This window comes from Emydura macquarii, unplaced genomic scaffold (genome assembly GCF_026122565.2).
Source record: "Emydura macquarii macquarii isolate MOO-44397 ecotype Brisbane River unplaced genomic scaffold, CSIRO-AGI_Emac_v2 contig_1119, whole genome shotgun sequence".
Taxonomy (NCBI): Eukaryota; Metazoa; Chordata; order Testudines; family Chelidae; genus Emydura; species Emydura macquarii.
Window position 1 is genome coordinate 11,722,959 of NW_027131256.1, and position 72,089 is coordinate 11,795,047.

Below are 72,089 nucleotides of genomic sequence, written 5' to 3' on the forward strand. Positions count from 1 at the left end.
CCCTCCTTGGCCCCTGTTCTTTTGCTATTGGATATAAGTAAATTCCATAGAAATTAATGGGAGTTACTCTATCCAGCTGTCAGAGAAATGAGACCCCCCTGCCTATGGTCTCTTGTCTGTTTGGTTTGTGAGCCTTGCCCCTGATTCCTGGGTTGAAGACCTGAGCGTCTATAGAATCGTTAAATCTTTGCATTAAGTCTCTCTAATGCAATAAATGGATGCATGCAATAACTTCATAATGTTTTGCTAGGTTTTGCAATGGAACGAATATGGTTACTGCTCCTGCTGACAATTCAGGTGCTTTCGGTGACTGCACAGTTCAATGGATACAACTGTGATGCCAACTTACATAGCAGGTTTCCTGGTAAGTATTACTGGGCTTTTCAGAATGGCTCTTTATCATCATGATTTCCAGTGATGATTATTTTTAAGTACAAACTTTAATCTGAGAGAAGCCTAGAGATGGAACTTAATGTAAAGGAATGTGAACAGTCTAAGTAACAATGAAACGCCTCTGGAGTTGCATGTTACGCCAACATTAATGGGAAGAGAGCCAAATTCAGCTCTGATACAGGCAGGTGTAAATACATCGTCATCATGGTCATCTTGGAGCCAAAACAACTTAGCCAGGCACTGCATCAGCTGTGGATGTTGAGTAGAGCCCTTTCTCCCTCTTGCCCCTGGCATGCCCACTTCATAGTGGAGGGAGCTTGAGTGGCATAGTGCCAGCTACACCATCTTTAATCGAGATGATAATTCCCCTGCGGCAGGGGGATCTTTGGCCGCCCTTTTAAGCTATCTTTAATTGGGGTTATACTGGCATAAAACCAAAGAGAAGTGATGGAGAATCATGCCCTGTGTGTCTCAGACCCATCTATAATTATTATACATGGAAGTCTATTTCAAGCTTCTTAAATTAATGTTTTAACAATGTTGGATGTAGGTTTTTTTCTGTGTGAGAGGAACTCTGTTACGATCATTCTTTCCATTGCATACGCATTGAGAGGTGTATATTTGCTACTTGACACTCATGAATTGGATGGATGGATAGATGGAACAGATGGTTAGCCATCTGTCTGGCTGGACAGCCATCTACTTTGGAGGGTTTAGCCACAACAAATCCTGCATCTTGGCAGGGGGTTAGACTAGATGACCCTTGTGTTCCCTTGTAACCCTTTGATTCTATGAACTACTTAAGCTAACTTTGTTAGTTCATTGTGTGCATCCAGAGGACACCTTTAAAGTGTGGTTCCACTCTGAAAATGTCTCTGTAAAAGTGGCCCTGTTGGATGCCATGTCTATTGTCTCAGTGATTCTAGATAAAATCTGTTCAGTTCACAAGTAAAAAGATGCTTTTTTCTATGCCATTCTCCAAGCTAACCCTGGGATGTGCGTGAAGCTGAGTTATTGTTGGTGGTGCATAAGCCAAAAAGATAGATTCTGAGGTTAGAAACTAGTGAACAGTTCCGCTGATGATTTTAATCAGCCAGAAAAAAATAATCCAATTTTGAAGTGCTACATGGGGGTAAAAAGCAGGAAATACTTTTGTCCCGAAGGTTAGCAGGTGTGACTGTGAATACACACACAGAGCAGATATCTATTATGCAGTGAAGCTGATGTAGTTCTGCTTTGTGGGATTCGTGGACTGTGAGCCCAGTTGTGAGCTCATACCCCTGCCTGCTGGGGAGATGTGCTGTGTGGGAGCTCCTTTTGTTCCACCATGCAGAATTTTTCACAGACCATGGGCTTGACATGGGGATCATGGAGCCTCAGGCCTGCCTCCTCTTAGGGAGTTTGAATAGGGGAATGGATGTGCCACCAAGGCTGGTGCAGTGATGGTGTGGCAGCAGTCTATGAGCCTGGGAGTAGTAGATGTTCACCTTTTTTCCTGATCTCTCTGGACCTCCCCATTCTGCATTTTTTCCACATGCAGAATTTCCATTGATGTTAATGGGAATTCCAAGCAAGAAACAAGTGCAGAGTTTCCAGCTGAAAACTGCACTGCAGATTCCAAAGAAGGCTTTCCCTCTGAAAACTGTTTTGCACAAAAATAATGGGGGGAAAAAAAAAGGTTGGCAAATATATTCAAGTTTGGCTTCTGTATGTGTAAACAAAAGAAATAAAATCTCCCTAACGCAAACCTCAGAAAAGCAACAGCCACCTATCCATTTTTCATTTGATTATGTTTTTTGTTTATTGCTGGAGTGGCATCTTGCACACCTATGTCACTATGTCACTACATCAATAACAACAGTCACACACAATTTGATTTATGCTGTTTGCAGGTTGATTCCAAGCTAAGGTTGGAACTAGAAGGAAAATATTATTTTGATAAAAATGAAAATTATATACCTTAATATTTGAAGACTAGAACTTTGTAGCATAGATCAGGAAAAAATTATCACTCCCCTAGCTGACATACCTATGTTAGCAAAACCTCCAGTGTAGATGCAACTATGTTTAAAAATCAGTGTTTTAAAATTATACTTTAACACAAGGATGCTTTACTTCAAGGAAAAAGACATTGGTCTTGGCTAATCCTAGAGAAGTTAGCCTGGAAATGTAGGACTGAAAGTCATGTACTCACCAAAGTCGTCATCAATGTCCTCTTCATCTAGAGCACCAGTGCTAGGTACGTTGTCATGCTGATCCTCATTCATGCCACACTTTGGACATCTCCATGCAAGTCAGGCTGGTGGCCAAACATTTGCAGGGTGGTGAGCATCTGGCCTTTGTACATGAGCCTTTAATTAGCTGAAGGATTGATTCATGAGTGCAAGGTATTTGACATGTAAGTGATATGATTAGTTCATCCTCCAAGACCCATCCATGTCCAAGAGGGACAGGGAGTTTTGGATGCTCTTGATCATCTTGTAGCCATTCCATTGCTTGATAATTTGCAAATACAAGAGGGCTTGATAAAGACACAGCTTGCAGGTGGCAATTTGTTCTTCCTTTGTCTGCTTCTTGGAAAAAATCCACTGATACAGCACTGCAAGTTTCACAATGTTGGTCTTCAAATGGAAAACTGCACATAAATGCCTCAAGTGTATTTATGAACTCATCAGTGTCTGTTCAGCTGTTTCAAGCACTTTCAGTGAGGAGAATCTTCGGAGGCTGAATCAAATGCCTACATAATTTGGTCTTTCCAACTAACCTTCCATTAATGTCGCATCCTGAAAGGGCATAGAAACCTGGCAGTATGTCAGCTTTTAATAGTCTGAGTGATTGGAAAACATCTCTGAGAGATATACAATTATCCTTTACTCCAGCAGCACACACAAAAACAGAATCTTGTGAAAGTATTGGGTAGCATCTCACAGAGAGCATTAAAACATCAACATCTTGTGCAAAAATCCTGAGTTTAGTCGCAACTCTCTCTGCCTGCATGCAAGATAATTTTAGTGTTGGCGTTATCATGGGAACTATGAAGAAATTCCATTGAACAGTGCAAGGCAGCAGCTTCATTACACCATGCAATGATGAAGCTTTTTGAGCAATTCTTCACAATTGGGAGCATTTTTCCTGCAAGGTATGTATTTCCTGCAAACTCATCCTTTGTGCAAGTATGGGACAGTAGCGTCTCCATTCTGACACTGGAGATGTTAGTGGAGACAGTAATTTTATATTGCACAGATGTAATACCATGAGTTTCTTCTTTCTGGTAACATTTTTGATTCCTCTGCATATCTGTCAAATATGAGGTGGACTTCGTCATAGGTCCAATATTTTCTCCGTAGCCTCATAATGAAGTGGTTAGCCAAATCTCAGGAAGTGTTAACAGTTTCTGGTTTGTTGAGCGCATCTACCTCAGCTATGCCATCTAGATTGCTACACTGAAAAGCCTCTGCTGCCATAAGGTACTGGTCATGTTGTTAGTAGATGCTGGCTTAGGAAGACCATGCAAGTTGTGCATGTTTGCTTTTCACTGGGCACATATGCATTGTTCTGTCACATTTAAATATCAGTTTGGTACCACGGAGAACTCACACTTGAGCTATGTGAGTCTTTGGGAAACATCATACTAAGCTCTTGACATGACCAGGAGATGAGCAAACAATGACATATCTATGGTTAGCTCTGTAATAGTCCCTTCCACTTTCATTCTGACTGTCTTTGCGTTTGAGCATAGCTTTAGTCTCTTCTTCTTTTTTACTTAAGTTTTTTACTTAGGAAAAAGTTTTTTACTAGGAGGGTGGTGAAGCATTGGAATGGGTTACCTAGAATCTCCATCCTGTTTTTTCTTCTGGTTTGACTGAGGAGTCCTGCTTTGAGCAGGGGGTTGGACTAGATGACCTCCTGAGGTCCCTTCCAACTCTAATATTCTATGATTCTATTCTATGATTCTTGACTGGAGTCCATAGATTGACGGAGCCTTGGATAACTATTTGGGTTTTGAAGGCTGCATATGAGGCATGATCCAAAGTACCCATTTGATGGACATCGTTAGCTATTTTATCACTGCAGACTGCTTTTGTCATGACATTAATGAGCACTGGTCCATCATAAACAAATGGGTTGTCCAGTGCAAGTAAGCTCATCCTCCTAGCTTTAAAATGCCCCCTTCTTGGCATTTAACAGCACCTAATGAGTCTAGATGGTGCAGGGTTACTTCTGGGGAAGTCAACCCAGGCCTGCTCACTGTTTTGTTCAGAATTGGATGGAGTTCTGGGGTTGTCAGGAAAGGCTTGGAAAGAGCATTTGGATGCTGTATTATGCCCATCCGCCCCACAACATCTTTCATTGCTTTTTTTTGTGTGTTCTAGGGCTTTGTTTGAATCAAGGGCACAAAAGGGAACTGATGATACCACTGAACATTATGTTTTTATATTAGGTCTGCCTCAGTGGTATTCTCCAAAATTCAGCTACTAGTTGGTACTCTGTCTCCCAGTTGATGCCTAAAAATGATCAAGACAAAAGTAAAAAAAAAGGATATTGTGATAATTACAATCTTAAAGTAATTTAATTATGTTATGTAATGTATGTTAGGTAACTATGTGCATCTCATTTGTAGCTGGATTCCAGTAATTTCTGGTCGGATGCTGATGTCTTAAATAGCACCTTATTTACAACCCTTTTGACATAACAAATAAAGCTGATAATCAGTGTCACTGAACCACTTCCTTTTCGCTGATGATGGCAAATCAACTTGGAGCGCTCCTTCCATTTATAGTTATCTGTAACCTTAAAAAATTTAATCACATTCTGAGCATTGGCTGATAACACAGTGCTGTCAGTTGAGAGTCTCAACTTTATCTTTGTGAGGGCTTTATATTTGACAAGCTTGTGTTAAAGTATAATTTTTAAAAAGTTGGTTTATAAACATTTTCTTGAATATATATTTACATAATTGTCCTAGGTTTGTCATGTTTAGTACCACTGTGTTCATGAGAGAAACAGCTTTTGAATGATACCCAACTCGACCCATTTCTGATGACATTGTATTATTAAAATATCCACCAATGGGATGACCTGGAACTTGGAGCTGGGGGTGGGGACAGGCAGCAAGTCCTGCCTGCCATGCTGTAGAGGGTGTCACCAGTGAAGTTATGATTCTGTAGATTTTTACAAATCAAATGACACCTCCCTTATCTTTCTGTCATTAACTTCCCCATAAAATTACACATGCTCCCAGACTAAACAGCTCTCTTTAGGACAAAAGGCTCAGATTTTCAATTCAGTTGTCTCTCTCTCTCTCTCTCTCATATCAGAAGTGACCAGAGAGCAGTAGGCCTCAAAATCCATCTTGATGAAAACTTCGTCAAAACAGATACATCTCTGCAAAATGTTTCAGCTTTGACAAAACAGTATATTTTGATGAAATTTCATGGAGTCAAAAATGTTCCCACTTTTTTCCTTAGTCTACTTTTCTTTCAGTCTGTTCTAAGTCAAATTCTTGGCAGCATATGGAAATGTGCTTGAATAAAACTGAGCTGAGGATCTCCCTGGATGTGGGTCATAGTGTCCTGAATCTATACATGTGGTATTTATATGGCTCTCAGTACCACAGTATCTGAAGGCTTTGCAATCTTTACTGTACTTATCCTACCAACACTCCTGCAAGGTAGGACAGTGCTATTATCCCCATTGTACAGCTGGAGAACTGAGGCACAGAGAGACAGTGACTTTCCCAAGGTCACATAGGAAATCTGTGGCAGAGCAGGGACTTGAATGCAGGTCCCCCAAGTCCCAGTCTAGTCATCCTAACCACTGCACCATCCTTCCTTTCTGCTCCTGTTATTTATGAATAACATAAAGGAGATGCATTTTGCAGTGGGAGTATGAAAAATTTGTAAATTAAGCCCACACATGTATGTTGTTAGAGTTCAGTGTCATAAATTCAATAGAAAGGAGCCTGAATTAGAGCATTCAGGGAGAGGTAGTAGGGGTTTTTGTCTCCAGAATCAGACTCATCTCTAACATCTGTACTCAGTTTTTATGTTGCAGAATGGGCAAATTACCCAGGGGTAGCCCTAGGTACAGTGTCAGGGAAAGGCTTGGTATTGGGAAAAGCCAGATGTAATAAATATATAATTTACAGAGCTAGGGCACTGCTCCTCTGAAAGTCAATGGGAGTTCTGAAAATGACTTTAAAGGTAAAGTAAAATCACACTTGGAGTGGGGGGTAGGAGTCAGGGTGGATACTTTATTTTACATTTACGTTTGGCTGTTTTGTAACACTGCAGTAGAAGCTTAATGGCATGTTCCTGTTGCTATGCCCTCTTCTCCTGCTGCCCCCTCCTCTTTACCATGTAATTGGAGTGAGTGACTTGTTCCCCACATATACTGAATGGGCCCGATTCTTCTCATACCTTTGTAACTCAGGGAGTAATTTCACTGAAGTCAACAGAATTGCATAAGCGGATGTGTAAAGAAAATCCCATCCCAAGTCAGCCCAGCTTCTCCTACTTGCCTCCTACACCCATTTCTGCCCAGCACCGAATGTGTACCATGATGTGTAGAGCAGGACAGAATTTGGCCTGTTATGTACTGTATTCATTATTTTTTCTTGAATGCCACTATTAAGGCTGTGTGCACTGTTGCTGTAGCTGTGTTAGCTGTGGTCCCACAATATCAGACACCCACCTTGTCTCACAATTAAGGCTGTCTAAATGAAATTGCCTGGGCTTCTGTTTCACATGGAAGAGCCAGTACATTGTAATGGAGATTCATTTCCTTCTGCTGTTGCAAATGCAGCAACAATTTATCTGAGCAGTCATACTGGTATAGTATTGACTGAAGTTGTTTTGCCATTTTTAATAGCATTAAATCATTGCATAGATATAACAAACTAGTTGCTGTTTAAAGGTGTAATGCCTGTATTTAACATGCTGAAAAATATCACTTTGTAGAGTACCGCAAAAAATGTTTAATACTCTGCAGTCAGGAATGAGTTTGAAGACAAAAGCTACATTATCTAAACATAACTATCACCTGTTTCTATATCCTATTGTGATGTGTACACTTTTCCAAGAGTCTTCAGGATTTTCAAACACAAGGCTATTTTTCATCTAAAACTGTTTGAAAGGAAAACGTGTGATCAGCTCTAATTGCCATCTTCTTGTTATAATGTGCAGTATGGTGAACCTTCAGCATGCTTCTCCGTATTGCTCATTATCTCTCGCAAGCCAACAGATTTTTATTAATGCTAAAGCTGAGTATTCTTAAAAAGAAAAACTTCAGAATGGTCAAAAATGAATTGCTCTTATAAACTGTTGATTGCACTTCAATCCTTTACCAGTACTACCTGAGCCTGTACTTGGCACACAAAGTGGCCTCTATCCTGCCTCAGATAAGCACTCACAGCTTCTTTGAGATTTGTACAGTTGCAATGGAGGGCAGAATTCAACCCCCTGAATTTCTATTGAAATCAGTTGGGTTTACAAATGTGTCTATACAGTGCCTAGCAGAATTGGGTCCTGGTCCATAATGAATAAGGACTTCTAGATCAGGCCCTATACATTTAACCCTTTGCCCATTGGTGTCCCTTGGCATTCTTTCTGTTTCTTAATGAGATTTTGATTTATTTAATGGTGAGATCTGGGGTTATCATTTAAATTCCATGGTAGATTATATTGCCAAGTATTTTAGTTCCGATTCTTCATCGGTCGAGTTAAAGAACAGTTTAGTGAGGTTTTACTTGATAACACAATATGGACCCAACCCTCTGACAATAGTATGAAGAATGATTTGATAGATATGTAGAATATATCCAGACTAACTGATGTAGGAGTTATCCTATTATTCCTATATAGTTTTCAATTGAAATGCCACTTCTTACATTTGCTTTTCCTGTATTCTCATTACAGCTGAACGAGATATCAGTGTCTACTGTGGAGTACAGGCAATTACTATGAAGATTAATTTTTGCACAGTTCTTTTTTCTGGTTATTCTGAAACAGATTTGGCTCTGAATGGGAAATACGGGGATGCTCACTGCAAGGGGTTTATAAATAACAACACCTTTCCAGCAGTGGTCATCTTCATCATCAATCTCAGCACGTTGGAATCCTGTGGAAGCACATTAGTGGTAAGGCAAAGATCACCGTCAGATTGTATAATGGCTAGTAGTGCATGGAACAGTGTTTGGGGGAGAAGGGAGCGCACCAGCATTGTATCATTTGCAAAAATCACTGAAATAGTCTGAAACAGTTAGTGAAAAAGTTCACTACATAAAAAACTAGCTTTAAAAAAAAAAATAGCTCATCAATTTGAGTGCTAACAAGAAGTCAGGAACTAGGATATAGTGGTAGACAACAAATTTATTCTTACTAGAACTGGTTGGGAATTTTCCCTCAAAATTATTTTTCACTGAAAAATGCAGTTTCTGCAAAATCAAAACTTTCTGCAGGAATGTTTCAATTTTGCTGAAAATTTCCAAATTTCCATCTGGAAAAATGAAACAAATATTTTGTTTGGGATTGGTTTTACTGCCTCCTGGGAGTTGTAAGTCAGGGTTTCTGACTGAACTATATTTCCCAGGGTGCAACACAATCTGCCTTCTGTGTGACATGGTGCATCATGGGAGTAACATCTTTACAGGCATCATGGGAGCAAAAGGCAACAATGCATCATGGGAAATATAATCTGCCCAGTAATCCTGACCCCGAAGGGAGAATGGCGACATCAGGTATCTGAACTACAACTCTCATGAGGCAATGCACCACCATTGGGGATTGCTGTGTAATGCTGAACTGACCAGAAACAAAATGCTTTGCCATTTTCAAATCCAATGTTTTTAGAACTTCTCATTCTGTGAGAAATTGCAATATTGAATTTTTCATCCAATTTCAGGACAAAAATAAACATTGAGCCATTGGAATTTCCCACAGGAAGGAAATTCAGATTCTCACTCAGCTCTAATTCTTATTTAATGTACTGTGAGTGTCTGTACCACAACTTCTGCTGGATGGCGTGATACCTGCTTAAATGTCTGATTATGTTGCTCTGCAGTGGTTGGTCAGCAGAAGGACCAGAAGCTTTAGTAGTGCTGACATCTAATTGAGATTCTCTGTTAGATGAAGGGGCAAATACTTGTGTTTCTAGAGCCAAACACCTTGGACTTTAAATGCTATGCAGAATAAATGACAGCTGTGATATCTGGCTGTGTGCAGACAGCCACAAAAGTTATGCTCAGATCGTCACGTAAGGCAAAAGTCTGGTATCTTTTTATACCATTGTAATTTCATTACTTTCAGTGGAGTTACTCCTGATTTACACCAGTGTGAATGAGAGCAGAATCAGGTCCTCAGTCTTCTAAACTATGGTATGCAACAATGCCTCAATCTCTGGGACAAGCCGACATTTTAGACTTGAATTTCCTTTTACTTGGAAGAATTGTTATCCAGCTTTTTGCTCTCTGCAGGATCTCTGCAGTGTGCTTTAAAATGTAAGGTGGGGATTTCTGACAAACACATGGATGGTTTGGGTCACTGAGGACTCCAAAATCTGTATTAAGTAATTTACAAAAAATAACATAATATTTTGCAGGATTGTCGACATAGCCAGAGTTGGTAGTGACACTTTAAGCTTATAGTTTCCTAGCACTTTCTATTATAAATCTCTGTTTTCAGTTGCTTTTATAAGTTTGCCAAAGTGTTCAGGATTATTTTTCGTTTTAAAGGTTCAGCCAAAAGCAGTTCGGTTGTTTCCAAGGATAAGGTTAGCAAAAACATGGGTAGTTTGCCAATTCTAAAAAAAATCCCCAAACCGTGTGGCTTTCTTTTTTTTAATTTTTAATTTTAAAGAAGAGCGGTAGCACCTCCATAGTTTGGAGCAAGGTCTTGAAATTTGGCAGATAGCACTAGGGTCAGGAAGAGGTCTTTTGCCATCCCCATGAAAATTATCCAGATTCGGCAAAATTCTAAGGCTCTGAAAATTGCCATTTCACATGTTCACATTTTCACTTGCTAAAAATGTGCTGTGAACATCTCTGAATGTTTTGGCTGCTCTATGTATGCTCTCATTCCCTATATAGCAAATTCTCTGAATGTGCTCTCAAGCCCTGCAGGGCTCTCTATATGTATCCAGTTAGTGCAAAGACAAAGCAGCAACTTGGGGGGCAGGAGGGAAACACGACTGCATCCCACCACCAGCAACCCCTTTGGCTTAGGTATGCTGGGCTGCGAGTCAAGAAGAGGCCAGGAATACTGATCTCAGCTCTGCCACTCACTGGCATTAATAATACTGCACATTTCATTGCCCTTATTACTAAGCAAGACTCATACCACTACTTCATGAGGGAGGCAGGCATCCCTTTCCTCATTGTACAGATGGAGTAATTGAGAGATTGTACTTCTGGAAAGGCTGGGAATAGAACACAGAACTCTAATGTGGCAGATTCCAGTCACATCCTCTTAACCATTCCATCTTTCAGAATTAATGTGCTACATTTTTTGTGTCTGTAACCTTTAGACTACTCTCTCCTCCAGAGCTAGGAACAGAACCCAGGAATTGGGATTTCCAACATTTTTCTGCTCTTTAGCAAACACACACCATGTATACTACTGGGAAACTGTTCAGGGAATAACAGCCTACTGCTGCTATCAGGTTTTCCTTAGCTCAAGAAATCAAGATGCGTGGTGAATTTAATGGTATTACCCAGGTGTGCAAGGGTCAGCGTGGTTTGACATGATTAATTCCTGGTTTTTTTTCAGTTTTTCATGTTTAAAAATCTAGGACATTATATACAAAAACTACATGAAAACAATGCAAAGTCAAACAACAAGTTAGAAAATGCCACAGTTAGTTTCATGCAACCTTAAATTGACCCTGTTGTGTACATGCATTATAAGACACTCTTTAATTACATAGTCACATAGTATTTTCTGCACAATGCCACTAACTCATTTAGTACCCAGGATGTATGGTGAATGAAGCAGAGGGTTGCAGGAAAAGAAAGAATGTCTACTTGTATTTTGAAGGCATTGGAGGGGTTACAGGAGAGCTGGGTACTATTTCTGTGTCTACTACATACTAATGTGATGAACAAATCAGTCATAATTCATACATGCAAGGGGGCTGAATTAAGGTTACACAGACAACTTTAATTGTGGCATTGTCTAAATATTGAGTGCTTGACTTTGCAGCACTGACCTTCTTTTAACTTAGTTTTTTGGTATGTAATTTATCATTTATAGATGTGCATCCCCATAGAGATAGACACAAACATTAACCAGCAATTCAGTTGTTCGGCTTGAATGGGTTTACTGTCTCATAAATATGACTTTAAAAATACTGTAACTCTCCCATTTCCATAATCTATTGCATGATTTGGAAACAATCATGAACCAACATACCAGTAGTGGCCACACATTACTTCAGTGAATGAGATTCTTTGTAAAATAACTTCATTTTCAGGCTTTATAAAATAACTTTCAGTTTATTCAAGGCTCTGATATTTTGTTAGCTTTCAAACCTAATAGAACTGTTTCTTCATCTTTCTCCGGTGAGCCATGGGAATTCATCAGGAATGTTCAGAGAAAATGCTCACCTGAAAAATTGTTCAGGGGACCTCAGGGCATTCCAGATCTGTGTTTAGGAGCTACAGTGAGCCATATTTTGCATTCAGTCACACCCCTGTATTCCCAGTTAACTACAGGCTGTGCGGGTAAAATAGAAAACAGAATTTGATTTAGAATTTTCTTTCTTTCTTTCTTTCTTTCTTTCTTTCTTTCTTTCTTTCTTTCTTTCTTTCTTTCTTTCTTTCTTTCTTTCTTTCTTTCTTTCTTTCTTTCTTTCTGTGCTTAGCCTTCTGGTAATGTCTGTTTTCATACCTTCCTCAATAGGTATCTTCAGTTCCAGGCATCAATGCATATGGGAATGTATCAGTGGTACAGATAGGAAATGTTTCAGGATACATAGATACGCCAGATCCACCAACGATCATCAGCTATTTACCTGGGCTTCTGTACAAATTTAGTTGTAGCTACCCATTGGAATACTTGGTCAACAATACACAGTTATCTTCGTAAGTATACTTTTCATGCGTTCTATGTGCTTTATGGGGTATGGGTGTTTGTATACACATATACCCCAATATTTATTGCCATAAAAAAGGGTCCTGTTAGTGAAAAAATAAAACCAAGACTGTGGGAAGAAGAGGCAGGGAGAAAAGGGGAGACTGAGGAAAGAAAAGTAGAGGATCTGTATAATAAAATAACTTACCAAAAGCTACTGTATTTTGTTGCCTAACTAGTGTAAAAATTTTGGCTTCTAAATGCATGTGCTTTTATGACAGAAGAGTAGCTGCATACAAATTTAAATTTTCCATGCAATATAATTTTTTGTGTTGGGTAATGTATGAATATGTAGTGCAAGGAAACACATTTTCCATGAGCAGACATCATACATCATGGAGAACTGGTTTCTTTATGTCATTTTGCCTTTCTGCTAACTATTTGCCTGATTCATGTTTTTAATAGCATCCATTACTTCTGGTATAGTTAAGGTCCTGTCATTGTCTCCCCTATAAATTCCTATTTTTGGAGGCTTATAACCTAAACCTAAAAAATCACTCCTTATGATGCATCTCAAGAACTGATTAGGTGTAAAGAAGCACTTACACAAGCGCAAAAAAAACAAAACAAAGCAAATCTAAACCCTTCAATGGTTTCTGGTTTCTAAATCTGTTTTAGATCATCAGCTGCAATTTCTGTAAAAGAGAACAATGGGACATTTATCAGCACTCTGAGTTTGCTGCTTTACAATGTAAGTATAAAACAGTAAACAAATTCTATGTACTGTAATATGCTTTGGGCTGAATTATGCTCTGAATTACATGGCTGCAGGTCCCATTGACAGAGCAGAATTAGGCTCTTTATGTATTCATTATGTGCTATGTTCTCAAAAGGTGGATGAGCCAATGGAGATACTACCAAATAAGAATCCCAGGAGGATACAGGAAGGGTTGCTGATGATTGCAAGGGAGAATAGTAGATGAGAGAATTTGCAGCCAGAAAGAATGGGGGATAGACTGGAGAATTGCACCGTCACCAGGAAAAGACAAGTCTACATGATTGGGGACTTCCTACTAAGAACAGACAGGCCTGTAACCAGAGCTGATCCGGAGAACAGAAGGGTGTGCTGTTTGCCCGGTGCTAAGATATGGGATGTAGACCTGAGGCTGAAGAGGATCCTAACGGGAGTGGGAAAGAATCCACTGATTGTCCTTCATGTGGGTATAAATGATATAGGTAGATTCTCGCTGGAATGTAACAAAGGAGACTATGCCAGGCTGGGGAAGACTCATAAGGAAATGGAGGCTCGGGTGATCTTCAGTGGGATTCTGCCTGTCCTTAGAGGAGGACGACAAAGGCGTGACAAGATTCTGATGATCAACAGATGGCTTAGGCAGTGGTGCTATAAGGAGGGCTTTGAGATGTATGGCCACTGGGAGGCGTTCATGGACCGAGGACTGTTCTCTTGGGATGGACTTCACCTGAACAGGGAGGAAAACAGACTTTGAGGATGGAGGCTGGCACAACTGATTAAGAGAGCTTTAAACTAGGGATTTGGGGGAGATGGTTGGGAGATGCCTGGGTAATCTCCACATCTGATTTTAGCATTGAGAGGGAGGAAAATGAAGTAAGAAAGGACACAGCAGTGGGGAACAGAATGGACATTAAGAGGAAGGGTAGTGTAGATACCAGTTTGACAGGCAATAATAGAGGTAGAATAACTGTGCCAAATCAGGTAAGTAACGTGAGTGAAGCCAAACAGCAAAAATGATGTTTGTATACCAATGTGAGGAGCCTGGGTAACAAAATGGAGGAACTAGAGTTACTGGTGAAGGAAGTGGAATCAGATATTGTTGGGATATCAGAAACATGGTGGAATAGTAGTCACGACTGGTGTACAAATATTGAAAGATATGTGCTCTTTAGGAATGACAGATAGAAAGGCAAAGATGGTGGAGTAGCATTGTATATCAATAATGAGGTAGACTGTAAAGAAATTAGAAGTGATAGAATAGATAAAACAGAGTCTCTCTGGGTGAGACATTGGGGAAGAAAGCTACTAGAGCTACCCCTGGGATAGTGCCTGGAGTGTGCTACTGACCACCAGGATGTTATTTGGACATGGCTAGAGACCTCTTTAATGCTTTTAATGAAGTAAATACTGCTGTGAATTGTGTGATTATGGGAGACTTTATCTTTCCAGATATAGAGTGGAGGACAAGTACTAGTAGTAATAAAAGGGCCCAGATTTTCCTGGATGTGATAGCTGATGGATTCCTTCACCAAATAGTTACTGAAACAAGAGGGGATGCCATTTTAGATTTGATATTGGTGAATAGTGAGGACTTTATAGAAGAACTGTTTGTCAGGGACAACCTTGGTTCGAGCAACCATGAGCTAATTCAGTTCAAACTGAATGGAAGGATAAAGAAAAACAGATCTGTGACTAGGATCTTTGACTTCAAAAGGGCTAACTTAAAAAAATTAAGGGAATTAGTTGTGGGAAGTGGGCTGGATGGAAGAACTCATGGATCTAAAGGTGGAGGAGGTTTGGAATTACTTCAAGTCAAAGTTGCAGGAACTATCTGAAGCCTGCATCCCAAGGAAGGGGAAAAAATCATAATCAAGGGTTGTAGACCAAGCTGGATGAGCAAGCATCTCAGACAGGTGATTAAGAGAAAGCCTACAAGGAATGGAAGATGGGAGGGATCTGCAAGGAAAGCTACCTCTTGGAGGTCAGAACATGTAGGGATAAAGTGAGAAATGTCAAAAGCCAAGTCGAATTGGACCTTGCAAAGGGAATTAAACTGATAGTAAAAGGTTCTATAGCTATATAATCAGGCAGTAAACAAAGAAAGAAGAAGGGGGACTGATAAGCACTGAGGATGGGATGTAGGTTAAGGATAATCTAGGCATGGCTGAATAGCTAAACAAATACTTTGCCTCTGTTTTTAATGAGGCTAATGATGATCTTGGGGATAGTGGTAGGGTGACGAATGGGAATGAGGATATGGAGGTAGAAATTACCACATCTGAGGTAGAAACCAGACTTGAACATCATAATGGGACTAAATCAGGGGGCCCAGATAATCTCCATCCAAGGATATTAAAGGAACTGGCACATGAAATTGCAAGCTCATTAGCAAGGATTTTAATGGATCTGTAAACTCAGGGGTTGTACTGTATGACTGAAGAATTGTTAACGTAGTTCCTATTTTTAAGAAAGGGGGGACAAAGGTGATCTGGGTAACTACAGCCTTGTTAGTTTGATTTCAGTAGTATGCAAGGTGTTGGAAAATTTTTTGAAAGGAAGTATTTAAGGACATCAAGGTTAACGGTAATTGGGACAAAATACAGCATGGCTTTCCAAAAGGTAGATTGTGCCAGACCGACCTGATCTCCTTTGAGAAGATAACAGATTTTTTAGACAAAGGGAATGCAGTGGATCTAATTTACCTAGATTTCAGTAAGGCATTTGATATGGTTCCACATGGGGAATTATTAGTTTAATTGGAAAATATGGGAATTAATATGAAAATTGAAAGGTGGATAAGGAACTGGTTAAAGGGGAGACTACTAAAGATTAACTGTCAGGCTGGAGGGAGGTTACTAGTGGTGTTCCTCAGGGACCAATCTTATTTAACCTTGTTATTACTGACGTTGGCACAAAAAGTGGGAATGTGCTAATAAAGTTTGCGAATGACACAAAGTTGGGAGTTATTGCTAATACAGAGAAGGATTGGGATATCATACAAGAGGATCTGGATGACCTTGTAAACTGGAGTAATAGAAATAGGATGCAATTTAATAGTGGAAAGTGCAAGGTCATGCATTTAGGGACTAATAACAAGAACTTTTGCTATAAGCTGGGGTGCATCAGTTGGAAGTGACAGAGGAGGAGAAGGACCTTGGTGTATTGGTTGATCACAGGATGAGTGAGCCACCAATGTTATGTGACCATGAAAAAAGCTAATGTGGTCCAAGGATGCATCAGACGAGGTATTTCCAGTAGAGACAGGGAGGTGTTACTACCGTTATACAAGGTGTTGGAGAGACCTTATCTGGAATATTGTGTGCAGTTCCAGTCCCCCATGTTCAAGAAAGATGAATTCAAACTGCAACAGAGAAGAGCTACTAGGATGATCCGAGGAATGGAAAACCAAGACTCAAAGAGCTTGGATTGTTTAGCCTAACCAAAATCAGGGTGAGGGGAGATATGGTTGCTCTCCTATAAATAGATCAGATGGATAAATACCAGGAGGGAGAGGAATTATTTAAGTTCAGTGCCAATGTTACAAGAACAAATGGATATAAACTGGCCATCAGGAAGTTTAGACTTGAAATTAGACATAGGTTTCTAACCATCAGAGGAGTGAAGTTCTGGAGTAGCCTTCCAAAGGGAGCAGTGGGGGCAAAAATCCTAGCTGGCTTCAAAACTGAGCTTGATATATTTATGGAGGGGATGGTATGATGCGACAGCCTAATTTGGCAATTAACTGATATTTGACTACTAGCATAAATATGCCCATGGGACGTTTGATGGGGTGGGTTCTGAGTTACTACATAAAATTCTTTCTTGGGTGTCTGGCTGGTGAGTCTTGCCCACATGCCCAGGATTTCGCTGATTGCCATATTTGGGGTCAAGAAGGAATTTTCCCCCAGTGCAGATTGGCAGAGGCCCTGGGTTTTTTTTTGCCTTCATCTGTAGCATGGGGCATGGGTTACTTGCTGGGGGATTCTCTGTACTTGAAGTCTTTAATCCATGATTTGAAGACTTCAATAACTCAGTCATAGGTTAGAGGTTTATTACAGGAGTGGGCGGGTGAGGGTCTGTGGCCTGCATTGTACAGGAATTCAGACTAGATGATCATATTGGTCCCTTCCGACCTTATAGTCTATGTGGGAAGCAGGCCTTCCATACAGTCATCATTCGTCTAATTGTTACCTTGTGCTTGTTCTTTTTAAAAAATATATCTTATCTCTTATCTTAGTCCGTGCTCTGACTGACCTACCATCTATCTTTTTATTCTGTGTTTGCACAGTGCCTAGCACAATGGGGTCCTGATTAACTACTGGGGCCTCCAAACCCTACTGCAGTACAAATTATAATAATAAGGGAAGCCCTAGAATTCATATCTATTGTATAATTTACCTGTTCTAAATATGCTCTGAGAAGTTAAATTTTTCACAAGCATACCCAGATTCCAGAGTCTTGTCAACGTATTTTGACCATTTTAAATAGGAGTGAAGGATGCAGGATTTACCCCCTGTCTATAGGTCCATAGAGATGCTTTATGCACACTTGTGGCTGCTGACACTTCTTTCATACTTTCTCAGGTAATTGGGTTTGAATATACATGACTGTATAAACTTTTATTATGTAAATATGGACAACGACAGCAAAAAGTAAAAAATGTAGGGACGTCTATTTATAACAGCAACATTAATCCCTGAAATATTTTCATGTTGATTAAAATTTTTATTCATACATTTTTAATACCTGATTTAAATACCAATTTTTCAATCTATCAAGAAACATTTTTTAAAATTATGAATCTGATTTTTGCCTTATTATTCATGTCATCATGATGCGGAGGGATAATTCATGCAACTGATTTAAAAGTCAACGCTTTTTACGTGGAATATAATGAGCTATAAATATTGTAACAGGACGTTTTCCAAAGGCATTTTAAAAAAATTCATGTTTGTAAGTTTGTCTTTTGACAGAGCAGAGTACTCAAAAACAAATTAAAATGTATTAGAATGAAGATTATATTTCATCTATTTTTAAATAAACTTGTAGCTGAAAGTGGGGGAGAGAATCAAGTTTCTCAAAGTTACAGGAATTGAATAATGCTTAGGAAGAGCCATTCACAGTTTCCCCAGTTAGTGAATAATAAAATAAATTATGCTGAGATAGGCCCCTATATGAAGTGCCTAAGCATAAAGGGCTTGATCTTGCCCAATTAAAATCAGTGGGAGTAAGGTCAGATCTAAGGTATTCAAGTGACTAAGAATGAAGTCATTGGTATTTGACCTTGAGGTTTGATCCTGTGAGATGCTCCTAGGAGAAACACGGCAATTCACAGAATCAGACTGGAATCTAGAAAAAACAAAGAAGTAAGATACTTTTAGCAGTTGTAACTATTTTAGGCGCTTGTACGTAGATAATATGTACAATATATTTTGCCCTTGTTTATGAAAGGCCAACATTTACAAATGCAGATGCCAAAAATAGGCATTTAAAAACAATATTTAAACACGTAAGAGTCCTGCTTTCCAAAGGTGTTGCACGTTTGTAGCTCTCAGACACTCAGTGGCTGAGAAAATAAGCTATTTTTGGTGTGCCCAAATAAGAATTTAGGTGCCTAACTTTAGACACCTGTTTGAACACAGACATGCTGTTTTGGTTTTTGTCATTAATATTTATCCTCAATTCCCTCTCTCTTCCCACCTCTCCTCCCACAAACTTGTTGATGTTTTCATTTGTTCTGTTGTGCTGCCTTGTGTGAATCCATCTGCAAAATTTCTGGGAGCCAAGCACAAAACTAGCCATTATGGAAAAGTCCTAAAGAGATAAATAGGGATTAAGGCTTGGATTTTCAAAGGAGTCTAAGAGATTTAGATGCCCATGCATAACTCTTCAGGTGTGATTGCAGCATGTGTAGCACAGGTACTAAGATAGCGTTGATCTAGTTAGCTTGCTAAAAATAGCATTGTGGGCCACGGCACATGGGGAGTGCACAGGCTAGCTGCTCCAATACAATCCCTCCTAGGACACTGGAGGCAACTAACCCATACTTCTGACTCTGCTACTGCAGCAGAACTATGTTTAGAAAGATAGCTCGATCAAAGTTAGCTAGAGTACACCTACACGTCTTACAGTTGTTCCTCCCAAGTGCAGTATAGACCTATCTTTAGATTTCTTTGAAATTCTCAGCCTAAACCAATAGAGTTCTATAGAAATTGCTCCATAAATCTGTAGGATATAATACGAGCGAGAGATCCTTTCTATAGATTCTCTGAACGAACCAACAGAATTTAAGGGAAGTATACCAAATTCTAGGGTTTAGTTTAAAAATTCTACAGCACATCTTATTTCATTCCGTTTAACATTCTAAAGGACGCTTTCATAAGGGTGAAGTTACATAAGAAGTTGTAAATTCTGTTTTTCATTCTATTAGAAAAATCTCTTGCTTTGAACATTTAATGTAATATTTTTCAAATGTTCTGGTGTTGTCTGCTGCACCATTCTGGTTTTATTGTGACACAGCTTTTGCAAGGCAGGACATTGAGAATGCGGACTGTGTCTAGGACATCTTCATCTCCCATTAGAGACCATTCTTCCATATGCTGAACCTCTCCCACACTCCTCTCTTTCGAATGCTCATCTGCAATATATTAAATGATTTTCTCCCTAAGTGCATTTTGTGCTGCCAAATTACATCTGTGTGAAGGGTTCCCACTTAAACGCCTAGAAACCCTGGATGATAGGCCCTCTTTGTGAATTTATCATCATACACAGTCCACCAGGGTATGTCCACCAAGCGTTTTTATGACTGTTTATACTCCAGGTACCTTATAACATAGCAGCAAATGTGTGTGGCCCACTTCCTGCTCCTTGGCTTAGCATTTTACACTGCTTGCTTTTTTCTTAGCAGTACCCAGTTGGTGAAGTAATTCCTCATTGGCTCATCAGGCTCGCTACAGGTGCAAGTGATCCCTTTTACCTTTCCAAGCCCAAACTACTTAAGTTCCTTCTACTCTAACTATACCCAGTGCCCTGGGTGTTCTAAGTGGCCAGGGTGCTGGCTTCCAAAGAGCTCAATTTATAATGGCTAACAGCACCCTGTCACAGTTTGACCCTCCATATTTAACACACTCACTCTCTCTGCTAATGGAACTTTTGAAAAGAGGTAGTTTTAAATACAATCTTTGTTTATTTGTTACCTAACGCTTTTAACAAGTCAGTTTCCACTAAACCTGTGTTGTGGGGAGCAAAACATCTGTTCTAATCATCTAAGGGTAAACTTTGAACTGTGTGAAACTTGATGGCACTGCTGTTTCCACTAAACCAACTGACCAAAAAAGATTTTATGTTGCAAGGTGCTGGTATTGCCAATGCATTACCACAAGTGTTTGTTTTTTCCAGGACTCAACCTACAGCCAGCTGCTGATTATCCCCAGCATTGGTTTACCTTTGAAAACTAAAATATATGCAGCAGTGCGAGCAACCAACCTTGATGGCAGGTACAGTAAAGGATGTTGTTTCTTCCCTTTCCAATGTTTGCAGTTCTTGAGCAGCATCAGTTTTCATCTGAATTATAATAAAAAATCATATATGGCTTTTTTGACAGTTTTTTATAATTAGGCTTGGCAGAATTTGATTTTTTTTTTAAATTTTTTGATGGATAACTGATTATTTTTAAGCATTGTTTTGATTGTTGTTTACATTTTCACAGGTGTGGGAAATGATGGGAGTGTCAGATAATAGGAGGATCAGACAATTATTTAATGACAGTACACATTGAGCTTCAAAAAGTTGAGGCTTTATAACTGTCAAAACACAAACTGTCAATCATGTCAAAATATACAAAGGTATGTCTACACTGCAGGGTGAAGTCGACTTACTTAAAGTTGACTTTCACCTGCCAATTTTTAGAAGTCGCTGGATCGTGTCCATACCACGCTTCTTGCGCCGGGCTCATGCGTCCCCACTCGCCATGATTGTGTCGGCAGTCAAAGCAGTGCACTGTGAGTTGCTATACCACAGTGCAACTAGCAGCAATGGCTGTTGGGATGAGATTCATCATCCCGTGATGCAACGCTCTTTCCCCCTCCTTTCTTCCCCCAAACAAACAGGAAACTGATTTTTGCGCCGTTTGTTTATGCCGCGCACTTGCCATTGCTGCGGAGACATGGAGCCAGCTCAACTCTGCACTATTATTGTGAGCATCTCGACTTATCATTGAGTATTTTCAAAGAAGAGCGAGAAGCCAAAGTACAGGCAACCACTATGCCACCGAGGCTGCCCTCCTACAAGCCATCGAGTGGAACAATTCCTGATTTCTGCAGGCCGTAACACATCATCTGCAGTCTGAGGTCCGTTTCTGGTCCAGGGAAACAAGCACAGATTGGTGGGACCACATTGTTATGCAGCTGTGGGATAACGACCAGTGGCTGCAAAACTTTCGTATGCGAAAGGCTACTTTCCTTGAAATTTGCTCAGAGCTGGCCCTGTCCCTGAAGCACGTGAATACTCAATTGAGACAAGCTCTGACAGTGGAGAAGAGAGTGGCCATCGCTCTGTGGAAGTTGGCAACCCCCGACTGTTACCGCTCAGTTGGGAATCACTTTGGAGTCGGTAAATCTACAGTGGGCTCTGCCGTGATTCAAGTGTGCAAGGCCATTAATGGATTCCTGCTACGAAGGCTAGTGACATTGGTAAATGTGCAGGGACATAGTGGACGGGTTTGCCGCGATGGGGTTCCCAAATTGTGTGGTGGCCATTGATGGCATGCACATCCCTATCTTAGCACCTGTCCACCTCTCAACCGAGTACATAAATCGCAAGGGGTACTTTTCCATGGTCCTGCAGGCCCTTGTGGATCACAGGGGTCGTTTTACAGACATCTATGTGGGGTGGTCTAGAAAGGTGCATGATGCGTGCGTATTTAGGAATTCTGGGCTGTATTCTAACATGCAGGTGGGCACTTTCTTCCCAGACCAAAAAATTTACATTGGGGGTGTGGAAATGCCAATTGTGCTCATCCCTTTCTCCCTTGGCTCCCGGGCACCTTGAGAGCAACAAGGAGCATTTTAATAACAGGCTAAGCACTTGCAGAATGGTTGTTTAATGTGCATTTGGGCGTTTAAAGGCCAGATGGAGAAGTCTCCTTACTAGGCTGGACATGAGTGAAAATAACATCCCCTCAGTGATATCTGCATGCTGTGTTCTTCATAATGTGTGTGAAGCGAAAGGGGAAAAGTTCCCCCAGGGTTGGGCTGTGGAGGCAGAACAACTTGCCACCAACTATGAGCAGCCAGATGCCAGCAATATGCTGAGATCTAACCGCGGAGTGCTTTGCATTAGGGAAGCATTGAAAACCAGGTTCTGCAATGAGATGCAGTAATGATTTCTGTTCCTGTATGTTATGTGCCTTTTCTTTAAATCCCCCCCCACCATGGATGTTAGTACCCTCCAAATCCCTCCGAAGCAAGATAAAGAATGAATAAAGAAACGTGTTGAAACGATGCAAACTTTTATTTATGAACATTCAAGTCGGTGGTGTCGGGGGGCTAGTGTTCATTCACAGTCTCCAATGATAGTGTGGTTGCTTGCAAGCCAGCTGTTAGTGTGTCCGCTGCTGCTTTCTGCTCACCTCCACCAGGATGGAGTACACCACATACTGAAGCCTGGCCATTCTCCTCTGAGACCGCTTGGGAGTGAGGGAGGAGAGGACAGCAAAGCCATAGGCTGAGGAGCGTTATGGAGGGGCTGCAGCGGGAATCTGTCCAGCCGCTGCTCCTCCTGAAGTTCCACAAACCGCCGGAGCACATCTGCCTGGTCACGCATGATTCGCAGCATCTCATGCGTGGTAGTGCGATCATGCTCTAGCATTGCTCTTCGACTGTCCCTGTCTGTGTTCTGGGACAAGGTCATCCGCCACGCTCGGAGCTCTGTCTCTGCGGCCATGGAGGCATTCATGAGCTTGCCAGATATGTTGTCTCTTGTTTTTTTTTCCTCTTCCTAATCTGCAAAAGTCTTTCCGCAGCAGTTCAGGCAGGCTGGGCCAAGGCCGAGGTGTCTACAGAACGAAAAGAAATGCACAACGCTGCCATTGTTAGCATAGGCAGGGAAATGAACAAAATGCAACAATGTATAAAAAACTCCCCTTTCTGTGCACAAGGGTAAGACAGGGTAATTCCATTCCGCACATCCCAGAAGGGTCGGCTCACTGTGCCATTGCAGAGATGGTAAGCTAGGGGCAATGTACTATGCTTTAGAGAGGATTAAAAAAGCTCTTTTCAAATGCCCTGTATGAGAGGGGTGCCTGGGTCCCACGGTTTAATTAAGATGACCATTTTGTCACGAGGTGGACATGGGATCTGGGAGCAGTGTGAGGTAGGGAGGGGGGTTAATAGTGTCATTTGAAACCATAGCCAAATCATTAAAGTGACTTTAGTGGGGAAAAACAATGGGGAATAAACATGCGCCGTCTTCCCTAGGTGACCATGAGTGATATCAGTATCCTGAGGGTAACGCACGAGGAAAAGGAAGATTTGCTGCATGCAGCGGGGTACTGGCCTGGCCTTTATGCCGCTATGCTGTGTTCCGCCATGATTCTGGCTCCCTTGATTGAAGCGTGACGCGGCAAAGTATCCTACCGGGGAGGAAGGAATAAGGCTGCCCTGCCCCGAAACCTTTTGAAAAGGATAACAGATTACCTACATGAAAGTTTCCTTGAGATATCAACTCATGATTCTCGTAGCATATCTCTGCACATAAATAATCTGTTCCAGGAGTAGCCGCCGAAGACAGTATGCTAAACCCCTGAAATCCCCTTTTTCTCCCTTCCCCCCCTTAAAAAGAGCATAACTGATAAGAAGAAAAAAAAACCTCACCAGATGTGCCTTCCCCAGGATCATTAGTGCTGTCCTGCGTGCTGCTGGACTGCTCTGGGGTCAGGAATAGGTCCTGACTGTCTGGGAGAAGGGACACCCCACTCTCCTGCACCCTGCTCTTCTCATCCTCCTCCTCATCCACGGAGTCCTCATCATTGTCTCTGGAGTGGGATGGAGTGGAGGTATCGATGCTGCATGGCGGCACCGTGGTGGGGTCCCCGCCGAGAATGGCATGCAGCTACTCGTAGAAGCAGCATTTTTTGGGCAAGGAGCCAGAACGGCTGTTAGCTTCCCTGGCCTTTTGATATGTCTGCCACAGTTCCTTGATCTTCACGTGGTACTGCAACGCGTCCCTGTTGTGCCCCTTCTCCAACATGCCCTGGGATATTTTGCCGTAAATGTCCAAATTCCTTTTGCTGGCTCTGAGCTGAGCCGTAACGGACTCCTCGCCCCAAAGACCGATGAGATCTAAGTCCTCTGGTCGACTCCAGGCTGGAGAGCATTTGGGCCTTGCAGTAGCCATGAGGAGTTCAGCTACAAAGCTCTCTACACGCTGGCTGCACAGGAAATGAACATTCAAATGTTCCCAGTGCATGGGGGGGTAAGCCATTTCAGGTGAGCGTGACCATGTAACAACAGAGCGCGAATGTCCAGAGTGGTCACAATGGGGCATTCTGGGATACCTCCTGGAGGCCAGGAACTTTGAATTACATTATGCTCTGTCTACACTGATGCAAAATCGAACCAATAAAATCGAATTAGGCGCTACGCCACTTGCGGAGGTGGTTTTATTATGTCGACTTTTGACGCGTGTTAAGTCGACGGCACTGCCATGACAGTGTAGACGCAGGCTTTCAGAGATCGACGTAAGTGATGTTGCGTCGACCTCTGTCGCCAGTGTAGACCAGGTCAAAGTAAATATCCTTAACTCAAAGTCTAATTAGTTCTCAAGCAGCATTTTCTTTCTTTTCCTATTTGTAAATTTTGCATATTACTGATGGAAATATATTTTCATAGGTTTGTGTGTGTATAGTGAAATCAGTGTTTACTGATATTTACTGATAAAAATCTAATACTTCCAAGCCTATTTATAACGTAATGAAATGGCTAATATGTGTTAATCACATCCCTCTGTTGGATGGAATCAGATCTGCTTAGCTATGTGTCACAGGCTCCTTTATGGTTAATCATCAACAAAGATTCTCCTTGAGCTCAAGGGAGGGAGTCCTTGGCTTTTGTCAGAGGAAGATGTTAATCCTGTCCAAAGTTGCCATGAAATTCTGACGGGAGCTGTGCAGAAAAGTGGTACCCATGAAGTGCAATTTAGCCACTGGTTTCTAATAGCTTTTTTACTGTGAAACAGATGGGTGTAAAACCATGTTGGTTGAATTGTACCATTCCTGCACCGTGGCATACACTGTGCAGTAATGTAAGTAATGTAGAAAAATAAAAACAATTATACTGACATAGAATGGTCTCAGTGAGAATGCAGGGATTCTATACATGGCTCGTAATTGTACATAACTGTGCAGGTTCAGTTCATTGGCTAGTACTATCAACTTGTATATCTATTTGTATCTCAGGTTTTTTTCAAAACTTTTTGTCTGACAATTATCTTGCTACTCATGCAGATGGAATGTTTTGATGGACTATTGTTACACCACTCCATCTGGTAATCCCAATGATGAGCTCCGATATGATCTCTTCTTGAGGTAGGTACTTTGCAAATCCAGCATTTGTATGCAAATGCCCTCCTTTTAAGACCTCAGTTATAAGTCTCTGTGTGGTGCTACATTTCTTGACAGTCTTGAGGTTTTTAAGGAAGGTCCAAAGTCTGTGATCACAAATAACTAATTAGGCACTTACCTAGGAATTTGCTAACATAAATATTGGGTAAGCATGCACAGTTATGAAAATTGTGTGCACCCATGTCAGTGTAGAAATAGGCATTTTGCATGTGCGTACTAGAGGGCCCTGTAATCAAATTTCAATAGATATGTACTTATTAACATTTAGTTTAATGCAAGCAAGTGGGAGAATATCGTAGATGATAACTATCTGAGATGTGTAAGGTGCTGATTCAGGGAAGTGTTTAAGCACATACGTGAGAGCTACCCTGAATGGGAATGGCTTCCTGAATTGGGGCCTTAAAAAGGCTAGAATAGAGCAACTTGGTGTCTCAGCAACACCTCAGATTAAATCATATCAGAGGCTCATGGTGGAGCTGCTACCTCCTTTCAAAGGGGCCTATCTACGTAAATCAGCTTACCTGATAACTTTTTGTTTCAAGTCTCAAAATTATGTGGGAATTTGAATTAAATGGGACCTGGAGCTGAGTTACCTTGGTTTTTGTTTTGATGTTGCAAAACACAAGTCAATTTTGGTAGGTTTCCACAGCATTTGGCATCTTATTTGAAAAAAAGAAAACTTTTCTAAGTCGCTAAGGTGTGTGTGTGTGTGTGGTTTTTTTTTTAAAGTACTGCTTTAAAGTGTGTGTGCGTGTGCGACATATACACACACACCCTTCTTGGGCTTCTTCAGCAGAAGGCACTCCTTCCTGTTATAGCCTTCCTTTCAGCAGCAGCAACCACCAGCTGCCTTCTTTCTTGTCCCAAGACTCCTCTTTTCATCTCTCAGCAGATCCATCTCCTAATAACCTGATCCTTGTCAGGTGACTTCACTTGTTGCCGCCACTTAGGGAGGCAAGCCAAATCTGGCACAGAGTACAGCTGAGCTCTTAAACCCTCTTAAAGGACCAGATCACCTTGTGACAGCGTGCTCTTACACATACAATGTCAAGCAGAGTTGATTTCCAAATGCCAGTACGGGACAAAATTGAGCTCTGGCATAACTCCCACTACAGTCAATGGGAGCAAACACTGCAGGCTCAGGCCTAATTATTTCAAATCCTGTGCGTTCCAGACAGCTTCTTTAGGTGATTCACTTATCTTATACTATCGGAAATGTGACATTCTTGAATACAGATCCTTTTTGGTGTTTGTAAGAATAATTCTGACTCTGAGGATTTTGTCCATTGTCATTCTCTGCCTATCTGTGCAGTGCTCACCACCATGCCGTTTCAGCACTTGACCTACTATAGCACAAATGAGACTCACTCCCATAGTTTCCCATTTTGGCCATCATGGTGCTGTCTTGTTTTGCACGGAGCTTAAGTATTGATCTTGCTGCCTATAGTCCCTTATTTTCAGTTTGGGGCTAAAAATCAGAGCTACACATGATCATCCCAGTTTTAATCTTCTGTACAAATTAGCTGCGACAAGGACCCACAGACAACTGTGATTGAGAATGGGAAGAGCCAAATGGGCCGGTTTTCCTTTGAGGTGTTCCGCTTCGTGAAGCACAAAAACCAGAAGATGTCTACAGTCTTCCTCCATTGTGTGACAAAGCTGTGCAGAACAGACGACTGTCCTTTTCTTGCACCTGTAAGTTTTTTTGGGGGGATGGAAGGGCCTTCTTGTTAATCTTTATGAATCTGTGCTGTGATGGGGAGAATTGTGGAACCATCTGTAATATGCAGATGGATCGAGGAGGTGGAGGGCATTTTGAAAAAAATCATTTTGACGAAGTCAGAATGATCTGTTTTGACATTTTCAGAAAGGAACATTTTGATTTTTAGGTATTGAAACAACTTGTCATTTAGAATTTTTTTATAATATAAAAAAAATAACATGACACAAAAGTTGAAATGGAAACAAAACTATTTTATCAAAAGAGAATGTTTTGATTGATTGACCTAAAATGTGTTTTGAGTATTTTTTGTTGTTGTTTTTGGTTGGTTTTTGAAAATTTTGTTTTGTGGAAAATTTTGAAATTTTGTTTTCATTGCAATTTGGAATTAAATGAATTTTGAAATTGCCGAATTTCCTGAGAAATGAAAATTCTGGTTCTTGCACTGCTCTGCCCAAGAAAGAGAAAAGCCCTCTTACAGAATTTATTCATCTGAGGGCTTGTCTACACTTACCTCGGAGATTTGGCGGCAGTCGGTTGGAGTTACGCAAACTATGCAAAAAACTTGCGTAACTTCCATCGACTTCTGTGCTTCTGTTCTGCTCGCCGTCTTCACTGCACTGCATCGATGGGAACTGTGTTCCTGTCAACGCAGTGCTACGCCACTTGAGAAGGTGGTCTTAATACGTTGATTTCTGGATCGACTGAGCGGGTCTTCACTGTCCGCTCAGTTGATCCAGATAAGTCGATCTGACGGCGGCGAATTTGCTGCCATCAGTGAAGACATAGCCTAAGCCCCAGTTTAGCAAAGAATTTAAAGCATGTGCTTAAAGTTAAGAAAGTGCTTGAGTGCTTTGCTGAATCAGGGCCTGAAATATGAAGTATGAAAAGAACATGACAGTCAAATTAGAATTATTTTAGGTCTCAGCATGGTTCGTGTACCCAAGATACGTGTGGCCATGGTGGATGGAAAAGGGAGTAGGGTCAATTAAGGGTGGATCACAAACACTCCAGGGTAAGACTGTTCTAATATGGAAACTAATAATAAGCCAACTTCATGCTGTTGTGAAAATCTTTTCAGAAAATGAGTGATCCAACACAGCATTTTTTTAACTTCAGGAGGTTTGCTAGAATCTGGACTATGATATCTTGTATGTCCTTAGTCTAGAATGAAACATTAGCTTGGACAGGTGGCTATGAACAGAGCTTTGGTAAATTAATTACTGAAAAGTTAATTATATGGTAATATGGATATCGTACATGAGAAGAATGCAGTTCTGTAAATACAATGAGGCAAAATACAACTGTAAGCCAGTCATTTACAACATGCACTCTTAGGGGATGATGCATCTATTTATATTGTAAAGTAATTGAATGCATACAAGAAATAAAATCAAAGTTGTAGTATCACTTTTTAAAAAGCTGGCATTAAAACTGGAAACACAGGAGGGCAATAATTCTACTCCACTCTGAAACTGTGATTGTTTTGATTAACTGCTCAGATTTGCAGTAACAGAGAAAGAAGAGATGCTGTTAGGAGAACAACTTGGAGCGCCCAGAGCACATCTGGAAATGCTGTAATCTCTGCTGGTCCAATCATTACAAGGAGCGGTAGGATTTATCAAACTTTTCTGTATACTGCAGGAATTTCAAAACATGGGGAAATGCTTCGCTGTTTAATGAGAGTTTTCAGTGACTTAGAGAAAACAAACAGCTAACTTATTTGGGTCTATTCCTACTGCTAGACTAAACTTTCATGTAAAATTCATGAGCCAATTTTTTGAGTCAGATATGCACTCAAAACACCAAATGAAGTCATTGTGGGTTACGTGCATGTGTCTGAAGCCGGCCTAAACACCCCAACTCAATAGGCTGAATTCTCATTTGTCATATGGATGCAGCTCCCACTAAAAATAATGGAAGGGGCACTATCTAACTAAGAAAAAATTAGCCTGATTCCTTTGCTTAAAATCAGAGATCAAAATGGAAAAATTGTTTAGAAGCTAATGAACAGCACCTTAACATCGACTACCTCTCCTCTTGCTTGGCTCTTCCACCTCCATTTTAGGGCATGTCTAGATGGCAAAAAAGGATATGTTCTTAACTAGGGCTACTCACTCAGGTTATGTTAACAATGAAGACACAGCAATTTACCTCTTATCTCACTTTAGCAGTTTGAATTAAAGCCTGCTAACCTGAGTTACAACTGCGGGCTGCTAACCTGAGTTAAAACCCAAGTTGTCGTGTTTTCACTGCTATTTTAACCCAAATTAGATAAGATTAGTAAAGAACACTCCATTTATATATATATATATATATTTGCAGTGTAGACACCTGTGACTTGTGTTGGTAATGCACATTTTGCTCAGCTTTCAGCTGTAAATAGATCCTGTGGCAAACAGTTCACATTTTCAATTTAAAGATAGTTGGCCAAATTCTGCTCTCACTTAAACTGGTACCTGTCCAGAGTGGAATTCCACTGATTTCCATTCTCATTCCTAGAATTTTAAAATGTTGCGTATGTATCTTGAAATTTCTGAGAAGCATTCATTTTGTGAATACCAATGGTAACATAGCAAAGATAAAATAGTATGAGCTGTCAGATGCATGTAAGTAACTGCCATTGGACCATTGGGTTCAATGGAGTTAATCTGGATTGAAACTGCTGAACCTGAGAGCATAATTTAATCCCACATACGAAAAAGAATTATTAGGACCCTTTGGTATCAAATTCTTTCCTTTTGCTATGCAATGGTGGATGCATGCACATATGCAAGTAGAGAAATTAGCCCTTAGAGAATTGGGAATGTGTTCCTTTTTTTTGTGTGCCTGGCTAGAAAAAAGGGGTTTTTAATAGAACTGGATGAATAATGCCAAAAAATTCTGCAATACTTGAAGTAGATAAGGCATTTGCTTCAGCTATGTGTGTGGCCCTTTTAAGTTCACTTTTCATGAACATTGAGTTAGTTAAAAAATATTTGTGGAAAACTAATTTCAAAGTTGCAAGCATGAGGAGACTGAATTTCAGGTTTGTATGGGTGAGTATTTGCACCAGATGTGCTCATCCAGTCAGGGAACAGAAACAATACTATGGGATTTATCTAACCAGTCGAAATTAAGCAACACAGCTCAAATTGCAAATATTTGGGATCATCCTACAGAAGCTTACAGAAAACAGAAAATATATGAATCAATTGCCTTTGGACATTTGAATAAATTCAACTAAACCACAAACTGTTCATGGATGTTCAATAAACGGAAGAAGAGGCTAAATTATTTAAATACTTAATTGTTGAAAATTCTTTGCTCAGTCTGATTTAGCCACCAATAAGTATAAAAAGAGGGAATAATCATTTTGTTATTGTCATCTATTTCAGAAATGGAGTTCAAACATTTTATGGAATATATAGAGAACAGTTTTACTTTTATTTTTGGCTTTTAGGTTGCCCAGGTAGGGAAGATGGTTGATGTAGATGAAGTGCTGGACTATGATTTGGGAGACCAGGGTTCAATTCCTGACTACGACAGATTTCTAGTGAGACTTTGGGCAAGTCGCTTAATCGACATTGTGCCTCAGTTCCCTTTTTGTGAAATGTGGAGAATGGTACTTCCCTCCCTTGAGTCTAAAATCTATGAATGATTGTTGGGCTCTCATATATTATGGTTATGAGGAGCCGTATAATTACCTAGATAGGTAGGTACATAGTGTTGCAGATGCTAGTGGCTGTCTCACTCCTGTATGGTTTAAGCTATTCTAAGAATGTGCTCTTTCACAGGTACCTTACACTTATTTGTTTATCTACAGTAAGTCCTTTTAGACAAAATACATGTTTTTCTCTCTGTGTATGGAAACAAAATAGTTCTCTACTTTTGAAGGCAAAACTGTTTTAAAAAAAATAAATGGTAGCAGTTGTGTGTCCTCCTTAAAAATAAACACAAGACTGGTCTTTGAAAAAAATGTACTGTTGAGCTCTGATTGAGGCTTACAAGCAGAAAAGCAAAAACAAACAAAGACAAGATATTTAATTTCAAGACTGACAATGGTGAGTAAGTGAAAATTAGAGAAAAATGGAAACTCATCCCCAATTATTATTCCATTATGCTACCCTTAAGAAAAAAGTATGTGTGGAGGAGACGTTTTATAATGCTTTGTAGTCACTGACGTATATTTCCTTGATGAAACAAAGATCAAGTACCTCCACCATCGCAGAGATCCTCCTGTAATATAGCAGAAAAAGAGGAGATATGCCTTTTGCATTGTGTTTTGGATCATATTTTTATGAAATGGGACAGAAAAGAATTAGCAACACTTTCAGATAAATGGACACTGAATCAAGATTTTTTTTTTTCAGAATAACAAAAGGTGCATAATACCAATATGGTCACAGTAAACTTAGGAGGCTTCTTATAGTTAATGTTCCTACCCTGACTCAATCAAAGACCTTGATAGTGACAAGCCATCATTGCCAACACAATTGACAAGTTTTAGGAGAGTCTTAGATTTCTTTTTGTCTGGTTGGAGTGGGAGTGGGTGTGGGGAGAGAGTGATGTCTGTAAAATACAATAGATCCATTTTTATATTTTTATACAGATGAGACGCCAACCAACAATTCACAGCTGGGTAAGTTAATCAGAATCAGAGACATACAAAAGAGGGGTTCTCTAGGAGTGCTACACAAATGAGTGGGTAAACCATTGGATTCAGCTATATGTGTTGAACAGTTTTTCTTACTACCATTAATTTAAAATGAGAAAATATGGCTGTGTTATAAAGAGAGCAACTGGAAAACCTGGAATGCTTAGTTAAATTCATGTACCCAGCCCCAACAGTTAGCTAATTCCAATCTGTACTATGGAAGTGAAATTACAGATCCGATGCAAACCTGTGTATGCTGCTATGGCAAGTTAGGAAACAGCGCAACTACCAGAAGAAAAAATTACGGGTTTAAGCAATGAAGTCATTTCCTACAACTGATAAGTTGAAGTACAAAATGGTAATCATGGTGCAGCCTAGCCTGGCTGGCTTCACAGCTCAAAAAGATAAAAGAACTCTCCATCAGCTCCTGTAGTCCCTAATGTTGGTCTTGGACTGTACCATAGGAACCACACAAATGGTCTGTAGTTAGGAATCTACAGAGTCCAATGCTTCTGCTCTGATAGTTAAGGAAGTTGGCTGCATGGAAAAATGAGGTTATATAGGGGAAAGAAGGTCAGCAGATTGCCAGAGTGCTCCTCTTTCTGGTCACCTGGAGTTCTTTTGGGTGGAGAAATAAATCTGTAGTGAATTCCTGGTTTCTCTATTACTGTTGTCTGTCTGGCTGATAAATCTTCATCAATATTTATTAGGGAACAACATAACAAAATTCAGCTGTTATCCCTCCTGAAGCCTAAGGCAACTGGGGGAAAAAAATCCACCAACCCTCCCATCCTCCAGCACGTTAGAATGTTAAGGATCCTTCTCCATAATCATATCACGTGTGACAGTAACCTGGCATTAAATAGAATGAGTTAGGGTTCCTGTCACTTTACATCCTGCACACCTTAGTATTGAGTTCAGGTCAGCATGATGGTTTATGCTTTAAATATTGACGCCTTGTTTTCTACTCACCACGATGTGTGTGTATGTGGGACCTATGCACCTGCAACTACTTTCTAAGTACATTAGGTAGACTCACTGTGCAATTCCGTATCCGTCTGTTAACTATAATTTTACATATACACGCATTGTGGCAGGAAAACAAAGCTCTGCAGAGAGAGATTCTGATTATACCTTTCTGTGCCTTTTTATTTCCTTGCAGCTCATGCAAATGGACCTCCTTTCCAGCTGAACTCAGTCACCAGTGCATTGATTTCAGGAACAGTCATTCTAGGAATTATGAGCATTTTCTTTTTTGTATGTTCCCTCACCCTCCTGCGCAAGAAGTGGCCCAGCAGCTCAGTTTTGGGTGGCGTACGAAACCCAGTTTTCAGCTAAAAGGAACAATTAATTTGCACTTGTTTGTGTGGTGGGCGGGGGGGGAGGGGGAGACTTGCCTTCATTGTCCATGAAATGTACTTCTGTTATAAATTTACCAAGGTTGCCTGTATCCAACTTCAGCAAGTCTTATTTGTAGCCATGTAGACTTTTTTGTATAGCGAAGCAGTCATGATGATGGTAAGAATCCTAGGTAATTCTTCTCATTTGTTTGTGATCAGACTATTTGACATTTTGCCCGTGGGTGTACTGACAATAAAATTGGTGTCTTACTTCCAACTGGGGTATTAAAATTAAAGATGATTAAGATAAAACACCTCTAAATACACTATTATTAAAGCAAACCTGGCCAACCTGACACATTCATATTTAACCACCACCTTTGATAAAGACTGCCTCTACTTTTATCTCTGTTGTATTTTCCCACTTTATTATGTGAGCTTATCGAGCAAAATTATTGTAGCTCAGAACGAACATTTTTATTTTCTGTCTGGACTAAATAGAACTGCAGAAAGAATCAAAATGAGTGGGCTGTGATTATCAGTCATGTGGAAATGGTATCATATGACGCCGTGGCAGAATTCTACTCTGTCTTATACCTCCATTGAATTCAGTGGGGTCGCACACAGTGTAAGTCAAGGCAAAATTTGGCCAGGTGTTTGTCATTCAAATTGTTTAGTGTTGAAAATTCAAATCTGTTTCCAGAGCGCGATCCTATAGTTCACTGAGACAAAAAAACTCTCATAGTGAAGTCTTTGAATGATAACTTTAATGGGAGTTTGCCTGCATTATCTGTAATTCAGTTGTTGCTAAGTCTTACTTAGATGCTATCAACACTGCTATTGCCTTCAGTTAAACTCTGCTCTCATGGTCATGCTAGGATGGAAAGAATTTATTCCTCTATTTCTAAACCAAAACTAACAAACCCAGAAAAACCACAAAAATCCCCAACACTTTTCCAGCGAAAAGGATGTTTTAGGGCCAAATTCTGCAGTTTGAGCAAAACGCCCCACTGAAGTAGTAATCTGAAAGGACCGATTCTGTGACATCGGTTTCTCAGTTCAAGAAATAAGATGGTCCTTTTCCACAGAATTTACCACAGAATGATGCTTCCTTTTGCTGTTTTCCCCATGAACTAGACTTCCTCACTGCTTGGGGAAAAAACCTGCAAGAACTTAGCAGGCTCACAGCTCCAGTTAATCTGATAAACCTCAGATCATCTGAATTAAGTGTGAATGCTCTTGTCTTTTTGAATAGGAGTCTATGAATAGGAAATTAGGTACATCTATACAAGAATCTGGAAGAGGATATTGGTACTGATAACAAGGGAGGCAATGGTAGATACAGTATACATATTCATTTGATTTGCTAGACTGTTCAGATTTGAGACCAGGCTCAGCAATTAAACTCTTCACTTAACTTACCATGTACTGTCCATACTGGCTCAGCAGCATCTCATTGTTATTTATCACTTTTTCTGTATTAATCTTGGCTGTGCTTTCTGTGATGTGACACAATTGGCTAATGATCAGGGGTCTCTGAATCACAAAAGTAAATGGAAATACACACATCATATCACTTTTCTCTGATCTTGACAATGCTGTAGCGTGGGATCTTTAACAACAACACTGTGCACGTTTTCCTCCAGTCTTAATACCTCAGAAACAGTTTTTTGCACTTCAGGGTTAGGTCTGATGACATGTAAAACATGATTGTTTAATAAAAAAACTGAAAAATATCAGAAGAAATATTTGTCTGAACCTCTTTCTTATGAAGGGTTATTGTTCTTGATTCCGTTTCAAATTAAAATACTTCATCCTACAGAGGTGACAGTTGGTATGACGTTTAATTTAAGTAAATTTCTTACCACATTGTGACTAGAGCTGGGTGATTTTTTTTGCTGAATAGTTTATTTGTCTAAAAATGCTAATTGTTCATGAATTCTGCTCAATTCAGCTAATAGTTTCAGCTGAAAGATGGGGGGAAAATACAAAAAAGTCAAAATGTTTATTTCAATAAATTAAAAATGAAATATTTTGACTTATGTTTGGTTTTGAAATTTAGCTAGATTTAATTAAAGAAAAGGGGTAAAAAAGCACTGCAAAATGAAACATTTAGTTTGGGTGGAATTAAATGTTTTGTTCAACCCCAAAACAATTTTTTGTGGTTTTTTTGCTCGTTTGTTTTCATTTTGTTTTGGTAGAAAAACAGAAACATTGGTTCAGGTCAACCTGAAATGATTTTTTTCCCCAGATATTTTTGGTTTGGCCACTAAATCAAAAATAATTTATTGGCTGAACTCTAATGATCACTTAATCAAAACAAACATCATATAGACATAGTGAATCTAACGGAAGTAGTGAGAAAATGTGGAGATTTGCATCTGAAAATGAGTGAGATTCCAATTTAAAGGCTAATCATGATACATAGATTTTTTTTTTAAGGCCAGAAGAGACCACTGTGATTGTCTAATCAGACCTCCTGTATAACACAGGCCATAGGACTGCTATGAATTAATTCCTGCCTCAAATCTAATAGTTGTGGTTGAAGAACGTATCCTCTAGAAAACATCCAGTTTTCCTTTAAGGATTTCCAATAATGGAGGATCTACCACACACACAGGTAAATTGTTCCGATGGTTTTCACTGTGAAAAATGTGCGCCTTACTTCTAGTCTGAGTTTGTCTAATTTCAATTTTCAGCCACTGGATCTTGTTACACCTTTGTGTGCTCGACTGAGGAGCCCTCTATTATCAGATTTCTGTTCCCCATGGAGGTTTTTATAGACTGTGATCAAGTCACCCTTTAATCTTGTCTTTGATAAACGAAATAGATTGAAAAGTTCCAGCGGGGTAGCCGTGTTAATCTGTATACAGCAAAAACAACGGGAGTTCTGTAGCACTTTAAAGACTAACAAAATTTCTGCGGGCATAAGCTTTCGTGGGCTGCAACCCACTTCATCAGATGCTGACAAAGTGGTTTGAAGCCCACGAAAGCTTACGCCTGCAGATTTTTGTTAGTCTTTAAAATACTACAAGGCTCTCGTTTTTTTAAATAGATTGAGCTTCTTGAGTCTTTCACCATAAGGCATATTTTCCAGTTCTTTTAAACATTCTCATCTGAATCTTGTAACGCCACTGAACACCATAGTCACTGCTATTAAAAATAAATACATAAAAAATTCAGATCATAAGCAGTGATCAGTTCAATACATTTGTGATATCTTTGAGTCCACCTCAGCTCTTGAAGAGGATAGTACCTTAAGGGAATTGTAAATAAAATTAATTTATAGTTGTTAACTAGGAGCCACAGGTCTGCTGGCAGCATGGGTATTGCTATAGTACAAGTAAAAAGCGTTCTGCTTAGTAGATGACAAGTTAGTTAAAATTTCCAATATCAGATTAAAAAAAAAACAAACTATTGTCCCATGTTGTATGTTCTGTTATCTGAGTGAAAAATGCATTATATTCTAAAGACTGCACCATGCATATCAGTGGGGATGTGATCAAGCCCCTGGTGAATGAGGTATCAGGCTGGGAGTCAAACCTGGGTTCCATTATTGAAGATCTTACTGATAAGCAAGGCACTTAACTGCTTTGTGCCTCAGTTTCCTGATCTGTCAGATAGGATAATACCTACCCCATTTGTGAAGCACTGTGTGATCTACAGGTGAAAAGTGATATATAGCAAAGCAAAAATATTATTGTAATGTATTGATCTGGCATTGGATGTTTTTGTTTTGTTTTTGGTTTTTTTGCATATTGTAGTGTGGGATGATCCACTTTTCTTGGGAGCACACTTGTCCATTGGAGATAAGAATGACCACAAGGGGTAAGTCTTCTTACTGCACATTTTGTTGATTGCATCCTCCTGAACTAATGTTACACATAGCTTATGGAAGCAATGTCCTTAAAATAGAGATGACCTTTATCAATGTAACGTCACAAAAGCACCAAGCAATGGTCTCAGTAACCATAGTGGAAGTACATCAGATATGTACAGCATAGTACACAATAACATACATCCTGTAAAGCAAGCATTTAAAGTTAGTTTCTATAAGATTTGCCATCATTCCAAGTAGACGACATATTTTTTCAGAAACAATAGGAATTAACTTAATCAAATTAGCTTGATCAAATAATCACTGGGTGGTTTTTCCTTGTATAATAGAGTAGAATCTGGATAACCATTGGAAGGATTTCGCTTATGATAATTCTGTTCAAGGTTGGGGCTTGCCTACATCTCTGAATAGGCCTCAGGTTTAGCCTCCAAAGTGCCACCAGACCCATTCCTATTGAGCTTCAATAATTCCTGACGTTTCACAGTCTCCCTGCCTTTTAATGCTCCCACTCTCTGCTCTAGGAGCCGTTCAGTATGTGTGTGTGGGTGGGAGCCAATGTGATTCATGGAGTATTAGCTTGAGCCAGGTGTCACGCTGGTTGGCTTGAGGGGGTGTGTGGGGGAACATTTATCATATTGTTTGACATCAGAATGTCAGAATCATAATAATTCATGTAAGATATGCCATGTCAGGTACTGTTAGAAAGGCTGTAATGTGCTAAGTAAGATGATGATGTTTGTGTTCATGTGTTGTATGTGTAATGAAAGTTATGGATATATTTGATATATCAGCATTTTAAATTGTGCTGTCTGGGTAACGACTCAGACAGCGTGATGGCAGAACAATAGCCTGCTTAATGGCCCATTAAGACTTTCCTAGGTGCAAGGGGCTCAGGGGGAGAAGCCAGGAGAAGCCTGATGAGGCACCAGGACTGGCCCGTGTGACTCTGGACTCCATTTTAGTTCCTGTAAAACTCCACAAACAGCATGGCCAGGGCCAGAAGGTATATAAGGAAGAGGCCTGGGGAATCCATTTGGTCTTTCAGTCGGGATTCAGCTTCAGCTACCAATCTACCTCTTGATCAATTCATCTGCAACTGAACTGAAGCTGTGAAACAAAGGACTGAGACCCATCCAGTTACTGGATGTATACCAGAGAACTATACAAGCCTGCAAACTCCACAGTTCTTCTAGAAACCTGATGTATATGGACTTTCAAATCACCTGTATGTATCTGATTGCTCTAATCCTTTAACATTTCTCTTATGGTTTGTTTCTTTCTTTTTATAATAAACCTTTAGTTTTAGTTACTAAAGGATTGGCTGGCAGCGTGGTATTTTGGGTAAGATCCAAACTTATATTGATCTGGTACTGTGGCTGACCCTTTGGGGTCAGAGGGAACCATTTTAGTAAACAGCATAGAATTTAAATAACTGGTCTCTTTACTGGACCTAGTGGCTGATTGGGAGCCATAGACTGAAATGCAGTAAAGGGGGCTGTGTGTATTGGTATACTGGCTTCTCGATAACCAGTGTGGGAAATCAGAAGCAGTTTGTGGCTGGTTGGGAAATCTGGCTTCAGTGTCACCCACCAGCGCTGGGAGAATCTGTTCTCCTTTTGCAGCCTGCCCTGATCTTTGCATTTTCAGGCGTCTACTCTGGGCACGGAAGGGTCACACCAGGATGCAGTGGAGGAGAGTAGATGCCGGTTAGAATGGCCCTATGCTGTCTGCCTGAAGCTAGTATTAGTGATATAGAATGGAGAGAGATTATCAGTAACTGGGATCTCAAGTACGGCAAGTATAAATTAGAAAGGCACTATATAGCCACCTGATTTTGAGACTTTTTTCTGTATGAAAGCTCAGCCTGTCACGTATATAATGGGGATCTCCTTGGGTTTTAAGTGAAAATAATGGACTAGAAGAACGTTTAGCGGTGCTAATAAAACTGGTTGTATAAAGGATGCACATGATATTTCTGTAGACCCTCAGGGTAACTCCAGGTAGTAAAATACTCCTGTGGAACCATGGGCCAGCTAACAAGCATGGTAAGGTTAAAAGCTATAAAGTCAGTTAATCAATTGGCTGGTAGAATAACAACACAGGACTCAGGGTTGGTCTAGATCCAAAGAACCTTAATAAAGTTATAGAGAGTTTTGAGCACTTTTGGCTCCCTACTTTGGAAGAAGTAAATAGCATAACCAGCTAGAGATAACACATCCCAACCACGAATATATTTCAGTTGATTATGGCAAATAGTGCCTGGATAAGGAAAGTTCAGGGTATATCACATTTCCCACTCTGTTTGACAGGCAATGTTCCTGATGGCGGCCTTTGGTATCTTTAGTGTATGAGGGGTGTTCTACAAGAGGATAGCATAGATATTCAAATGATTAGATGATGCTTTCTAGCCTGCCTTCTCTCCTGGAGGTAGAAAATTGGGTGGGGGAACACAATACTAAACTCAGGAAAGTTCTCATTCTGCAGATTCCTGCCATTTTTATGTAAGTGACTCTTCAAATCTTTCCAAGTGCCTTCAGAGCAGAAATGGTAAATTTTGTTGGGGGAAGACAAATCTACAAATATAAGTGACTAAATTTCTCCAATTTGATACATTGGTATTCATGGGGTCATGCTTTTTATTTGTATAAGTGCTGTTATTTGTGAAAATGTGTTTGAATCCAATAACTTCTGTGACTTGTGCCATAAGTGGACTATTCACCAGTCAGCAATGAAATCTTGTACACTCCAGTATGAGTCAAAAAAAGATGCTATTTATATGATTAGGAAACTCTCGCCACAAATTGAACAACTCATGAAACCATATTGGATGAACATTATTCATCTGAGCACATGGGGCTCAATCAGCTCACAGCTACAGATTTACAGTTGTAGAGCACCTCTGGTCCTAGACACAGATTGAAATGCTAGTGCTACTGCCAGTGCTTTTGGGTTGCCTGGTGTGATGTGTGAACTGCTTTATGATAAATTAGGATGAAACTCCTTTTTAGCATCCCTTGGCCCAGGGAATTTTACATAAACCACCTTCCGATTTAATGGAAAACCTGCATCTGCTGTTCTTCTGTCTCCTTCTGCAAACACACAGCCCAGCTCTGGATGCATTCTCTATTTGCACCCAACCCCTATCATGGGGCTGAAGACACAGATCACATCAGAGCTGGCAGAGTAGAAGAATTTGGAACAGATGAGATGTAGGAGGTCAGACATTGAATCCTGGACCTGATAGTCAGTGTTATTTAAATGACTTCACAATAGGTCCAGAGTTACATTAATCAGCCCTGTTTACAATTACATTAGTAGAAATCAGGAATATTTTGCAATTGATTTTCAAACCAAAAAAGGCCTAAATCATCTGAGTTAAAAGATATATTAGAATTGGAAAAGACGCGGAGAAGGGCAACAAATATGAATAGGAATATGAAACAGCTTCCACATGAGGAGAGATTAAAAAGACTGGGCCACTTCACCTTAGAAAAGAAATGGCTAAGGGGGAAATATGATGGAGATCTTTAAAATCATGAATGGTATGGAGAAAGTGAATAAGGAATTGTTATTCACCCCTTCACATAACACAAGAACAAGGGGTCATTCAATTAAATTAATAGGAATCAGGTTTAAAACTAATATAAGGAAGTACTACTTTATCCAACTCATAGTCCACCTGTGGAACTCATTGCCAGGGGATTTTGTGAAGGCCAAAAGTATAACTGGGTTCAAGAAAAGAACTAGATAAGTTCATGGAGGGACAAGTATGGCCGTTCTTAAGTGCTTTGGTTTGACAAACACTATGTGATCGAGATGGTTTTCTGAATACAAGAAGCCTTATTTGAGCAGAATGTACTATCTCTGCATACATCTTGAGCTAGTTCCCTAAAAGCTGTCCTCTGAGGTTGTATCTGTTTTTAATTTCCATATTTTTCAAAAAAATTAAAGAGTTTTGTTTCAGAAAGATTGCGCCTGAGGATATCCCCAGGAGTACAAAGTGTGCATTGCACTTATGACACTCACATTGATGTCTTACAGAGCAATTTTCTCTCACTGTTAATAATTTGCATGACATCCATTACCTCTGCTATTTAAAATGGATCACGCAATCTGATTTTGTGAGTGCTTTTCCCTCGGCACATAAAAGAATTTCTTTTATCCCGTGCCTCTTAATTCAAAACCAAAATGTTGTTCCTATGCCTGTTGTCATGTTGTCAGGTTTATAATTCTTAGCAGGCAGTAACATCTGTTTGCACAGTCCTGCTTAAAGAAGTAGTCATAAGTTTTCTGTGAAGTCATTCAGTGCTGAATGAGGAGAAATTTGTTTAATTAAACAGCTGGGTGGTTCAGTGAGCCGGATTCATCAATGTGATAATAGGAAGTTCTTGACAGTAGTTAACATTCATAGGGCAATTCATAGTTAATGGGCCAGAGAGAGAGTGAGAATGACTCTATAACCTGCTGGTTTGTTAGGGCACTCACCTGGGAGGAGGGAAAACCCTGTTCCATTGACTACTTAATTATTTATAAAAAGTGGAACAGCTTCAACATGAGAGAACCTCACCTCAGAATGTCCAATAGGCCAGAGACTGAGGCCTTCTCTTAAGGGGTCAGACACCCAAATTCAGATCCCATCTCCACACCAGGCAAAATGAGGAATTGAGCATGGGTTTCCCACATCCTAATCACTGAGCTAAAAGTTATGAGCGTGGCAGCCAGCAGCAACTCCTCTTCCTCCAACAGTTTTCTGAATCTAGCCCTTTAAAAATGCCCAAAACAAAATATTTAGGGTTGAAGGATGTGTTTTGTTTGCCCCAAAGTGGATTTTTTCATTTGCCAATTTTTTTCCAATTTTCAGCTGTTTTGACCCAAACCGATTTATTTTTTTTTATTTTTTTTGAACAGCTAGAGAACCAAAAAATCAGTTATGCATCCAGCTGTAACTCTGTACTTTTGGGAATGCATGTAAACTATGCAAATACAGGCATATAAACTAAAGGGGAAATCACTGAGCAATACCCTCTCTGGGTTTCTGTGTTCTGACTTAAAGCAAATAAACAGCAAATCAATGAGACAAATGGAGTAAAAAGACCATGGGATTAGGTTGCAAGAATGTGTAGAATAAACTGCCTCGGGATCTGTAGAAAAAGATCTGACATGCTAGGTTGCTGGGAGGAGATTCCTCTGGGCAGCTGAGGTTAATACCCCTGTCAGATGAACAGGAGCCAATATCCTCTGACTTCAGTGGTTGTTGGAGCAGCTGTAAAATTATAATGCAGCTCCATGTTCACTCTTGGCTGTGGCTTCAGCCTCTTGAGAAATTTTTCAGCTGCATTGAGGTAGAAAAGCCCCCAGGCTGGTCTGTATCAGTGTTGGGGGACCAACCTCACGTGGAAAAGGGTCAGAAGAGTGCCAAGGTGAACTCAAAGCAATCCAGCCTGTCCTCAGTGCAGATTAACTGCAGCAGTTTGAAAACCACAGGAAACTATGAGAACAGCAAAACCAACGAGAGTGGTTGCACAAAGTGGGTTGCAGCCCACGAAAGCTTATGCCCGCAGGAATTTGTTAGTCTTTAAGGTGCGACAGGACTCTCGTTGGTTTTATTGTATATGGACTAACACGGCTACCCCTCTGGAACTTTTCACTATGAGAAAACAGATTATCAATATTTGTAGAGAACGATATTGGTATATCGACTGGTTAAATACTTAATGTTGCTGGTGCTCAGAGCCTTTAATTAAGCTCATCTTGCTAAATGAAGATAAATGTGTATTTCCACCTGTCCAAACTTGCGGTTGTGGCCTGAATCAGAAAGATTTTATTATGGATTACATTCTAGCACAAATACAAAAAATCTGATATCACAGAACTGTCTCAGTAATAGCTCTGCCTATAGTTTAAGCCTTTTAGAACATAAATGTTGCTTTCTCTTGAGATAGGGGCATGAACTCTACAATGATGAGTGTATTTGGTTAGCGCTTTTCATAAGATCTGAAATTGCTTTATACATTTCTTAAACTTTCCAGCAGCTGTGTGAGTGATGTGCAGTGACCACCATTAAAAAGGGAACATTTACCAACAGTTACCAACCAGTAGTATCACTGATAATACAGTGTTCTGACAGAATATGAAATAACTAGTATGCCAACTGTTGGTAAATGTTGACTTTTTATTATAGGTGGAGCTGGTTTTGCTGTTTTCACTTCTGCCAAACTTTATTTGGGCTAAAATTTCCATGCTGGGCTTCTGCCTCACACCGTTATTTTGTTGCAGCTAAACAGTTCAGCCATTTCTGAGAATGAGATTAAAGGAAAATGCAACATTTTGTCCATGTTAGAAAGGTTCTTGTTGTTTTGCTGAGAAGCTCTAGCACTTCTGTGCTCTGGAGAAAGGGTTTTGAAATTTGGGATGGTGGTCACACTGGTGCCTTCTGCCATCCCCATGGAAGTTTGCCCCAGAATTGGCAAGCTATAAGCCTCAGTGACTAGGAACAGCGTGAAATGGGGTTAGGGTTGGAGGGGAGAGGTGGACAGGCACAGAGTTGGAGGGGGCACGAGTAGAGAACTGTGTAGGAGCAGAAAGGGAGGGGAGCAGAGAGAACTTGGAGGGCAAGAGCCGGGCTTGCGGGAGGGGAGCTGGATAAGAGAAGATGGGAAGTGGGGAAGGAAATAGCAGGGGGCCCAGAGGCAGAAGTATCTGTAACGACTAGAGAACAATGCCCTTCATACCTTTGAATTAAACCAGGGATTCCTGAATCTCTACATCTGTTGTCAACAAAGAGCTGTGAAACCCACGTATCTCACCCCCCACCATTGCACATAAAGGATAATAGCCTACTACTGCTGGCAGTCACTCTGTTAGCTCCTGGGGTAGACATGTGTGCTGTGTATCTACAGGTCCAGACTCTGCTGATAACCCAAGCTAGGGGACAATACTTTTGCACAGGATAGAATTTTTTTTTTTTTTTTTTTTTTGAATTAAGAAATTACGTCCAAAAAAGCTACCTTAAAAGAATATTGACATTGCAAAGTCAAGCACTCAAAAGTTAGGAAATGCCACAAGTAAGACTTCCTGTGTAATGTTAATTTGCTGTGCATTATGATATGGTCTTTAATTACATGAGCCACACACAGTGTTTTTTCACAACACCCTTAAGATTTATTGCACAGTGCCCAGGATGGATGATGGTCTGAGGAGGAATCAGGGTTGGGTGGTGAAGGAGGCTGTTTTCTGTAGGGACCTCTGCCTCATTGCTGAAGAAGTTCAAAACTATAGTGAATGAGGGGGGAGATTAAAGGAAGAGAAAGGGCTGTCTCATGGTTAAGACAGTTGAATGCTGCCTGGATTCTTTCCCAGCCTCTACCACAGAGTTTCTGTGTGACAGTGAGTTAGCCACCTAAGGGTTAGTCTTAGACCAAACTGTTCACAGGTGATTTCTAATTGTTTGTCCCTCATTATCTGGATGCCCAGTGCAAGACACCTGGGGCCATTTGTAGAAGTGCTGAGCAGTCACAGCTGCAACTGAAATTGTCGGGAGCTGCTCTGTGAATGTAGTCTGAAAAAATTCAGGCCTCGGTGTTCCAAATGGGGCACTCAGAATTAGTGGACATGTCTGAGATTTTTGGACATAAAATGGGGACAGTAATAATTCTAACTCATAATACTAGTGTTATGAAGATTAACTCGTCCAGCAAGCCAACCGCTCTTCATAGCAGCAACCAGCCTGCAAAGAGGAGTGTTGGATGGAGGCTTCCCATCTTCCTACTCGGTGGTTTGTTGGACAGATGGGCTCGGACACTCCGGCTGAGCTAGAACTTTGGGAGCCGCTGGGAAGCTTTTCCTCAGACTGCCGGGTGGACTGATGGGGAGCCAGGGAGTTGGGAGCCCCACTCTGCAGCAATCTGCCAGGTGAGCTGCTGAGGAGTTTTGGTTGCATGGGAGCAGCAGCTTCCAGGCTCTCGGTTCCCTGTCAGCCCACCAGGTGGACTGCCAAGGAGCTGGGTGAGTGAGCCTGAAGGAAACCAGGAAAAATGTTCCATGGGAGAATTGTTGACCAGTTATACTACATATACCAGCTAATCTATGTGAGGTATCTAAGACTGTGCTCTTGTGGGGTCTGTCACTAATGCTATCGTTTTGCACTCCCTTGGAGAGTTTTTTTGTGATCTCCATTGTGACCTTTAAAATGGCTGCTCTTGCTTCATTTATTTCATGACTGGGCAAGTAAACCTAGCCACCCTCTCTGCTGCTGTATTGGAGATACAGTCCTGACCATGACTTTTCAGGGCAGGTGTCGTGCATCAGACAGATAGATAGGATGTACCACAGATAAAAGCAGCCATCCACTAGAGCAATGTGGAAGTCCATATTATGTCACTATCACATTTATCAATAATTTGCACTATTGTAGCACCATGTAGGTTGCCAGAGAATTGATGTCAGTAGGATGATTCAGGTGCATACAGGTAAACATGGGCATAAATCTTTGGGGGATTGAAGCCTTAAGGTAAACACGAATAGATCATTCTACTTATGAGCAATGTAACCGGGTTGCTGTAGGAACATTAACTTCTGCATTTCCAGACTTCTTATGTTTCAATGGCATTAATATAGATTAGTTTTGCAGTTCCTGTAAATCATAATGTTTACAAAACAAACCCATAGCACATTGCCTTTCAGGTGTTCTGTTTGGGGCTGATTTCACATAGGCTTCAGTGGCATTACTCTGATTTTATACCTTTGTGACATCAGAATTGCGGCCTTTATAGTTAGGAAACTAATGCAAACAAAGTTATTTTGTTCTCAAAAGCCAACGCCCTCTCCTCTTTAAAAAACAAAACAAAACAAAACCCACCTTCAGCTGTTTATTCATATGATTTGAACAGGATTGCGCTGGTGCTAGAGAGGCTGGTTGTGCTCCTCATTGCTTTGAGTTTTGCTCGGACAGAAATCACGAGGGAGAGTCCTACTCCAGACTTTCTTGTTTTTGTTGCTGTGATTGACTCTGTTAAATGTGCCTACAGGTGTGTCAGGCACAGGCAATAAGCTTTCTTAATGAGGATATGCAAACTGCATGGTCTTTCACCGCCTGCGGCTTGATAGGACAAAGCAATCGAGCTGGATCGTTGCTGCTGTTTGTACGGCATAAACCCAGCACCTCCTGTGAAGAATATGCCTGTGACAATTTCAAGGCAGCAAGCATACAATGCAATAAATGTTAACATCTACGTGTGTTGATTCGATGTGGTGAAAATAGCTCTGCAGTTCAAGCTCCAGTGCACCTCATAAATGGGTCCCTACTTGAATCACTGATGGAAACACTAAAAAGTGCATCTCTTATGAAAGAAAATGTGGATTTTTGTGGCATAAATTGTTTTCTTTTCTTATTTCTCTCCTTTTCTGTGTTCCTTCCCTTCCAGACTTCCGACACTACAGTTTCCTACCGCTTTACCTCTATCCTTCCCTTCTTCCTTGTCACTCTCCTTCTTTCTAGTTCTGTCTCAGCACCTCTTTTCCCATTGGTTTCAGTTTGTATCATTAGTGCTTGTCAGCTCCTGATGTTTGTCACAGGACCAATATTAATAGGACTTCTATGGGCAATATGTAGTACGTGCAAGAAGGGGGGAAAATGTGGACAATAGGCAGAAAATTCTTAATTTTGTGGGCTTGTGGAAAGTGCTTGATGATGCAATTTCAGAAAAATCACAGTCAGGCCCTGCTTTATAACTGAGAAATGCTGAGTGGGACTTTCTTCAAAGACTAACAGTTTCCCCCCTAAATCAGCTGGGATATCTCTTGTCCTCCTCCCCCAGCTCTAGGAAGTGCAGAGATGCACAAAAATCTTGAGAAAGGGTGTGAGTTTGTGTGTATTTAATTGTAATTTGGTGACTTAGTTCATGTGGGGAGCACCAATGAAATAGAAATCCAGAATTGGAGTGGTCTGAATAATTGTTTTGGTTAGTGGCTGAACTGAAAAATTGGGCGGGGGGGGGGGGGAGGGGGAGGAGGAAATTAAATTGTAGGTCAAAGAAAATGTTGCTTTTAGTTTGAGGGTTTTTTCTACCTTTTAAAATTGAAAATTGAAGTAAAATCTGGAACAGTCACTCCAGTAAAAACGTAAAAATATTTTGTTTTGAAAATGTCAAAATGAAACACTTAGACTTCAGAATTTTTTCCTGACAATTTGGCAGATATGACGTGAATTTGTGGAATGTTGTAGACTGTGCTTTTTCTGGTGAAAAAAATCTATCTGAAAAAGTCACTTTACCTCAGAATAGCAACATACCAAAAGGACATTATTAATTTAAAACCATGAAGATTCTGGGAAGAAACCAGATATAAATGTCCTGTATCAGTTGTTTTATTCGTTCTGTCCTTTGATCGCCAACACTTTGACACTGCAGAGAAGAGACTGAGATTTGATTGGAAGGTGACCAAGACTAAAAAGCAAGGATTTAGTTTCAGGGCATAAAGTGAAGCTCTTGCAGGGCAAGTGTATTATTTCCATTGGCAGCAGTCTAGCTATAATACTTGAGGTGAACCATCAGGCCCCACCTCCAACACAAACAAAAACAAGCTAGGGGATGAATTCACTACAAAGCTGTCACCTTATCTGGATACAACATTCTCCCCTCCCCACATTCCAGTGTAGGTGCAACATTACTTGTGTTCAGAGCAGTAAAGGGGCAAGCTAATTCTAGCTTAGGGTTTTATACTGCTGCCTATCACTGTAATATCTAAGCGTATGTCTACACTGCAATTAGACACCCGTGGCTGACCCATACCACCTGGCTTGGGCTCAGGCTGCATGGCTGTTTCATTGTAGTATAGACTTCTGGGCTCAGGCTGGAGCCTGGGCTCTAGGACCCTGTGAGGTGGGAGTTTCCCAGAGCTTGGACTGCAGCCTGAGCCCAGAAGTCTCTACTGCAAATAAACAGCCCCTCAGCCTGAGCCCCATGAGCCTGAGTCAGCTGGCCCTGGCCAGTCACAGTTTTTTTATTGCATATCCTGAGCTGAAGGTCTAGGGGGCAGAGCCTCTAGTTAGGGCCCTTCAGCCCACAGGTCTTCTTGACGACAGGGCTTGGTCACCATGCCCTGGACCCCATGGGGCACTAATGTCCTCCTCCCTGGGAGGCAGCTTATAAAATGCCTTAGGTGGCCAGGACTGGGAGAGTGGCACACAACAGCACAGAGTGAGACTGTTGACATCCTGTGACATCATAAGGAAAACACTCTGTTGTTAGCATACAGCTCATTCGAATGCTATTACGGATGCTGCAAGCTTATTTTCATAGTGTTTCATACAAACTGGAACTGCAAGAGGTTAAATGTTACATGGTCAAGTTTTAAATAGTGGCATAAGTGCAGATGGAGAGAATGACATTAAGACATGTAAGCAAGAGTGAAAAGATGTTTTTTCAGATGAGACTTCACTTGAAAAGGGATCAGGCCTGATTCTTTCCTTGTAAAAACAAGCCTGGAAATGTTTTCAGTATGGATTACAGCTCTTTCCTTCATGGGCACTATCAGCAAGCTAGATAGAGTCAGGAACAAAGGGCTCTGTATTTTATTTTTGAGCAGATCGAGATTAAACTGTAACATCGCCCAACAAGCAAATTTTTATGACTGATCTACAGTCACGATCAGTTTAACGGTTGTGCTCTTTTGCTCCTGAACCAGCAGGTTTCCAAATCAATATAAGTCAGTATGAGGAAATGCTAAGTTGCCACTGTTTCAAGTTAATGTTAGCAAATTTACTGAGGCATCATATAACTGGAGCCATTAAGGTTAGTATACATAATGTCATGGTGTCAGCAATGTAGATGTAAGCTCAGAAACTATTCAAATTAGCATTGCTTATAGCATTGTTTATATCAGGCTGTGTTGCTCATAATACTGATGTTTGGGGAAATACTTCTTCGGCAATTGTCACACTTCACATCCAGTTGTCGGGAAAAGAAATATAATGGCATTAAAGATCAGTATTAAAATGAAATGAAATGGGTGAAATGCCAGGAATTGATGTGCCTGTATGTAAATAAATAGCCTGAAATTCTTAAGCTTATCATGTGGCTTTTGTTTGGAAGGCATGAATGTGGTATTCTGCAATTTTCAGTGATAACTCAACCCCCTTTTCTCATCTTGAGACGGTGTCATCTCAAGAACAGTGGGAGGAGTCTGAATCCTGCAAAGTGAGTTCTGTATATATTTTGTAGAGTGCCTGTCACCATACTTGGCAGGGCCTTGTTACATCCCCAGAATGAATTTTGGGCTTGGAAGTTAAACTTCTACTGCAACGTGGTATTACAAGGTGAAGAGGTTTTTTCCAAAATACTCTTGTGCAATAGCTCTATGCTGTGTTGCACTATCATGTGGTGCATTTGTTGTTACATCATGGCACCATCGTATTTCTCCATACACCAAGAGCAGATGGATATTGAGTTAGCCCTACACCAAAATAGCATCTTTGGTGTGTATGTGGCGGGGAGAGGATAGGGAGAATTTCTGTAAGTGGTAGTGAAACTGCAGTTTGGAAGCCAGCAGCAGCTTTAGTAAGGATGTGCATTTTATTTTATATTGAATTTATTTTATTCTGTGTATCAGAGAGACAGTCATACGAAATAGATTAAGATTTGAACTGAACTGCTCCCCTTCTGAGCACAAAGCCATAAAGCCTGTTTCTTGAGGGAACTTTCACTCTAAGTAGATGCTTCCAAATTCAGTCCTGGTGTTAATTGGTGCAAGTGCCAATGTGGTGCACTGATGCTTGCCCTGCAGATTTGAGGGCGGGGAAGAATCCAGTGGCCCATTGACTTAGAACCCAGCAGAGCACCCACACAGTAGTTTCCATACAGTTAGGGGGAAGGAAAAGTAACCTTCCCTTCAGTGACTTCCTCACTTGAATCTGTGGGTTTTGGCTTTTGTCTACTCAGGGAAGTGGAAGGGGGAATGAGCCATAAATGATAAATTGTAGGGGAATGCTAATATGGTAAGTTAATGTTACTGTACAATCAGTCCTCACCGGTCTCCTGTGTTGTAATCAGAAAGGATTCTATGACTTAAAGACTGGTAGTTGGAATGTATCTTACAGTTTATAATCAACTTCAGCAGGTCAGCACCCAGGTTGGAAAGTGTATACTTGAAAGAAATGCCCAACTCAGTCAGAAAGGTACGGACTTAAGGGCATTTGGGGTTTTTCTTTTGTTTTTTGACCAACTACTATACATCAATGCACATCTCAACAATTCTCTATACACTTTATACCCTTTATTAATAAAGAAACATTGGTTAACGTGCTTATGAGTGAGATGGACTGTATGGCACAGTTTGTTCCACCTGCTTTTGCTCTAATAGATAATATATCCCAGCAACTGTTTATAGGTTATAGGTTTCTGGGTTAAACACCAGAAATATCTTGGGTGTTGAGCATTACCAATTTCCTTACATTTGATAGTAGAAGCATGACCTTTGGCTTTAATCTACACTAATTTTGGCTTTACGGGGTGCGTGAATATGTTCTTGGGTGCCAGTCCTGAACTCTTAAATCAGGGAAAATTCCCACTGAAGACACCGTCTACTCCCCAGTGAATTAAATAAAAAGACTTTGATTTGGAATGGGCCTTTTTACTTGTCATGTGGAATCAAGCTGAGACTATAGGTTTGGGTTATCCCTTACAGTTCCCATTCTAACACATGAACAAGAAAACAATATCTGCAGAAGCAGAGAGTACAAACTTTCCTCCCCAAAGGTTGAGAGTTATTTATGCTAATTGATTCACGGCTGCTGAGCAGAGAGGATGAGAGTAATTCTGATTAATAGATTCATGGATTTTAAGGCCAGAAGGGATCATTAGATCATTTAAATTCATAGTTTTTAAGGCTAGAAGGGACCATTACACCATCTAGTCTGACCTCCTGTATATCATAGACCGTACAATTTCACCCAGTAACTCTTTATTGAGCCCAACAGCTTGTGTTTGACTAAAGCATATCTTTCATAAAGGCATCTTACGTATGTTTCATATAAAGCAAAATTATATTTAAAAAATGTAACATAATGCTGATAAAAGTAAAATGAAACATGTTGGTGTGTGTGCATCTTTATACAGCAAGAAAGTCAGAATTTACCAACAATTACTACAATGTGGTATCTTAGATATCACAGTTTTCCTATCCTCAGAACAGGGAATATCTGCATAACCTCAGGTAGCCTTTTAGACAACACCCACTATATTATACTGGTGTAACTTGAATTTATGGACAGTTTTGAGATAAAAACCTTAGAGCGTTTTATTCTTCATACAGTGGTTGCAGTTAAAAACATTTCTTTTTAAAATTTTGCTATTAAGTAAGACAATTCTAGCAGTCTTTGAACTGGTAGAACTGGTGTACTTACCTGCATAAAGCTAAAAGAAGCCTAACTGAGACCATGTACCTCAGTGAAATTTGCCCAGTGTCCGGAAGCAGTTAACAAGGCTAATAGGATGGTTCAGATGCAATCAAAATGGAAAACAAATCCAATGTCAGAATATGAGGCAATGATATGACCTCGTCTATGTCCCATTTTGGTTGCCTCATTTTTGATACAGCTGAGATTTTAAAGGATTCAGAGACAGGAGTAACATTTCCTCAGTCTTTATCTACTTTCCAGCCATGTAGGGCCAGATTCTGCCATCCTTACTCATGCCTAGTAGTTACTTTACTCTGTCCGTGATCCAAAGCCCATTGAAGTCAGTGTAAATCATCCAGTTGACTCAAATGAGCTTTAGATCAGGCCTCTGTGACTTGTTTAGCTGATGCCAGTGGGCGCACCAGAGGAGCAAAGTGCTACCCATCAGGCAAAGAGGTTATCAGAATCTGGTCCTTGCATGGATAAGTGGAGCTAGCATTCTGGGTCTTCTGCTCTAAAAACATGTGGCTGGATTTATGACTTGAATGTGGGTGCTGAGGACCTCTAATATTTCAGACCAATAACTCCCTATCACTTGATAAGGAAGAGTCATTAACTGTTCATTTACATCTCTTTGGCTCAGCAATTAGACAGCGACAATCACAAACTCTAGGAGGTCAGAAGTTCAGTTGAGTTGAAGTGATACCATGCACATTACTCTAGCCTACAGGGAATATAGGTAGAGTATGTAGCAGGACATATGTGTGCGTGCGCGTGTGTGCATATATAATGATAAATCAGTGAAATCACTACTCGTTTATCCTAGAAAGAAGAATGTAGATATGTCTACACTGCGGCGGGGAACGAGCTGCCCAGCTCAGGTAGACAGACCCGTGTTAGTGGGGCTCCAGCTAGTGCACTAAAAGTAGCAGTGTGACCATTGCAGCACCAGCAGAGGCCCGAGTTAGCCACCCGAGCTTTGAGCCATGTTAGCCCCTTTGTCTGAATTCAGGTGGCTAGCCCAAGTCTCTGCCAGCGCCACAGCGTCCACACTGCTCTTTTCAGAGTGCTAGCTTGAGCCCCGCTAGTGTGAATTTGTCTACCCGGGCTTGGAGGCTTGCTCCCAGCTACAGCGTAAACATGCCTTATGAGGCAACTTGAGTTAGCTAATGAAAAGTGGCCCATCGCACTCTCCAGCCTATCATGTATTTATTTTAATGACTCACTTCAGTGGAAGTTGGCACTTCTCAGGATCAGGCCCTGCCAGTATTTATTATCCTAGCACCTAACTATAAGAATAAGGGGGTATTTACCAAAATGGAACAAGCAATAAAAGAAATATTATTTTATGTCCAGTAGCATAGAGTCAGCTCAGGGAATTTGCACATGTAGCTCAGGTACTAACTCTGGTGGGTGTCTACAGAAATAATTCAACAGATAGTCATTGAGTCAAATATTGGATTTTAAATTCCCCTTCCCCAGCTAAAGTAAACCTCATGCTTTTACGGCTGCAGATAATCCTTGTTTTACTTAGCTTTGGCTTTTACTGTATTTAGAAATGTAGTAGATGATCCATACGTCTGTTTATCACATTTCACAATTTTCGAACATTCCTGTATTGTTGATGTTTTGGGTGAGAAGGGCAGTACAGAAAATAAATTCAGGGGAAACAATGCAGTGACCTGTAATAACTCGAGCCATCCTATTACTGCTTGTGAACTGTTTCTCTCTGTACCAGAGGAGACAGATGTGTTGTTTCGTTTTTCAGCTGGTGGTAGGTGGAGAGGTGGAAGAACCAAATGGCCTACAATGTTGGGATGGACTTAATCCATGCTTAGTAACAAAAGCAACGGCAGCATAAAAGAAGAAAATGTCTCTTAGCTATAGCCAAGTTGCCAGCTAACCTCCTTCAACATCAAATGATGTATGAGTAAATCAGAAGTATTATTTGGAAAAAGATATCTTCTAGGTGACGCTCCTGTTATTTCTTATAACAATAATCTATCAGCAGATAGTGGAAAGTCAATATTGCATTCATGAGAGGCCATTGATGTTTTAGGAAATTGCTTTGCTTTATTTTTCTTGTGCTAGAGAATTTCCTTTTATTATCTGAGACCTGGTGGTGATTGATTCTTGGAAGCGGGTAGTGACATTTGAATAGTCTGAGCTGCACTGACCTACTTCCCATAATAGCCTGATAAGATGCTCCACAATGGATTGTTCTCCAGAACAGATATATCTGGAAAAAGAAGTTTAATCTCATCTCTGCCCCTTGTTGGCTATACTGTAAGTCAACATTTAAGGTGTAAGGATTACCCAGTGACTGAGTGCTAAGCTGTGCTCGAAATGATAGAGTTACAATAAACAGTTCTTTACTGACTTGCCAAAGCCTGAAAAATATTGTAATGTCACAGTAAATTAACTCATTAGATAACGGGTTAGACACCTACTGACACTGGTGATGTCAACACAGTGCATTCTTGTCTTGGACTCCACGCGTTATTTTCTTTGTTGATTGGTTGTTTGCGTCTACCTTCTGCCTCCTGTTCATCTAAATCCCTCTGTTGCAAGCCTCATTCTCCTTGCCCTTCCTGTTTCTCACCATCATTCTATCCTCTCTCCAACTCCTTCCCTTAACCCCATAGTCCTCTTCCTTTTCCTGCTCCCTTAATCATAATCCCTCTTTCTGTGAATCTGGCTTGGTTTAGCTACATTCCTGGCTTTAATTTATGTCTTAACTTTTGGAAAACAAAGCATTCTACCATTTAATCTGAAAAGAAATAGACAATATATAAAATTAAACAGATTTTGTAAAGAAATAGTGAAAAGGAAAAACAAGGTATGTAAAATATTGGGCTTTGCAATCTTCACACTTGTCCTTTTGAGTGAATAATGCTCAGTAGGTCTCTCTAAAGTTGATGGTTAGGTTTAATGTTGTGGCTGTTTACATCAATAACAATTGCCATGTAACCGAAATGCACAAAAAGGCTTTAAAATAATGTTCCTTTGGCTGCTATTCAAATGAATAGGAACCAATGAGGCATTTCCACAGTTATTTTTTCACTGAAATAAAGTTATATCTTATTAAGGAATGAGTCCATGGAAATAAGCTCCTACGATTAAAAATGCCTTAGATTAGTGATGATTAACTTCAGGGAAAAAAACAAAACCAAAACCAACCCAGCCAAAAATAAACAAAAAATGCCTTCTCAGAAAACATCTTTCTATTTGCACTAATTTATCTGAATAAAACAAAAATCAATTTGGTGCTAAGGCTTTTTTGTTTACAAAAACCCCTCAACAGAATCAGATTAAATAATGGAAAAAACATTTTTCTGCCAAGAGGTTGTATCGTTAAACCTGAAATCAGACAAATGAGACCCTAATGTGTCTTAATAAAAACAATATATTCCCCCACTCATTCTAAAATCTGGAGGCTGTACACATTCTTTATACTCTGGCTGCCGGCTATGTGAAGCTCAATTATAATTGCCCACTTTTTAGCTCCTTATGGCACCTATAATGACTAGATACTACAGATTGTGTTACAAGAATGTTGCAGTTTTCTGAAATAATTACATCTTTTGTACACACTCTAAACTGTGCATAGGTGCTGCAATGAGAGAGGATGGGGGTGCTGTCACACCCCCTGGCTTGATGTGGTTTCCACATATGCACTATAAAAATTGTTCCAGCACCCCTGATGCTGTGCTCAACAATCTAGAAATGTAATAATTTTACATGGGTCTACAACTGCTGAAAATATTTTTCTGACCTAGCTGTTATGCATTTTTTCTTCAAAAATGTGCAGTTCTAGTTTTGAAAAATAACTGGAGGGTGTAAAAGGTCTGCTACACGTGTGGATTGAGTCGTATATATTTACTTTAATGAATAAAACACTTTTTTATTACTTTATACTCCTGTTAGCACTGCAGAAACAATTGAACTACAGGACATTGACCTGATTCTTTTCAGGCTCATGCACCATCATCAAAATTGTTTTAACTAAATTTAGATAGCAGAATCTTTATTCTTGATGATGCATTAGCCAGAAAGAACTCATTTTGATTTTCAAGTGCCAGGCTGAGCGTGGATTGGATGGCTCATAGCTAGGGAAATAGACATCTTTTAACTTGTAAACTGATCAGATTTAATTAGGAAATTATAAAGGACAATAAATGTGGATGCTCACAAAGTCAGTTTCACAAAGTCACTTTTCAAAATCCTAACTGCATGAATAAATTGATAACTAAGTCTCTCTAGATTCGCAGTCTCCCAAACTGATGCACTGTTCAGCTATGTAAAGTTTCCTAGCATTTTTTCTAGTACTTAACACAATCAGTCTTTTGGCAAAATCATGCTGGATTTTGATGTAAATAACGAATGTGATTTTTCTAATGCTTAGAAGACAACTGAGATCTTTGATATCTGCTTATTCCTCCTGCACCATTTTTTTCAGGTCATCATGTCTTCGATTACTGCATTTATTTTTAAACTGAGTTTCAATTTCAAATAGAAAACCACACAGCCTGTACACTGATGTAACGTAGTGATTTGCCATATGGACTGCCGTATGGGAAATAAGAGTGATTTAGAAATAAGGGAAGATTTAGAAATGTGTGAATATTTTAAATTTTTTTCATGCAAGTTTATGTGGGAATTTGGTGTCCATGAGTGTGAAGGATTTATACAACAAGCGTGATATCATACAAGCTTTGTCACTGCCAGTTACTTAATTGTTTGACATTTGGATAGCATTGTGATGTATGCCTTAAAAGTACCTTACATATAGTAGATAGATGGAATGCACCTCAGTTCTTTGACCTATAATTTCCCCCACTGTTCTAGTACTAGACATCCTTTGAGCGGAGTCTGCAATGATAAGAAGTTGGCCTTCAACCCACTTCTATGATCTATGGTAGGAAGAAACTGAAGCAGCCCACTGCTTTTTTTCCAGTACAGAGGTCAGCTCTTCTATATTTGCACTATGTGCAAGCTTGAAGGCCAGGCCTTCCAAAATTCCTATTGTACTGTAGTGTAGAGAGCTAACTAAGGAGATCTTATTCATGACAATATTTTCTTGGAGTTCTCTGTGCATGCTCTCCATTGCCTGGTCCTGCTGTGCCACTGAAACTTGGCTTTTTGGCTGTGTTTGGACATTATTAGGAGAAGGATTTGGCCCATTTTTTAAACATTTGTTAATTCAAGTGAAGCATGTTAGCTGTTTAATATGTATTGATTAATCGTGTTCAAATGAGCAGTTGTATAAAGTCAGGTGATAAATATAATGCTCCCACTTTTAAATATTCATCTTGCCAGCTAATTTTTATTTATATTGCTGTGTTACTGTATGTTGTAATGAGAGAAAGGAATGAATAAAACAGAGCAGAACAAGATTTTAGATCTTACAAGGAAAGAAAAAACGCTGATGCTTTTTCTATGGCCCTACTGATAATATTGTTGGAACTAATTGTAGGCCATGCTGTTAGGCAACTGTATGTCTTTAATCTACTGAGGAGAAATAGATAATTGAATTTGTAGTGAGGCAGAAACCTAGCAAAATCAAATGTATGTTCAAACCATTGCACGTAAGTTTAACTAGAACATTAGGGGACAATGTTCAGTTGCCCCATGGTGGGGGGTGGGTACATAAAGGGAATTCTATGGCCTCTTTCTGCCTCCCCTGTTCTCAAGCCAGTGAGGGTCAAACTGTCACCATATTTAAACTAGAGCAGCCCTGTGGCTACTCTAACTTTCACCCACTGGAATGCTCCAATAGGACCCTTAGGCCTGATCTACACTAGAAAATTAGGTCTGCTTAACTACATTGGTCAGGGTGTGAAAATTCACCCCCCTGAATGGCGTTGCTAGCAGACCTAAGTCCCTGTGTAGACAGCACTAGGTCAAAGGTAGAATTCTTTCATCAATCTAGCTACCGTCTCTCTACACCTACCTACCTACCTCCAGGTAGCATCTACACTTATGTGCTACAGTGGCACCGCTGTTGTATAGAGTAAGTGGGGTTTCCTAGGGAAGGCTCCCTTCTGTCTCTGCCCCCTCTGCTGGAGGATCCCTGGCAGGGGAATGGTGAGATTTCATTCCCTGGCATCCATCTTAGACAATATCTCCACTACCAGCTAGAGCTGTGATTCTCCTGCTCACATAGACATGCTCCCTGTAGCTCGATAAATAGTAGTGTAGCCATGGTAGCACAGGCATGGGGCAGTGGCAGCAGTGGCATGGCTAAGCCAGGGGGAGTACAAACACTCTTGAAAATGTACTTGGTGTGGCTAAGCTAGGTTGCCACTGCCTGTGCTACTGCGGCTATGCTACTATTTACACTGGCGATAGCTCTCATCCAGCTACCACGAGCATGTGATCCCAAGCAGAGGAATCACAACCCTTGTAGTGTAGATGTGGCCATAGAGAAAGAAGATTCTAGACTGGGAAGTGAGGGGGAGGAGGGAGAGAAGAGAGAGAGAAGCTGTATGTTGCCAGCTCCAGCACAACCAGGCCTCTCCCACTGGTTGCTGATGATACCACACTGCGCCGTCTGAGGCAAACCCTGCCTTGGGTGCTGCTCAGACAGCAGCCTGACAGTGCCTGCAAAACTTCCAAGAGCACCAGAACCTCCCAGACACCAAAAGGGAGCATCTCAGCAAACCTCACAGAAAGGGAAACTCCAGTTACAGGAGAGAGTTGGAAGCTACTGTGACCTCTCTCCCTTTCGTAAGTGTATAGTTAAGCACCATAATCCAGACACAATGTCAATTACACTGCCCCTAAACACTCACACAGCATGCTGAGTTCGTGTTGTTTGTGTTAAGATATTTGTATTGTTCCTGGGTCATTTGTTGTACATACTGCTAACCTCTAATCCAAGATCCTTGTCCATTCCCACCCCCTTACCCATTAACAATCTTGCTAATCTGACGTTATTGGGTGTCTCCCAATATTTGCTGTTTTTCTTAAAGCCCCTGTTTCTGTAGCCATGTGATTATGTGAGAATCTCAGGTTTCATTAATGAGTGAGTTTCTAATTCACCTGGTTGTAGAGAGAGCTGAAAATGTGAACCCCAAAGAACCAATCAAAAGAACCCCAAATATATTATTTTTAAAGTCTCATGATTTGTAAACCAAACTTGTGATTTTTGATGTGTGATTTGTGAAGGCTTGGGGTAGGTTGTGCTGCATTAATCCAAGTCCCAGTGAACTTGATGGAAAGACTCTGATTGACTTAGATGGGAGTATGATCAAGTTCTATCTATGCCACTTAAATTGTATTGTTTCCCCGTTGTGACCCGAGCTGCTAGTCAAAGTTCAGGGCTCTGGAGATGTTCCAGTTGGAAGTAGAAATTGGTGATAGTCAGGTATTTCTTTGGTGTAGAGTTGTTTAGTTACAAAGAACATACAAAGTCCTGTATCTCAGTTCCTTCTGTGTTCCAAGAACAAAAGGGACAGTTTCTTAGCTTACAGCCTTCAACCATCTAGAGACAACACACCAGACCCAAAAGCTCTCTCTAGCTTTCTCCCAGGTGTCATTGTGCTCACAATCTACTGCTTGGCCTTCCTTGTTTTTTTCCTCTTGCAGTCTTGTCTCTTTTCAGTTTCTTTCTGTGTGCTCTTGCACACATCCACACACACCTGGTCACAACACCTTGTTGAACTCTCCACGCTCAGGGTGCTAGTTTCTTGGCAGACTTTATTAGGCTTTGTTTTAAGTTTGAACTCTTAACTGTCTTTTACAACTGTCTTAAATGGAGGACTTGTTCATGCATCAGCTTGAATGAGGTTTTAACTCAACCCATATAAAGGCGTCACCTAGCTCATAACAGTATTAATTATTTTCTTGCACTAACCGTAGAAGACAGCTAGGCCTGGTTTAGGTCAGTAGAACTATGTTACTCAGGGGTGTGAAAAATGCACATCCCTGAGCGATGCAGTTAAATCAACCTAACTCCCCACTGAGGACAACGCTATGTCAATAGGAGAATTCTTCCCTGAACCAAGCTACCTCCTCTCGGGGAGGTGGATTACCTACCCGGATGGGAGAATCCCTCCTGTCGGCATAGGTAGTATCTACACTGAAGCACTAGAGTGGTGCAGCTGTGCTGCTGAACTATTTTAACTGTAGCCATGCCAGTAATTCTTAGGATTCAGAATATAATGTTTTCAATGTACATCAGATTTTGTGGCTTCATTTTTGACACTATCTATTTCTTTCCATATCCACTTAATAATTGGTAGGCTGTGAATTCTTGTCATATTTGTAGATTCTCAAAAATGTTTGTTTTATCACATTGACTGGACTATCTGGGCTTCATAGCTACCTTATTTCTCACACCTTTTAAGTTTATAAATATTTAATTCTAGACCATTGTTTTCAGTCTAACGGGAGTGTTTTAAGGGTAGACAAACCCTTAGTGTCTTATACTTAATCCTGAACCCATCTCTTTGACATGGTATGTTGTCTGCTGCGGCCCACAAGCCATAATACTGATGTGCTGTTGGCTTTTGCCCTCTGTAAGCTTATCTACTATTATCTATGCAAGTTTATGAAGGTGCTTTTCTTGACTGACTAGAGTAGGGGACAGTGAATCAAGGGTTCTTTGTTCTACTCAAGGCTCCTCCAGTGTCTCACTTTATTATAGATATGGTGTAAGTTCATCTTTATTGGAGTTTCTTTGATGGATTTTGGGACATTTTTAATCATTTAAATAATGCGACAAATAAATTTTCACTTTATTTGACCGATTCTGTAATCAGCTAGAACAGAATTTGACAAATAACTTATTGAGGTTGTTCATAATCATTGAATAAGTTGTTCATGAATACTTGTTTGCAATATTTGATCACCCCCCGCATGATCTGACTCTCCTTTAGTCTTTTTATTTCTTTGAAGAGGAGGTTGGATCTGGTCCTTAAAATCTCTAACTTCTGTTTACCGATCTGTAAAATGGGGTTGGCAATATTTTCCTACAATTCCTAATGGGTACTATGAAGCTTTATTTATTAAGACCCCCAAATCTACCAGCTGTGCCATATAAACAGACCCCTATACCCATGCAGAGTCCAATTGACTTTCATGGGGCTCATTGTGGGCATATGGGACCACCTGCAGCTTGCAGGATCGGGACCTGGGATTTTAGACCAGGATTTTTAAAGAAGCCCAAAGGAGTTAGGTTCCCAACCTTAATTGAATTTCAGTAGCATCTAGGCAACAAAGTCACTTAGGCACCTTTGAGAATCCTACCCTTCAGCTCTATACATCACTGAGTCTTTTGGAAGAGAAAGCACTATATCAGAGCAAATTATTATTATTACTGACATGATCATAAAAAGGTGAGATTGGACATTGTGAAGAAAATTGATGAGCAGCATGAAACACCACAATTTACATTGCACTTCATAAGGTAACTATATTTGCTCATCTAAAGTAACATTTCATATTAAATTATACAGTTGACTTTAATCTTTTTTTAATTATTGGCAAATGACAGGGTCTGATTACATGGCCATTCACAGTATTTATTAGCATTTCGTTAATAACATTATCACATTAGACTGACTTAATTGCCCTCTGTGTGTAAATATTTAAATTTTCAAATGACAGCTCCAGTCAGTTCTTTGCCACTGAGGAATATAGTATATTGCTTCTCAGAAAACACAAATTTGTCATGGGCGACTACCTCTACTCTGTGTGCAGAAGAAAGGGCATAAAAGATGGTATGGTTCCTTGGGAGTGTGGACAAAAATAACCACATAATTTGCATTTAGGTATTTGCATAAAGTGTACAGTAATTAGTCACAGAACTTTCAGTTTTTAACTCATATATTTAATATCCCAATATCATAAAATCTAGAGGTGAAACAGACCTATTAGATATTCATGTCCCTACCATTGCAGAATTTTTCCCTAATGTTTTGTTCACATTTAAATCCACCAAGTAATGGGTTGGTATTAGTTTCCTTGGGAGATTATTCCATAAACAAAGAGATCTCAGCATTGGGGAATTTCCCTGCTATTCAGTCTCCATTTTCCCTTTCTTAAGTTCATCCCACTTCTTCTAATTATACTTCTGTGCTCCACCCTCTTATGTCCTATTATGTATGGACATAGATATGTCCGATCTTCTTAGTTGTCACTCAGCCAAGCTCTACATATTTAGGTTTTTTAGCACAAGACTTGCAAAAGCACCTAAGGGAGTTGTCACCGAGCAACCATTGACTTTCATTGGCAGTTAGGTGTCAAACTTCCTTAGGTGCTTTTGAAATTCCCATCCTTCGTCTTTCTATAAATCCTATTTCCTCCTACTTATTAGGATCATAGTAGCTAGAAATGTAAAAGTGCTATTAGATCATTGTCCGTGATCTCTTGAGGACTCTCATGGAGTACAGTTCTGAACTCCCGACAGTTTGTCACTACCTTCCTGGTAACGTGATGCTTCGAACACAAAGCAATATTCCAGATGCTGCCTCATCAGAGCCGCCCAGGGCCTGATACTCAGCTCACCGAAGTCGATGGGAAGACTTTCATTCAGTGGGCCTTGGACCAGTATAATAAAGAGGAACAGTGATATGATGCTTCTGAAGCCGTGTTAGGTAAACTTTATTTCACAAATAACAGCTTAAGCCTACTTCACATTGCAAATGCTGAGAGCCAAGGGCAAACAGTCCTGCATGAAAATAGACGCAATACACAAATCTTTTACATTTCTAACTACTACGATCCAAATAAGTAGGGGAAGCAATCATCTCTGTTAAAGAACAGCTAGTGAATTGTGCTCCAAAGGCTCCTGTGGTATTTAGATATGTTCATGCTTATCAGCCTATAACAGGGTGGCATGCTGTAGGAAACTGAGCATGGATGCAGGCTCCTATAGGTATGTTATTAAGAAAAAGGTGGTCAGGGAAAGTGTGGGCTCCTTACTGAATGGGGGAGGCAACCTGGTGACGGATGATGTGGAAAAAGCTGAAGTACTCAATGCTTTTTTTGCCTCTGTCTTCACAGACGTGGTCAGTTCCCAGACTATTGCACAGGGAAGCACAGAATGGGGAGGAGGTGAGCAGCCCTCAGTGGTGAAAGAACCAGTTCAGGACTATTTAGAAAAGTTGGACATGTTACAAGTCCATGGGGCTGGATGCAATGCATCTGAGTGTACTGAGGGAGTTGGCTGATGTGATTGCAGAGCCATTGGCTGTTATCTTTGAAAACTTGTGGCGATTGGGGCAGGTCCTGGATGATTGGAAAAAGGCACATATAGTCACCATCTTCAAAAAAGGGAAGGAGGAGGATCCGGGGAACTACAGATGAGTCAGCCTCACCTCAGTCCCTGGAAAAATCCTGGAGCAGGTCCTCAAGGAATCCATTTTGAGGCACTTGGAAGAGAGGAAGGTGATCAGGAACAGTCAACATGGATTCAACAAGGGCAAGTCATGTCTGACCAACCTGATTGCCATCTATGACATGATGACTGGCTCTGTGGATGTGGGGAAAGCGGTGGACTTGATATATCTTGACTTTAGCAAATTTTGATATGGTCTCCCACAGTATTCTTACCGGCAAGTTGAAGTATGGGTTGGATGGATGGACTATAAGGTGGATAGAAAGCTGGCTAGATCATTGGGCTCTACAGGTAGTGATCAGCGGCTTCGTGTTTAGCTGACAGCTGGTAACAAGCGGAGTGCCCCAGGGGTCAGTTCTGGGGCCGGTTTTCTTCAACATCTTCATAAATGATCTGGAGAATGGGGTGGATTGCACCCTCAGCAAGTTTGTGGATGGAAACTAAACTTGGGGAAGTGGTAGATACCCTGGAAGGTAGGGATAGGATACAGAGTGACCTAGACAAATTGGAGGATTGGGCCAAAAACAATCTGGTGAGGTTCAATAAGGACAAGTACAGAGTCCTGTACTTAGGATGGAAGAATCCCATGCACTGCTCTAGACTGGGGACCGACTGGCTAGGCAGCAGTTCTGAAGAAAAGGACCTGAGGTTTACAGTGGATAAAAATCTGGATTTGAGTCAACAGTGTGCCCTTATTGCCAAGAAGACTAATGGCATATCGGGCTGCATTAGTTGGAGCACTGCCAGCAGATTGGGAGAAACGATTATTCCCCTCTATTCATTATTGGTGAGGTCTCATTTGAAGTATTGTGTCCAGTTTTTGGGTCCTCCGTTACAGGTAGGAAGTGGAAAAATTGGAGACAGTCCAGGAGGAGGCAATGAAAATGATTAGGGGCTGGAGCACATGACTTTTGAGGAGAGGCTGAGGGAACTAGGCTTTTTAGTCTGCAGAAGAGACGAGTGTAGGGGGATTTGAGAGTGGCTTTCAACTACCTGAGGGGGGTTTCCAGGGAGGATGGAGCTAAGCTGTTCAGTGGTGGCAGATGATACAACAAGGAGCAATGGTTTCAACTTTCAGAGCAGGAGGTCTAGGTTGGATATTAGTAAAAGCTTTTTCAGTAGGAGTGTGATGAAGCACTGGAATGGGTTATCTAGGAAGCTGGTGGAATCTCCATTCTTAGAGGTCTTTAAGGCCCGGCTTGACAAAGCCCTGGCTGGGATGATTTAGTTGGGTTGGTCCTGCTTTGAGCAGGGGGTTGGACTAGATGACCTCTTGCAGTCCCTTCTAACCCTAATCCTCTATGATTCTATGATCATCTCTTGAAGCATCCTACTATCTGTACCTTTATGTAAATGAAGTGGAATTTCTGCTGATTCACTGTAGCAGGTACATGCATTTAAGTCTAACTAATATAAAAAGGGTTGGATCCTCTTCTGGGAGCAGAGGCAATTATGGCAGTATTTTCACCTGCTCTTCACCGTTAGTCCTTCAGCCTATTTTCTGGACCCGAATTGCTCTCAGTTATTGATGTCTCACCACCACCTCTTCCATATCTCTTGTTATTAAATTCTCACTCACTTCTGGCTTCTTCCTCTCAAGATATAAGCACACACTGCTTTCCCTGATCCTCAAGGAGCCAACTTTTAATCACACCTGCTTCTCCAACTACTGCCCCTTCTCCCTTTATCTCTTTACCTCTAAAGTGATTTTCTCCAGTGCCATTCCTGTATTTAATGCAGGAATGTGGTGGGAGATAAAGATGGCTTTAGGCCAGGGTTACACTCCCGATAAGCTGGGGCCATTTGGGGATCACCTTCCACCCCTACTGCTAGTCATTACAGCCTCATGGCTGCTCTAGCTTGTCTGCTTCCCGAGGCTCCACAGAAAGCTGAGAACAAAAAATGCAGTACTGTATAGCTCTGCCCCCACCTTGGTGAGTGTCCTCCTCCCACCCTGACCAACACATGCACCCTCTTGGCTGGAGTTGAGGGTGGAGCTAGTGTAGGCTGGCATTGGTATTAACTCCCTCTTCCTTGGATCTTTTGGCTCCATCATCTCCTGGTTCTCCTCCTACACTGGTCGATCCTTCAGTGTTCCCTTTGGTAGGAGAGTCTGCCTCCTCCCCTTTTCCATTTTTTTGCAGGTCATACAAGGTTTTGTCTTTGGCTTCCTCATTTTCTACCTCTTCATGCTTTTCCAGGGTGATCTCACCTGTTACTATCCTCTCCATGCTCACAACATACAAGTCATCTTCTCTATTCTGATCAGTCCCCTACCTATCCAGTCTCACACACCAGCTTTTCGTTGACATCCCCTGGATAGCTCTTTCACAACTCTAATGTGACATGCCCAAAACTGAACGGCTGATCGTCCCTCTACACCCCACCCCCCTAAAAACCCTTTAGGGCAGCAAAAATTATCATCTAGGGTCTCACCTCCTCTCTGGATTGCTGCAACCTGTTCTATCCTCTGATCTTTTTGACACCCCTACTAGAGTCTCCTTTTCTCCAATCCACACAAAATATGGCCAATAAATTGCATTTTCTGACCCACTGATCTGACTATCTCAACCTGCTCTTTGACTTCCTTCACTGTCTCCCTCCTGTTCCAATGCATCAAACTGAAGCTTCTTGTCCTTGCCTTTATGAAGTTGCATAACTTTGTCTCTGCCTACCATCTAGCCTTGTCTCATCATATGACCCTCCCAACCACTTAGTGGACAGCACCTTCAATACTTTAGATGCTGTAAAATAATAAGTTCAGTTATGAAATGAGACTATGCAAGAAGGCCATCTTCTTAGCAGATCTGCTCCCTCTGTGTCTTCAGAGTCACAGAAATATTTACTGCAGTGATGTTACATTTTTGCTCTTTTTAACACTACAGAGCTAACAGCTCGGTGCATGGCAGAGTGAGATGGTGTCTATTCTAGTTTGTCTCTAGTTGGCAAGCTTGTTAATTCAGGTTTCCATTCTCTCCTTCAGTTTTTGGCTGAAGTCTGTTTACTTCATTTTAGCATCTCTTTGGTATAGGCCCTTACAGAATACATTTTTTAAAAGACTATTGGACAATAGCAACTAGAAACATGACTATATCCAAATGTGGGAGTGATTTTTTTCATTTGATTTTTTTCCCCCCTGTGGAACTACTCTTGTGAATAAGTGCTAATTAGCATGATTAGGGTTGCAGAATTATTCTCTGAGAGGGCACATATTTTTTTCTCCTTGTTAATAACAATTTGGAAAATATTTTTAATTTTTAGAATAAAATTAGCAAAGAAAATTACCAATAGGAGAGAAATGAAACGAGAGGATAAAGAATAGAGAATAAAAGAAAGGCAAGCAAAAGAACCAATAAGCAATAAATAAAATATTCATGAGAGAGACAAGGTGGGTGAGGTAATATTTTATTGGAGAGAGAGACAAGCTTTTTTGCTCCACAGAGCTTTTTTTTTCAGGGCACCAGGTCTTCCTAAGTGCTGAAGAAGAGCTCTGTAAGCTCAAAAGAACCAACAGAAGCTGGTCGGGTAAAAGATATTACCTCCACCCCCCTCCAACTGCATCTCTCTAATATCCTGGGACCCCCACAGCTCCAACATTGCATAAAATATTCATGTCATGATTGTTCATTTCTAAGGGTATACTGCCACCTGGCAACCTTTAAGTGAAATGCACCATAACAAAATGTTTTAATCTTCATTCTTGTGAATCTTTAACTGCCTGATTCAGAAATCCATCGTGGGCTATCTGTCTATACAAAAATCTCCAGTGAAGATTGTGTCTACATATTTATACCTTTTGCATTTACACAATGTGCACGGATCAGTATACATTTGGTAACTGAAGAACTTCCTGGGCCCACCCAAATAATCTCTGCCCCCAAAAGGAAGGGGCTCATTCTATTTTCAGGTGGCAATATGATTACAACAGGGAACTGGTGTGAGGGAGGTGTTCTATCCCTTGTTCTGCCACTGGCTCACTGGAGTATTATGTTCATTACGGGGCACCTTGTTATAAGATATTAACAAACAGGAGCAGTTTAGGGAAGAGCTAGAAATTATGAATGTGCTGAAAGAATCAATTTATGCGATAAGGAAAGATTGAAACAGCTAAATATCTTTGTCATCTGTAACTGAGTTCAAGTTACAACAAAGGAAAAGCAAGATCGTCTCCTTTTTTATTCTCCTTCATATATTTTGAAATCTCATTTATGTTTTTAAAAGTGATATAACTTTGCTATTGGTAAACAGTCATCATTCCGCAGTGCAGACTTTTTTTCTCCTTCTTAAGGTCATTTAACAAAGGTAATTTAATAACAATATCCATAAATGTTTTATATCAGCCTTGTGCTATGTTACAGAGCAACAAGGACAGTCTTTATACCTGGGATATAAGTGCTTCAGTTCCTTTGTAATGCTGAATCTTCGTTTCATTTTTTCTTTTCCAGGGTGAGTTCAAAATAATTACTCTTGGAGATGCAGACAGAAGCCCCAGTTCAGGAAAATAATTCTCACATTCTTAAGTCTCAGCATCTCCTTAAAGTCCCATTTCCTTAAAAAGGACTTCAGTGGATATGTACAGTTTTTCTAAACAGGGATTCTTGCCTGACTGAGGACCAGATCTTGTAAAATCAGTTACTGTACTTGAGTATGTTTTGAGGCACGTTCTGGCTTCACAGAAGGCAGGTTTGAGCATTGAAAGTATTCACGCTCTTCAGCGTTAGTAAAATAAGAAACCGTGTTCCAGACAAAAGGATAACACAGTAACAAAGGTTTCAGAATAACCTGGAGATTCTAAATTACTGGGGTCACAAGGCTTAGTTTTGTGGTGGGAAGCTGTCAAACTGTGGCCCATATAATTCTTTCTGAAAGTCGGTGGCATAAAATGTTTTGAGAAGCCAACAGTAATGGGAGGACAGCTAGCAGGGGAAGTCATCCATGTAAGGACAGTTCACTTATTAGGTGGCCTCAGAATGGAATAGTTGAAGAATCACTTGTAGTGAGGAGGAACTAGCATGTGTCTCCTGGAGATTGTAGAGGTGTGCTGCATGAACAGATGTGAGAAGGGGATAGTGGACAGGAGCCCGGGTGGAAAGCAAAGTAAAATATAGGGGTTGAATGAAGAAGTAGATGAAAGCATAAGTTATACACAAATGGACTGGCTTGTTCTCCATGGCTCCTCCTTGGCAGTGGTGATATGCACTTAGGTACTAACATGTGCAACTCTTCATTAAGACAATGACAGTAACCAAATTTCATGCTTGTGGGCTTCTGCCTTCAGGGGCAGGAAAGAAATGCACCTGCCCCTGCACTGCATAATTGTGCTTTATCTTTCTCTGAAGCATCAGAGATTAGCTACAGCTAGAGATGTGACACCAGATGAGGTGGGCCAGTGCTCTGAGGTGGTATAGAGAATCCTCTGTCTGAGATGCCAGGCTGGTGCTTCACATGATCAGAGTCTGAGTGCCAGATTTGGGGTCAGGAAGGAATTTTCCCATAAGTCAGGTTGGCAGTGACCTTTGGGTGTTTTTCCCTTTCTCTGCAACATTGGGCATGGATCACCTGTTAGGATCATCTGCACATACCTCACCTAATCAGGGCATAGGTGGCACCTGACTGTCTCCTGTTCTCTGTCTATGGGACAAAACAGTTAAGTCTACTGAGGACTGAAATGCTTTGGTCTAACTAGTCATTGGGGTCAATTTAGGGGTATTTGGGTGGAATTCAGGTCCGATTATCTTATCTAATGGTCCTGTCTGGCCTTAAACTCTATGAAACTATGATGATGGATACTTTATGAATACAGACAGTTGCTGTACATAGAGTATTCAGTAGCATGTGCATTTTGGTTGGGGAGGCCAGGGGAGGCTCATGCTGGAGATTCACTCAGGACTCTCTCCTCCAGAAAAATACAAAACAAAAACAGCAGCAACAAAACAAAAAACAGCAACCCTTGCCCCCTTTAATCCCTTTCAAAGCAAGCTGTGGATGAGTTAAATGAACTTGTATTGTCTTATTTCCTAATATGCTCGGGAAGCGATTATGAAAAGTTTATGAGCTTTGTGTTGGATAATCATCCTCATTGTTTCACTCCTATTGCATACCCTGTAAAATAAATTAAACTAAATGAGCCTTTATGGGAGTTCTTTGTAACAATGTTTTTGTTTAGAATTTTCCCACCAGCTTTACGGAGCTCCTTAAATTACAAAGTTCTCAGAATAATATTCCGATATCCATCGTATTTGCCTAAACATAAAGATGAAATGGAAACCTAGTTCTCATGTAAATGCCCTCCGGGACTAATTACACTGATTTGACTAGACTAGCAGTTAGATCTGAATTATAGTCATGAATAAGTTAGATCTTAATTAAAGTCATGTATAGGGTGCAAAAGGCAATGTCATACATGCAAAGAAGCTGCTTTGTAATAAGTGGAAATTAGTATTAATAATACTTTCTGTGTGAGATTTGGTTTCCAATTTATTTTGTGTATTGCTCTATTTAGCTATCTCTCCATATATCAGAGCATACTGCTCCCATAGTCTCTGAGCGCTGTGCTGTACCTGTGTCACGAAGTTAAGTAAAATATTACTAAAGCAAAAAAAACCAAACCAAACAATCCATTTTCAGTGCGTCAATATTTAAGGAGCTCTTAAGTGTTCAGGCTTTTTAAGGCATTTGTCCATTTTGGGTATTACTGAAACATTGACAATAATATAATGTAATGTAATATAATAATTATTACTTTCTTTTAAATTCTACAAGGATTTCCCATAAAGTCAACTTATGTGTACATTTCCCTGCTCCCACACCGAGTGAGCTTCCTGGCATGGACTGTATTAATATTTCCCCTAACTCATCAATATGTGAAGATATTGAGTATATTTGGGTGCATCAGTAATACAGTGCACTTTTAAAACACAGTTAGCATATGGGCAATTGTCGGCCTCATCTATGTGTGATTACAAACCCAGCAACACTTAATACAATGGTAAAGTCATCCCAGGTTTCAATCCAAAAGGGAACTGACTGAATTAAGCAAAGTGAGTGAGGATGACAGGCTCAGGCATGGGGTGGACGGGCAAATAGGGTTTGATATAAAGGAGATTGTCCAAGACTCCACAGCCTTTTTAGAATTTTTATTGATGGGAACATAGCCTTTTTTGTGTGTTTTGCAATTAACGTCGACATAATGCCAGATCATCCTCTTCTGCCCTAACATGCACATAAGCAGAAAACCTACTCCATGAGTAAGTACGGATGAGTACTAGAAACTGCATTGTTCTTGCTCCTCATGAGCAGAAGCAGTGGTAGCAGGAAAGAAGCATGGTCTAAAGCCAGTGCAAACTATATGAAGCCTCATAATCCATGAGAATTCCCAGTCCTGCCAATCTCTGTGAGCCTCTGGATCCCCTCCAGCAACACTTCATTATGGCTGGTTCAGCTGCTGAAAAGAGAACCCCCCGGCAAGTTTCTTTGGTTTATTTTTGAAAATCATTATTATTATTTTTATATTTTATTTATTTCATTTTGATGTCTCTTATTCATACTTGTTCTCTAGGTCTTGAAAAAAATTTCACACCAGTGGTGGGTAGCACAAACCCATAGCTGAAGATACGAGATGCAGTGTGTGGTTCTGGTACAATGGGGCCAGCCAGGCTGTATTCGTACCCAGATTAGTATTAAGACATGATTTGTGGTTTGGATCCAAGTCTAAATCACAGCCTGGGGAAATGTGATGAAATTAAAAGGCAAGTATTTGAAAATTAATATAAAGACATGCTTTGTTTATAGAACATATACTCCACATGTGGAACTTGGATTTTTTACACAATATTTAGTAGAATAACCCCAAACTGGGACAGAAGGGGCTAAGGAGCAGTTCTGGGCCCAACTGGCCTCCCCCCTGCTGTGCCTGCAGCATCAGCTTCAGATGGATGAGGAGTTTAAAAGAGAGCCAGACAGCTCAGAAGGGGGAGAGAGAGCTACCTTGGGAGCTCCGTAGTAAGGGTGCTGCTGGAGTCCTGGCTGCAGGGGAAAAGTCTAGTGCGCGAGGTAGCTGCTGCTAGCTGACTTTCCTCATGACTAGGGAACTCTTAATTCTAACTTCTGGTGGATTACCTGTGAGGCTTTTGATCACACCCTGGACTGGGAAAGTAAGTGCCCGGAAGTGGCCCAGGGAGGCAGCACTGAAGCACTAGGGTGTCTGCTATCACAACCTCTCGTAGGGCCCTGGGTTGGAGCCTCCACAAACCTGTCCTCCTCTCCCCTGGGTGATACGTGGGATGGAGACATTGTAAGCCCTGAGGCAAAGGCATGAAACCCGCAGGGGCCTGGGTGTTGGCTGAAGACTCTTTCTTCGTGGGGAAATTGGGCTATGCATATTTTGTTCAACTCTGTTACCCCGTAAGGGGGTGGATTCAATTGGTGACCAGGCCAGATGGCTGAATTGCTACCTTTTGGAAGGGGAACTTCACAGCAGAAGAGTGACTGCTGACAAGGGATGCCAGGGATGGGGGAGAACTGGGATCCAGTGGCCTAACCACTAGGCAGCACCACTGGTAAGCCCAGCCTTGTGACTACTACCAACAAGAATTAGACATTTAAATAGACAATAATATCTGCAGTTGAATAGTTAGGGTAAAAAAAAAAGAGGGATCCAGCCCTCCTGCTTCGGGACATTAATTGATCACAAATGGTCTGGGGTTTGGAAGAGGAATATTATTGCATGTGTGTCTGCTGCGGGGGACACCTTCCTCTGAATCATCGGGTGCTGGCCACTATCAGAGACAGGATATTGGACTGGATGGACCCTGGGTCTGATTCGACACGGCAATGCTTATGCTTCGTAGGAATTATGCAAATGCTAATGCAAAGCCGTATATAGTCCTAATATTTTCCCCTAACAATGCTTCTCTTTCAGGACAAAAATAATGATTGATAGAGATGGCTCGGATTGTAAATACATGTAACGCATTCCCTTAAACTATT

The 72,089-nt window shown here is 40.6% G+C and overlaps 1 protein-coding gene across 1 annotated transcript; it reads left to right on the top strand.

Annotated features, from left to right (window-relative positions):
* Positions 1 to 255: 255 nt before the first annotated feature.
* ZPLD1 (zona pellucida like domain containing 1) lies at positions 256 to 34,021 on the top strand. The gene is made up of 10 exons (XM_067546384.1): positions 256 to 364; positions 8,310 to 8,530; positions 12,288 to 12,469; positions 13,137 to 13,209; positions 20,611 to 20,708; positions 25,715 to 25,795; positions 27,355 to 27,526; positions 29,054 to 29,162; positions 32,143 to 32,172; positions 33,350 to 34,021. The coding sequence occupies exons 1-10, from the start codon at positions 259 to 261 to the stop codon at positions 33,523 to 33,525; spliced, it is 1,248 nt and encodes a 415-aa protein (XP_067402485.1). The 5' UTR covers positions 256 to 258; the 3' UTR covers positions 33,526 to 34,021.
* The last annotated feature ends 38,068 nt before the right edge of the window (positions 34,022 to 72,089 follow it).

Excerpts from the sequence above, each read along its gene's own strand:
- ZPLD1 (XM_067546384.1), top strand. The coding sequence starts at position 259 with ATGGAACGAATATGGTTACTGCTCCTGCTGACAATTCAGGTGCTTTCG. Across the intron at positions 365-8,309 it reads CTTACATAGCAGGTTTCCTG|CTGAACGAGATATCAGTGTC; the intron begins GTAAGTATTACT and ends TTCTCATTACAG. Across the intron at positions 8,531-12,287 it reads CCTGTGGAAGCACATTAGTG|GTATCTTCAGTTCCAGGCAT; the intron begins GTAAGGCAAAGA and ends CTTCCTCAATAG.